General features: G+C 40.3%; 2 long non-coding RNA genes across 3 annotated transcripts; both read right to left on the reverse strand.

Moving 5' to 3' along the window:
• Positions 1 to 10,809: 10,809 nt before the first annotated feature.
• Positions 10,810 to 11,362, reverse strand: LOC126162491 (uncharacterized). Its single transcript, XR_007535081.1, has 2 exons — positions 11,241 to 11,362; positions 10,810 to 11,111 (listed from the first exon to the last, which is right to left on the reverse strand). It is a non-coding gene; the product is annotated as an uncharacterized LOC126162491 (long non-coding RNA).
• A 9,553-nt stretch (positions 11,363 to 20,915) lies between these two features.
• Positions 20,916 to 50,420, reverse strand: LOC126162489 (uncharacterized). 2 transcript variants are annotated; one of them, XR_007535079.1, is made up of 4 exons: positions 50,031 to 50,420; positions 49,558 to 49,802; positions 47,728 to 47,841; positions 20,916 to 21,119 (listed from the first exon to the last, which is right to left on the reverse strand). It is a non-coding gene; the product is annotated as an uncharacterized LOC126162489 (long non-coding RNA). The 2 variants fall into 2 exon arrangements; XR_007535080.1 differs by having other exon boundaries at positions 50,167 to 50,183.
• Between the last annotated feature and the right edge of the window lie 21,669 nt (positions 50,421 to 72,089).

The raw sequence follows: 72,089 nt of genomic DNA on the forward strand, positions 1-72,089 counted from the left end.
TGACGGGCCCAGGCAAGGCATAAAGCTTTGTGTCTTGCAGACAAAGGATAAATGAGTGGGCTTTCAGCTCCAAACGCCTGTATTGATGATGTTTCGTTGAATGTTTCACTCGCTGACACTTGTTGATTGCCCAGCACTGAAATCTGCAGCAGTTTGAGGAAGGGCTGCACTTCTGTCATGTTGAAGGATTCACTTCAGTCGTCATCAGTCCCATTCTTTCTGGATCTTTTTCTGGCAGCAGCAATGTCTGAGACATCGTGTTTTACCGGATTCCTGATATTCACGGTACACTCGTGAAATGGTCGTACAGGAAAATCCCATTTCATCGCTACCTCTGAGACTGTGTCCCCCATCGCTCGTGCACCGACTATAACACAACATTCAAACTCACTTAAATCGTGATAACCTGCTATTTTAGCAGCAGTAACCAATCTAACAACTGCGCCAGACACTTCTTGTCTTATATAGGCGTTGCCGACCACATCGTCATACTCTGCCTGTTTACATAACTCTGTATTTGAATACACATATGCCTTTACCAGTTTCTTTGGCATTCCAGTGTATATAAGTTTCCTTGCTGTACAAAGTGTGGTTATAGAATAACAGGACTGATGCTATCACAGAGTAAGCAAGCATGCACCCAAGATGAATGGCCAGTAGCTGAGAAGCATGAAGCTTTCTAAATGAAGTATGGCATTTCTGGTGTCTGTTGACGAATCAGTAATAGCCATGGCCTTAGTCTGTGTAGAGCTGTTATTCTGCTTTGCCAAAAAAAATAGTAAGTGTAATAATAGAGCAAGGAATTATTGAAAAGTTCACATGAAACTTAGAAGCTGCTACTAATACCTATCTTTCACCAAAAAAAGTGTATCGTGAAGACTTAATTATGTACGTGAGTTTTTGAGTGGTTTGGGTGTTTCCAAGATGACTGAGCAACCACTGAAAAGATGACTCTTGCTCAGGACAGCCTTCAACTTTAGAAACTGATAAGAATATCGAAAAATTACGTAATCTGATTTCATCTGGTCGCTTGTTGAGATTCAATGAATTGCTGAAACTGTAGGAATTGACAAAGAATATAAAAAGCAGCAAATTTCAACGTGAACAGTTTAACAAGAGGAAAGTGTGTGTGAAACTGGTGCCAAAAATTCTCACGCTCAAACAAAAAGAAGTTCATGATATGTTTGTATTGATGCTTTGAATACTGCTGCAACTGATCCTAATACTTTCGTGAAAGAGCGATAACGTCACAAATCTTGGTTTATTACTAAGTGCGTGCCAATCCATACAGTGGAGGGCCCAGCATCACAGAGTGACAAAAGCTCGAAAGAGCAAATCAAGATTCAGAGTGATGACAACTGTTTCTTATTCGCTTGGGCTAGCACTATGTAACTTACCTGTTCCCCATGGTCAAACCTGCATTAAAAGGAACAAGGTTTCAGTCTGTTTAAGCAGTTAAACAAAAGTGGCAAGTGTCCTCAAGGAGCTAACAAGGAAGACTTCCAGCACTGTTTCCATCAATAAAAAATTCACATGGAGTGTTGTTTAAGCATACAGGAGGGGCTTATATTGAGGATGATAATAACTAAACATATACATTTTTTAAATAAAATGTTTTACTGCAACTGTCCTGTTATTTTATTTTAGTCACACCTTGTATCTGGATTAGAACCAGAATTATATTCATTTATGCTGAGAGAGAGAGAGAGAGAGAGAGAGAGAGAGAGAGAGAGAGAGAGAGAGAGAGAGGGGGGGGGGGGGGGGGGGCAGGCAGGCAGGCACATAAATTTCAAACAATTACTGAACTTTGCAGACCTGTCATTTTCTTCAAAATTGTCTTAATACAGTGACATCTCGCTTTTACACTTTTTAAGGATCTAGGAAAAAAATGTGTAAAATGAGGGAAAATTTCAAATGTCGGAAAAAAGTTAACAACCCCCCTTGCATTTTTGCTCTGTATGTAAGATATACATACATAATAGTCACCAAGATACTTGTCAGGGACTTGTTTATTAGCTAATAAAAACTGATGACTTAACTGAAAGTTAAGTATCTGGGAACTAGAAGTGTTTGACTTAATTTAATATGACAAAACTGATGTTTTATTGAAAGTCTGTTACATAAATAGTGAAATATTGCCTCAGTTACACATTTTTCTTGCTTAGTATGACATGTTACAAGAATTTATTTATTGTTGTCAAGTGCAAATACTTACGGAAGTATTTTGTGTGGTGTCTGCTGTAGTAATCTTTTTGAAGTTATCAGATACTGTGCCTCCTCAATTACGTAGAAAACCACACACACGCAAACTATCACTCACAATGTTTGTTTGTGAAACATTGCAAAAAATCTTTATGTAAATATTTGCACTTGACAACGAGAATAAATCTTCGGAGCATGTGTTCGTAAGTCTTGGGGAAGGGGGAAGAACTTAACTAGTGCTGCGTTTCAAACAAAAACATTTGACGTAAGGTGAGCAAATGTGTCAACTAGCGTTACAAGTGGGCAGACAACAAAACACACTAAATATGGTTTGAATAATGCAACTCAAGACGATCACAACAATCACGAAGGCGCACATGCACAGTGGAGATAGTTTGTAAATGGTTGTGATTGGTCATGATATTTTTATTCGAACGAAACTAGTTACTCTCATCAGCTACCATGTCAAGTAGCACTCGGCAGTGGCAGGAGATAAAGAACAAATTGTTCCAACTTTTACTCATTTGCCAGTTCAGATCTGCTGCAGCACCCCAGAGTCAAGAAACAACCACATAACTTTTGTAAACACTACTTGATGGCTAGTGCCATGCCATCATAATTTAATGTCAATTATTTAAGTTATTTTCTCCATGAACATTTTTTTCATAAAGCATAAATCACGGGAAAGTTTATACGTTAATGCAAAATCAGTTGTGAATTAACAGTGTTAACATAGGCAATTTGAACGATAAAACATGTCAAACAATGGGAAAAACGTTAATTTGTGGAATGTAAAAGTGGGGTGATACCATATCTCTGCAAATTGTTAGTTTATGCCTCTTATCTGTATCACTGATGGTACCAAATTTGAAAGAAATCCGAGATGGTTGAGTTGAGTATTATGTTCAACTCTTGTGGAATTACCTCATGTATCAAAGTAGGTAGATCTTCCTTGAAAATTCAACGTGTCTCCCATTCATCAAACTCAGACTAGACTAAGAAGCAACTACAATTTGTTGAAAAATTTGCATAACACTGCTTTGGCTTTTTCCAATAAATTTCATCCTGGCATGTGCCTTCTCCATGGCTACATTTATGTGGTGGTTCATTTTAATATGTTCCATGCAGATTAACTTGGATGTTTTACGGTCCCAACTGTTTTCAGTAACTGATCACTTATTGTGTAGTCATATATGTACTGTTCTGCCTATTTACACACATTACTATTTTCATGGCTCTGAAGTATCACCAAAAAGCCTCACAGATACACTGACCAGATTAACTTTTCCAGTTATTAAAATGGATGTTTTTATTTCTCACATTTGCAGTAAAGTAATGAATGAAGCAAGGAAAGAGAAACTTTAAACCACTTGCCACCATAGCCATTTTGGAGGTAGTGTGGCCTTCCTCCAACCTTCAGTAGGGTGACCAGGTGTCCTATTTCTAAAAGGACTGACCCTTTCTCTCACTGTGTGTTCAGTTGTCCCAGCAATAAATGAATAATTTTTCCTTAGGTCCTTACTTGTAACTAACTTTTTCATTCAGTTCTCTAAGGGTTTTTATTTGCTCTATGCATCAGTTTTGTCTCTTATGTTTTTCATGCTTTCTTACTGACATCCATGTGACACTCTAATGTTCAAGGGAGTGCAATTGCTAGCTGTCATTTTTCAGGTATTAAGTTTTCCCCTTGAGCCATAAATATAGCAGAGAGCAAAAGTACACACTGACAGTGGAAGTAAGAAGAGAAGACATTTCACTAGCTTGCTTAGTTCTGATAACTCTGGCGTGAGCTTCATATTTATCATTTTTTTGGTGGTAGAAATAACACACAGAAATAAGGTTTCATGAAAGCCCATTATAGGCACATTAGAACACTAATGTCCTGCTTATCTGTAGTAACGAACATGAATCAGCTACACACTTTCAGATCTCATATATTGACAGCAAATGCATGCAGCTCTTTCTTCCAGTTACTACCAAAAAGTACTAACAATTAACTAAGGAAGAGCAGTGAGCTGGCTGGCGCCAGTGCATTCAATTTTTTTAGTGTTCACTTTGTTAGATACATGTGTTAATATGGAGGGGAAAAATGTAGAGTTTCCTTTCTTGAAGCAAAACCCAACACTAAAAACACAATGTATTTTATGTTGTTAAGTTTCTTCCACTAACGTGGAGGATGTGTCAGTACAACACAACACAAAAAGAATGTGAAGCACATGTTAGCAGTTTCCTTGAGAAATTCCAATAGCAAAATTTCCTTTTGTAAGTAAGAACTGAGCAAGATGAAAGTGTCACTGCTGAAGAAGGGCTGTTAGTGTTTCATACTGCAAAGCAATCATTCTGTTCAATGGTCTGCACAGCTCTTGTGGGAGAACTTTTAAGAAGAAATTCACGTGTTCCAGGAGAAAGTCCGAGTCAATTTTAGGTAACATTTTATCACCATATGCAACACATGAAGTGCAGTCAGAACTTAAAGATGCTAAGTACATGACTGATGCACCAAATCACAAAATTTTAAAATAATAGTCCCAATCATACACTACTGGCCATTAAAATTGCTACACCAAGAAGAAATGCAGATGATAAACGGGTATTCTTTGGACAAATATATTATACTAGAACTGACATGTGATTACATTTTCACGCAATTTGGGTGCATAGATCCTGAGAAACCAGTACCCAGAACAACCACCTCTGGCCGTAATAACAGCCTTGATACGCCTGGGCATTGAGTCAAACAGAGCTTAGATGGCGTGTGCACGTACAGCTGCCCACGCAGCTTCAAAACGATTCCATAGTTCAAATAGAGTAGTGACTGGCGTATTGTGACGAGCCAGTTGCTTGACCACCATTGACCAGACGTTTTCAATTGGTGATGATGATGTTTGGTTTGTGGGGCACTCAACTGCGTGGTTATCAGCGCCCGTACAATTATCCAATACTTGCTCAGTCCAATTTCGCCACTTTCCTGGATGATGATGAAATGATGAGGACAACACAAACACCCAGTCATCTCGAGGCAGGTGAAAATCCCTGACCCCGCCGGGAATCGAACCTGAGACCCCGTGCTCGGGAAGCGAGAACGCTACCGTGAGACCACGAGTGGCGTTTTTTTTTTTTTTTTTTTTTTTCAATTGGTGAGAGATCTGGAGAATGTGCTGGCCAGGGCAGCAGACGAACATTTTCTGTATCCAGAAAGGTCCGTACAGGACCTGCAACATGCGATCGTGCATTATCCTGCTGAAATGTAGGGTTTCCCAGGGATCAAATGAAGGGTAGAGCTATGGGTCATAACACATCTGAAATGTAACTTCCACTGTTCAAAGTGCCGTCAATGCGAACAAGAGGTGACCGAGACGTGTAACCAATGGCACCCCCATACTATCACGCTGGGTGATACGCCAGTATAGCGATGACGAACACACACCTGCAATGTGCGTTCACCGCGTTGTTGCCAAACACGGATGTGACCATCATGATGATGTAAACAGAACCTGGATTCATCCGAAAAAATGACGTTTTGCCATTCGTGCACCCAGGTTCGTTGTTGAGTACACCATTGCAGGCGCTCCTGTCTGTGATGCAGCGTCAAGGGTAACTGCAGCGATGGTCTCCAAGCTGATAGTCCCCCCTGCTGCAAATGTCATCAAACTGTTCTTGCAAATGGTTGTTGTCTTGCAAACATCCCAATCTGTTGACTCAGGGATCGAGACGTGGCTGCACGACACGATCTGTTACAGCCATGCGGATAAGATGCCTGTCATCTCGACTGCTAGTGATACGAGGCCATTGGGATCCAGCATGGCATTCCGTATTACCCTCCTGAACCCACCGATTCCATATTCTGCTTAACAGTCATTGGATCTCGAACAACGCGAGCAGCAATGTCGCAATACGATAAACTGCAATCGCGACAGGCTACAATCTGACCTTTATCAAAGTTGGAAACATGATGGTATGCATGTCTCCTCCTTACACGAGGCATCACAACATTTCACCAGGCAACGCCGGTCAACTGCTGTTTGCGTATGAGAAATCTGTCGGAAACTTTCCTCATGTCAGCATGTTGTAGGTATCGACATTGGCGCCTACCTTGTGTGAATGTTCTGAAAAGCTAATAATTTGCTTATCACAGCATCTTCTTCCTGTCGGTTAAATTTCGCGACTGTAGCATGTCATCTTCGTGGTGTAGCAATTTTAATGGCCAGTAGTGTAGTTAAACATTTCACTCCTGCCAAAGGTATGCAGTGCGAAATAATCTCTTTGCACAAACAGCAGAATTATTACCCAGTTATATCCTAGACATCTTAAAGTGTGATTTAGTTGAAAAGATCATCATCTTTTGCACAGGTCACTGTATCACTAATGTTGGTGAGTACAAGAGAGCTGGGACAATGTTTATTTCAAACTGAACAGTGTGCTCGAAATGAACATTCAAGGCATTAGTTGTGTAGTTCACATGGTACACAACTGTGTACAACCAAGTGCATTCTTCCTATAGATATAGAAATTTTAGTAAATAAAATATTTCAATATTTTCATATTTATACTGTATGTGTGGACAAAATGAAATCATTTTGTGTTTTAGTTGCTATTGTTATAAGCAAGTTCTGGGTAGTGTTAAAACTAGATGGTTGTCATTGATGCCAGGAGTTACAAGACACTGATATGTATGAACCCCTTAAGTCTTATTTCGTGTCTCAGGATACGTGTCCTACATTCCTAAAACAGTTTTTTTGAGAACCCAAAATAGTCACTTCCTTGGCTTAATTTTACACAAAGCCAACTAAAACTGCTTTTCAAGTCACTCCAAAAAGTAGAAAGAACAAAAAAATTTGCTATCAAATCAGCTGAGGAACTATAATTGCTTAAAGAAAACAATCAATTAAAGGAAATTTAGCATGTTTCAAACTTCAGTTATTTCTTCAATGTTAATTAATTTAGAAAATGGAGGTATTTTTCATTCTATCAAAACATGAAACTATAACAAATTTATTTTATGATAATTTTGTAACCTATTCAGAAAAGTGGGTTTCTCTGAAATCATTTCACTGAACCACAAAAGATGGTTCGATGTATTCCATATACATTAATACCCCAGAATGATGCGACAGGTGAGACCAAGCGATAATCATGTAAGCTAAATTTGTGTAATTCCGGATCCAATTTTGCATATAAACACACACCAATTAGGCCCTATGTTCAATTAGGGCCAGTGACTAAAGAAAACAATGTTGTTTAGAAGAAAATGTTCAAAAATACAACAAATTACAGTACAGTATGACACATTACAACAATGTAAACTGAAGTTATTGTGATGTAAAAGGCTTCACAAAATCTAACTTGTCATCTAACAAGTAAATTTTTTTTTTCCTTGTCACTAACCAATTTTTTATTCTCCATTTTGCAGCCAAAATGCACATTTCATTGGAATGTATTTTTTCTAAAATTTGTAACCCTTTTTCAACTCAACTGAAGTCTCCTGTCAAGTTTGCAACAATAATTTTATCTTCTATTTGAACTGTGTAAAGAATATGGCTGGTCAATGGGTTGATTTGGGGGAGGAGACCAAACTGCGAGGTAATTGGTCTCGTAGGATTAGGGAAGGATGGGGAAGGAAGTCAGCTGCACCCTTTCAAAGGAACCACCCTGGCATTTGCCTGAAGTGGGGAAATCACAGAAAACCTAAATCAGGATGGCCAGATGTGGGATTGAACTGTTCTCCTCCCGAATGCGAGTCCAGTGTACTAACCACTTCGCCACCTCGCTCGGTGGATCACTGCACCACCTCGCTTGGTGCTGCTCATCAACTGTCACCTCTTGATGGTGAGAATCCAGACGTTCTCGAATGTCATCACCATCCACCTCTAAATTTAATTGTCTGCCAAGGTTGACCACTTCTTTAGTCACAATATCAATTTGATCAGGATATGGTTCCTATCCACCCAGGGTTTTATCTTTAAAATTGGATAGTTTTCCAGTAATTCTCACAACATCTAAAACACTGAATCATTTCCAACTGTAACGTGTTTTAATGACTTCCTGGTACAGGTACATCAGCTGAAGCAAGCTGGTTGCATTCAGTGGCAAAAAGACTACTTTCGCATCAAAATTAGAGCAACAGAAGGATGACCTTGTGCATTGTCAATAGCATCACTTTAAATGTGATTTGTTTTAATTGGCAATAACATTCGACTTTATGTATGAAATCAAGACCAAAAGAGTCCTCGAAAAGGGTAGCTGTCACCCAAGCTTTAGCAATTTACTTCCAAAAACGAGCAACCCAGCTTTAGATGTGGTTTTTAAATCTCTGATTTCCTGAGTGATAAGCTAACAGGTTTTCATTTGCAACCACCAGCTGTATTCCTGATAAATATCACTGTCAATCGATCTTTAGCGGCTTTAAAACCTGCAAAGGCTCTCTCTTCACGCACAACAGAAGTTCTTTTAGGCATCTTCTTACAGAACAGGCCAATTTCATCTACGTTGAATATGGTTTGGTTGGTACAACCACCGCCCTCTGTCACTGCCTCTAGTTTTTCTGGATAGAGCAGCACAGCCTCTTTATTAGTGCTTGCTGCATCCTCACTTTCTGTGGTGCTATGCCAATATCAACAACTTTTGTATTGGCTAAACCAACCATTACCAGCTTTTAAGACTTCACTTTTGGCCACACTCCCAGCTGCTTCTTTCAATCTCTCAGAAATGTGCTTAGCTTGACAGCACACTGTATTCTGATCAACAGAGCATTTTTTCATTCTTACTGGATTACCAAACCATAATATTAATGTTGTTCCCATCTGGGTGATAATACGAATGATGTTTGAATTCAAAGACTGAGGCTTTTTCATGGCTTCAAGAATTTTTTCTTAACCTTTTATAAATGGCATAACTGTTGATTCTAGTAGATCAAACACAAATTTAAATTTTGGCACCAAAGTCTCCATTAATATTAAAGTTAACATCACAGATAATGATTTTCTTTCTTTTGTTTGATGTAAATGAATCAGTTCTGTTCCATTTGGATGGCATCATTAGGAACCATTAATCAAGCCAGTTCCATGGCTAAAATGATTCTGCGTGAAACATGTACGAACCTGTCCTAAGTCGAACACTATGTAGGCAGTGAAGGAGAATAGAGGTGTGGTGGTGCTCAAACAGATGAATCACACAACTCCAGATTTGAGTAAAATGGGATAACTTGAGCCAGGGTATTACTACGCTTAAAAATGTGGATATTTCATATATAAATATAGAGGTTCTTGTGAATTTTGCTCTTGCTGTACCAGGCACAAATGTTGCTAAGGAAAGAGTCTTTCCAATTGTTAACTGCCTTTAGATGGATGAAAATTAGAGTTGTTAAGAATCATATTAAAGTTTTCATTTACCTCCTTAACGCACTGTTAACATATACAAGTATATTTTATTTGTAACTAGTATCCTGTATTGTTCTGTTTTTCATTTCTCAGACATGCCCAGTTTTTTATATAAAAAAACCTGGTCACCATAACTTACAGTTTAATGTGAGCAACAGAGGAAGTGGCTGTTAAGAGTTCCAGAAGACTTGCAACAACGCTTCTTTTCAAACAGATAAATTAATTATTTTTGAACAAGCATATTGACAAGTACATATTTATGCTTTCCAGTACTTTAGGTGGTTTCATTGACATACTGATGAGATTTTGTTATGACAGACTATAAGGACGTGGAAGCGCTTAGGATTATAATGCTTCTAACACTTTCTTAGCTTTTGTGTATGTTGTGTGCCTTGTTACACACAGTGTATGTCAACCGAATGACAACATTCTCAACACTAGACAACAGAGTTCTCAGATGAAAAAATTGCCAAGTTCAAACTGTCTTATATTTTATCAAGTGCAGCAAACTAGCTAATCTTATTGCAATTACATGTGATGTGCAGTAAAACAGTTTTATAATGTATATTTACTTGAAATGTAATAGTTATGTGATACAGTGAAATGAAGATATACATAGACATCCCACAGATTTTTGAGTATCCACTTGTTTTCACTCTTGTTGTGTATAACAAGAAGAAGGAGTCAAGAAGGTGCTCTCGTTAGTTAATGACCAGGCATTAGATCTCTATTGTTGACAATGGGGCATGATATGTTCGAACTGTCTCTCAACTTCCTTCTTACTAAACATTTTACTCCTATCCACTGTGGCGTACATGCCAACACAAAAACCTATAACTAAACAGAGTTCAACCTGTCTGCACTGCATACAATGTGTGCCCCAGAATTTCTCACTAATGGAAGTTCTTACTACTTCACCTATTCTCATGAGTTTAAGAATACCAATGCCGTGCACCTAGATCTGCGCAGTACCATATTATTTTATACATGAGTTAGACAAGCTAACATCCCAAATACCAGAGAGAGAACATCTAGGCCCAATCATGGATACTAAAAAGCAGCTAATATTCCAACAATATAACACGGAGTAGTGCTGATTTTCATAGTCCCTGTAGGTATAAGAATAGCCCACTGAGCAAATGACATTGTATATGAGCATGAGTAGATAATCTCCTATGACAGAAACCTTTTAAATAATATTTCACATTTAATTTGTAATTATGACTACAAATTTATTTTGTGAGAATGTTTTAATTGAAATTTACATTTCCTTCATAGGTATTACAAAAAACTACGAGGACCTATTTCTCTTCTATTATGTCTTCAGATACTGCTTATGAAAAATTCAGGTTTATGCACATTTTCCAACTTTCTCCTCTTACTTAGTAATGAGAATTTACATGAGTTGCAGGTCACTTTCTGTGTTTACACAAATATTATCAGTTTTCTCCCAGTAAAATTTAAAAGATTGAAGATTTTTATGTTATCAACTTTTTCTGGTCATTCACCACTTTTTGCACTTTTTTTTCATTACTGTGGAAGAACCAAAAGTAACACATGGACAACAGCTTTGTATCAGACATGTGCAAATGATTCCCATGCAATTAACATATAACATACCTACAAAAAAATACTAAAGGAATGGAAAGCAATTAATCTTACCTTTTATTATAACTCCATTAAGCGTCTCTGCAGAGGTGTTCTGGTAACGTTTTGTGAGTGCCTGTATTTCATCACAATTTAGTCCGAAGACTGAACAGTCATTAGCATGTAATGAGCCTTTAACTGCCACATACAGGTATGATGGCAGGTCTTCCATCTTTAAATCATTAGGCTGTGAAAGTTGAGTGGCCATTTCCAGCTGCAAAGAATAAAAAGTAAACATCATTCAACATGGTTACTCTTCTTATAGGCTATTCTTTCAACCTGAACAATCTAGGATTAAACTAAATGCAGCAGAATTAATTTGCCGATTCTACATTCACAAATATACAAAAATGTTAATATGTCTAAATTCTAATGTGATAAGGAAGCACATTTTTTTCTTCATGCCTCTAGTCACACTAAGCTTTCAACGGCATGCAAATATGAGCAACATACTTAGGTGCAAAAAGACTAGTAACTATTAAAAATTATTAAATTTGTAATAAAAGCTTATCTGACTATAAATAACTAATTTTTAATGCTTTGGGACACAAACAATGTAACAATTTACTGTAGTTTTACTGGAGAGAAACATTTACTGAAATACAAAATCTTTACATTCTTGTAGAATAATCCTTTCAACTATTAGGCTGTTACAGAAGTTCATAGTGTTTTTCCACAAGTTTAATGAAAATAACAGATACATGTAACAGACTTTAGACATCAATAGTACGAGGGTTGGAACTTTAATAGTGGCAACTATTTATTTACAGCTCGTACACAATAGATACGTGTTTCAAAGCTTTACTGACCTTCAAAGTAGTCACCAGCATTGTGTATAGCCCGTTGCCAGCGATGTGAAAGTTGTGGGATACTCTTAGCAGTGCCAGTTGTGTTGACAGTTCGAGCAGCGCAGTTTATTGCCCGACGAATTTGTAGCAGTTCTGAAGCAAATGCTGTGGAATATTTCCTTCAGTTTAGAAATTGAGTTGAATTCACGAGGGCTTAAGTCAGGAGAGTGCAGTAGGTGGTATAGCACTTAGCAGCCACATTAGTCAAACAAATCAGTAACAGCTTGCACTGTATGTGCTTGAGCATTTTCCAGCAAAATGATGGCCAAGTCCTGTAGAAAGTATCATTTTTGTCTCTAAGCTGGTCATAGGTTGTGTTCCAAAAATGAACAGCACAGAGACAGAAGTGATGACACTTTCTGCAGGACCTGACCATCATTTTGCAGGACAATGCTCAAGCACGTACAGTGCAAGCTGTTACCGATTTGTTTGACTGATGGGGCTGCTAAGTACTATACCACCTACTGCACTCCCCTGACTTATGCCCTCATGAGTTCAATTCCGTTTCTAAACTGAAGGAAACACTTCACAGCATTCGCTTCAGAACTGCTACAAATTCGTTGGGCAGTAGACCACGCCTCTCGAACTGTCAACACAACTGGCACTGCTAAGAGTATCCTACGACTTCCACATCGCTGGCGATGGGTTATGCACAATGCTGGTGACCACTTTGAAGGTCAGTAAAACTGAAAAATATATCTATTTTGTATGAGCTGTAAATAAATAGTTGCCACTATTAAAGTTCCAACCCTCGTAATACTCCTTCACTATTTACAACAGTCTGTCAATGCTGTGGTAACTTTTCCATTTAGCGACTGTAGCAATCACGTAGTTATGAGGCGAAGAACTTATCAAGCCATGTTCAGGTGCATTTTCATCAAGAGAGGAGATTCCTTGAAGGCTATTCAACAGAGATTGGAAAAGGCGAAAACCTGAGTGCACAAGATAAGGTGAATACAACTTGTACACACGTCTGCAGTACCAGACTGAAACTACAATACGAGCAGCAGCACGAGTGCATGATGGGAGTGGCGACTGGGTGGGGGTAAGGAGGAGGCTGTGATGGGGAGGGGGAGGGATAGTATGGAAGGAGTGGTGGACAGTGAAGTGTTGCAGTTTAGACGGAGGCTAGGAGAGAAGGTGCGAAGGGGGGAGATGGTAAGTAGCGGAAAGGAGAGAAATAAAAATAAAAGAAATTAAAAGACTGGGTGTAGTGGTGAAATGACGGCTGTGTAGTGCTGGAATGGGAACAGGGAGGGGGCTGGATGGGTGAAGACAGTGACTAACGAAAAAGGTTGAGGCCAGGAGGGTTACGGGAACGTAGGATGTATTGCAGGGAAAGTTCTCACCTGCGCAATTCAGAAAAGCTGCTGTTGGTGGGAAGGATCCATATGGCAAAGGCTGTGAAGCAGTCATTGAGATTAGGGGTATCATGTTTGGCAGCGTGTGCAGCTATGGGTTGTGCACTTGTATTTTGGCCACAGTTTGTCGGTGGCCATTCGTGCGGACAGACAGCTTGTTGGTTGTCATGCCTACATAGAATGCAGCACAGTGGTTGCAGCTTAGCTTGTACATCACGACTGGTTTCACAGGTAGCCCTGCCTTTGATGTGAAAGGTAATGTTAGTGACTGCCACTTCAATGGACGGGAAAACACTGCCAAATTCTTAGCACCGGGGACAGTTTGATGTTGACACCATTATTTGTGCATCCCGATTTCAGCACACCATTTCATCTCAACACATGCCTGGGATTATGGCCTTGGGGCCCCAAGTGTAACACAAAATAGTCAGATGTAGAACACAAACTGATAACATTTGCAAGCTGTATGCTCACACATACTGAAAGCAATTATGACATAAGCAAGAGAGACATTTGTAGTAGTGTAGGCATTTAAGAAGTTTAAATACTTATTAGCAGGACAAGACCATTTTCCATAGTGATCATACATCATTAATGCTAATATTGAAAAGGAAGTTGCTACACAGTAGCTTCCCTAGTGGGCAATGTTCTTGTAGGAATTCATTTTTTCTACAAGATATGACAAAGGCAATGAAAATATAGTACATGATGTGTTGTCCCAGCTTCAATACGTTGACGGCAACAAGACGATGTCAAGGAATGTGGCACTTTCACAATTTTTTTTATTATTTTTTTTTTTTAAATCAACGGTTTAGACAGGGCTGTCATATGTCTGTCATAACTTTCAAACAGAACAACACAAAGATCAAGCACTACTTAAACATATTCAATGGTCAGAAGATACGATTGATGAATTAAACATGAGATGCAAGCTCCACTGAGGAATGCTGTTCCACAGAAGTCACTCTTCAAGTAACTGGTTGAGTATGTATACCATACAACTGTAGTCAATTAATAATTTGGTACATACATCTAGGTTATGGTCACTCTGATCCCAAGAAATGTACCATGCACATTAACAAACATTATTACTTTAAAAACATACTCCAATGACATACAAAAATTTTAAAACTATGTGAGACGCATCAAAAAGTAAAAATCAAACAATGGAAAATCCAGGATGGAATGTAACAATATATTGTAATAAATGTAACAATATATTGTCAAAAAGTAAAAATACAGATGATGAAACTGCACACCTTACTTCATCCCATAATACTCAATGAGTTGTGGGACTAATAGCAGTGGACTTTTATGGTCCACTGCCTTGGGGACGGGGTATGGGGTTCATTTTTGTCATCTTGCAATGCTGTTCAAAACTAAATTTTATCAAGAAAAGTTATGACCCACAGTGTCATACTGAAGTTAAAGAGATCATCATTTAAAGCAGGTAGGGAGATGGAAACATTTGTTCTCTGATAATTTATAACTAAGCCCACTGAAACATGTGATGCAGGAATTGGTTATGTCTAATGTACTGGGCCAGTAAACACTCCAAGTGGGTTGAGATAGTGACTGATTTTGAAAGAATTCTGAATGAACTCCCCTATTCAGTTACCAGGGTAGCACCCATAGAGATTTTAGGCAAACAAATCAAAGCTGAAACTTCGTTAAAGTAGATCGACTGGCCTAAAGAGAATGTGTTGATTATTCCAGTATTACATTCAAATATTAAAAAGACATTAATTAAAACAGATAATGAGCAAAAAGAAGATGGAAAAGGAGAGATGCAACAGTTTATGAATTACAGGACATAGTATCGTTAAAGAGGTACAGGGTGTCCGAAAAGTCTTTTCCCGATTACGTAAATTGATAACTCTGGCTATAAGTAAGATACTAATATGAAACTAGAGTCTAATTGTTTACAAACTATCAAAGTTTTTTTCACACATCAGTAAACTTCCACATGAGCACCGTTGGTAGCACGTAGCACATCTAGGCGATATTCGATTTCCGTCCACACATTAGCCAACATCACTGGAGGGATCGATTCAACGACTGAAGTTATCCGTTGCCGCAGGGTTTCAAGATCTGGTACGTGTTCAGTAGACCTCATAAAAAGAAGTCTAATGGGGTTATGCCAGGAGATCGTGGAGGCCAAACCGTTGGCCCATCATGACCAATCCATCGCCCAGGAAAGGTCATATCGAGATAGGCACGGACGCCCAAACCCCAATGAGGCGGTGCACTGTCTTGCTGAAACAAGACATCGGGGTGATACTGAAGCAGCTGAGGAACAGCATACAGTTGCAACATGTCCACATACACTGCAGACGTGATGGTAGCCTCAGCGAAGAAGAATGGCCCGATAATTCGATCGTACAATAGCATGCACCAAAAATTCACTTTGGACTGCCTCTGGTGCACTCCATGACCTCGCCAGGGGGTTGTGAACCCCAAATGCGCACATTATGGCGATTCACTACTCCACTGACAGAAAAGGTCACTTTGTTGGAAATGGCAATTCGTCTGAGATAACCATCATTGTCCTCAATACATGATAGCATTTCAACTGCAAAGTCATATCGACGTGTACTGTCATTGGGCAACAAGGCCTGAACGATTTGCACTTTGTATGCACGAAACAATAAACGTTTGTGTAAAATGTCATGGAGAGAGCTTTTTGGCATCTGTAATTCATGTGATGCCCTGTGCACCAATTTCTTCGGACTTCGCAGAAAGACTGCCTTACAGCATCCTCCCTGTCTGCTGAGGTTCTTGGTCGACTAGACCTCGAGACCTCTGAAGGTCAACAACCGATCCTGCGTTCTTCAACTTCCAGGAATGTAGGGTATGTTGCAGGCAGTGTTCCCACCTTCGCAGTTCAGGAAAGCTGGTGTTGATGGGAAGGATCCAGAGGGCGCAGGCTGTGAAGCAGTCATTGAAATAATGAACACTGTTCATAGCGTGTAGGCTTTCACGGCCAGCGTCTTCAGTAATTAAAACTTCCGGGCTAAGAGGCCGTGGTCCAATAGTAGAAATACTTCTCCCTGACATTTCGTTGCCAGCTGCGGGCATCATCATGTGAGGTGAGCCGTACAGTCGTAGACAATTTACCACCATGATTTTAATACTCTCACCTATCGCAGGCATTTCTTTTGACGTTACACTATACTTCTGGGTTTCCCATAGCTACTGTTATTTGGACTGGATGGAGAGCTGCCTAATAAAAAAAAACACCATGTGTGCATACCACAGTCAGTCAGTTACCTGAGTAGCAGCCTCTGCTGTGTAGTGACCTGACCCATTTAGGCTTCGTTGAAATTCCACACATAAGGCTGGTATTCTCAAACCTTGTCTGCCAGTCACTCGAATGACCCAGGTATGAGCCCAGTGCTTAAACGACAGGCAGCATCCGTTCCAATATGTGCCACAAACTGCAGTTGCTTGCACCCTGTTCTCTCAATGGCTGCTGGAATAGCCTTTCCAACAATTTGAATGGGGATTTTTACTTAGATGATTCCTAATACTATACAGGGGGCACAAGAATAATGTTATCAAACTCGCAGAAGAAAATATAGTGACCCAGCCAAATATCTCACGAAATAAGCATCAAATGGAAGAACTACAAAGAACGAAACTCTTCTAGCTTGAAGGGGGAAACCAGATGGCACTATGGTTGGCCCACTAGATGGAGCTGCCATAGGTCAAACGGATATCAACTGTGTTTTTATAAATAGGGACCCCCATTTTTTATTACATTTCGTGTAGTGCGTAAAGAAATATGAATGTTTTAGTTGGACCACTTTTTTCGCTATGTGATAGATGGTGCTGTAATAGTCACAAACGTATAAGTACATGGTATCACGTAACATTCCGCCCGTGCGGACGGTATTTGCTTCGTGATACATTACCCGTGTTAAAATGGACTGTTTACAAATTGCGGATAAGGTCGATATCGTGTTGATGTATGGCTATTGTGATCAAAATGCCCAATGGGCAGGTGTTATGTATGCTGTTCGGTATCCTGGACAACACCATGTGTCCAGACCGTTCGCCGGACAGTTACGTTATTTAAGGAAATAGGAAGTGTTCAACCACATGTGAAACGTCAACCACGACCTGCAACAAATGATGATGCCCAAGTAGGTGTTTTAGCTGCTTGCGCGGCTAATCCACACAGCAGTAGCAGACAAATTGCGCAAGAATTGGGAATCTCAAAAACGTCTGAGTTGAGAGTGCTACATCAACATTGATTGCACTCGTACCATATTTCTATGCACCAGGAATTGCGTAGCGATGGCTTTGAATGTCATGTACAGTTCTGCCACTGGCCACAAGAGAAATTACGGGACGATGACAGATTTTTTGCACGCGTTCTACTTAGCAAAGAAGCGTCATTCACCAACAGCGGTAACGTAAACCGGCATATTATGCACTATTGGGCAACGCAAAATCCACGATGGCTGCGACAAGTGGAACATCAGCGACCTTGGCGGGTTAATGTATGGTACGGCATTATGGGAGGAAGGATAATTGGCCCCAATTTTATCAATGCCAATCTAAATGGTGCACTGTATGCTGATTTCCTACGTAATGTTCTATCGATGTTACTACAAGATGTTTCACTGCATGACAATGGCGATGTACTTCCAACATGATGGATGCCCGGCACATAGCTCACATGCGGTTGAAGCGGTATTGAATAGCATATTTCATGACAGGTGGATTGGTTGTCGAAGCACCATACCATGGTCCGCACGTTCACCAAATCCGACATCCCCCGGATTTCTTTCTGTGGGGAAAGTTGAAGGATATTTGCTATAGTGATCCACCAACAACACCTGACAACACGCGTCAGCACATTGTCAATGCATGTGTAAACATTACGGAAGGCGAACTACTCGCTGTCGAGAGGAATGTCGTTACACATATTGCCAAATGCATAGAGGTTGACGGACATCATTACGAGCATTTATTGCATTAATGTGGTATTTACAGGTAATCACGCTGTAACAGCGCGAGTTCTCAGAAATAAGTTCACAAAGGTACATGTATCACATTGGAACAACCGAAATAAAATGTTCAAACGTACCTACGTTCTGTATTTTAATTTTAAAAAACCACCTGTTACCAACAGTTCGTCAAAAATTGTGAGCCATGTGTTTGTGACTATTACAGCGCCATCTATCACAAAGCGAAAAAAGTGGTCCAACTAAAACATTCATATTTCTTTACATACTACACGAATATGTAATAAAAAATGGGGTTCCTATTTTTAAAAAAAATGCAGTTGATAGCCGTCTGACCTATGGCAGCGCCATCTAGGGGGCCAACCATAGCGCCATCTGATTTCCCCCTTCATGCTAGACAAATTTAGTTCTTTGTAGTTTTTTCGTTTGATGCTTATTTTGTGAGATATTTGGCCCGGTCACGATCAATGGACCACCCTGTATAAAAATCAAATCCAATATATAAAACTTATGAAAGTTTATAAGTTGTTCTAATTGTGAATGTAGTACAGATAACTAGAAAAACAAACTAATACTTAGCAGTTAATAAAAATGTGGCTAATATATTACATCTCAGTATGTGCTCACAGGCCCCGAGTGTTGGCAGACAAAAATTCTCCATCACTGCTAGAAGTCACTAACAATTATTTCTGTCCAGTTCAACATCTTAACAATCAAGAACATTCCAGATGGAAAACTAAGTCGTATGAACAATACAATTTCCCAGTTATGGCTTTTAAACACACACTAAGGGGACTTATCCCTTTCTTGTGATGATGATGATGATGATGATGATGTTTGGTTTGTGGGGCGCTCAACTGCGTGGTTATCAGCGCCCGTACAATTATCCAATCTTTGCTCAGTCCAATTTCGCCACTTTCCTGGATGATGATGAAATGATGAGGACAACACAAACACCCAGTCATCTCGAGGCAGGTGAAAATCCCTGACCCCGCCGGGAACGAACCCGGGACCCCGTGCTCGGGAAGCGAGAACGCTACCGCGAGACCACGAGCGGCGGACTTACCCCTTTCTTGATTATGTGACTAAGTAGATAAAATGAGCATCTTCTTTCAGACACACTCTCCCTCCAAATCAAACATACAAAAATGGTCTAATGAAATCAATTCAGGTAATCAGATAGGCATGCAATAGCAACACCGTCCATCAACAATCCATGCAATAAGAAAATGGCTACAAAACCCACACAAACAATGCAGACATTCTAACACGCAGTGAGTGGCACATCCAATACAGTCTGGCAAGCCATATTCCAAGACATGGAATCAAGTATCAGTCTGATGTGTTAACACACAGGGGGAGGATCCATCAAAGTATGCACTATTTACACCAATATTGCACAATCATAAGGAAGCAAAGGTGGTATTGTGGTGAAATAGTTTTGCTTTACATCAAGTTTAAGAGCCCATATCCACTAGAATATCAGCTGCCAATTTTGAGGCTATGGCAATAACATTTGTAGTGTGGCACATAACACTTTTTTATCTGCTCTTTCTGCAAACAATGGGAGAGTTAGGTTTGTTATTTTAATATTTGCATTCATACATTCTCATATCAATCTTTAGACAGGTAATTTACTGTTGGCTGTTTGTAGTACATGTTTAACCAAACTATTTCATTTTTTATAATGACTTTGGTTTGAAGCTGTATTTGATGAGTTTACAAAAAAAATCTACATTTGCTGCACACTGATCCACCATGTGTTGTACTGAAATGAAATGGAATACTTTGGCAAGTCTGTCAGCAGGGCTGCCATCAGACAGACATTACAGAATCACCACTAAATGATAAGCATGAGTCTCAAAACTTTTACAGCAGCTGTGTGCATCATGAACATGTCTGAGTCAAACTGCTGTAGCAGTCTATCACACCTGAGGTATGCCATTCGTTTGCTGTGGAGATCTTGGCAGCCAAAGGGTCAATCAGTTACTCTTTCTTCACTGTATGTTCAAAGACTGTATTAGCTGTTTTGGGACATTCAAACACAATCCCAACTTTTGGCTAAGTCCTTCTAGGATATTTAATCATCTGCTCACCATCAAGAGCTCTGTGATGGAATAGCTGTAGTAGAGACAAGGAAGCATATCAAGTATACATTCTATTATTTACAAAAATTCAAAGACAAAGTAAGTATACTATTCCAATAATATTTAGAACTCGATGATGATGTTATCACATAATTATTAACAAGTATAAATGAAGTTGCAGATTTGTGAACAAAAATGTTATTTATATGTCACAAGAGCTATTTTTGTGTGGAGGAGAGAGGTTCAAATTTTCATTCAAATGAGTGTGGTTAAAGTCATTCAATCAGATGAAAGATATTCATGCAAAATTTTATGAGTGAGGAAAGGGCACACAAATCAATTACTGCCACTACAAAACAGCTGTGAGATACTGTAAAAACTTGTAACAGCAGACAATATCAGCAAGAGAATTACTCACTAGCTTTCTGTTGAGCAAAATCCTTTGTCAGTGTCCACATGTATTCATTATAGTCCTGTTTGACAGATGTAGATGAAGATGCAACTACTTTATAGCCCAAAACTTCAAGGGCTGTCAAAATAACACAGGGGTGTTGCAAATATACAATAGTAGATTCATCACTATAACCTCCTGAAGCAAACCTGTCCATCTGCTCAATATCTGATGCTTCAAAATGACACGAAAAAAGCACAGTACAATATTACAAATTGGCTCTTTCAAAAATACCTCTTATTCACTACTTTCTTATAAAAATGCAAAGAAAAAATGAATCTAAAATAATAATATCTTAATGCTTAAGAGTAAAGATTTTCAGCTGATATGTCCGTTCAGAATACAACTGGACAAAATTTGTGAATTAACAGTGTAGTCAAGCTGAGTTAAAGAAAATGAAAATCTTACCACTCTCTCCAGGATAACATATGGTTGTAAAACTGATAAACATATCACAAACCAATAAATGTGTAATGTACAGGGTGTACATTTCAATTATTTATTGCAAAAGAACTTAACATTGTACAGATGTCATACATATTGCATTTTGAAGAGAAACTCAAAAGTTTTTTTTTACAAACATTTGATACGCGCACCACATGTGACCCGGCAGATATCAATATGGTAATCAAATTCTTGCCATACCCGTCCCAGCACGACATTGTCGACTGTGGCAGTCGCTTCCCGTGTTCTCTCCCAGAGCTCTGCTACATCACGTGGTAAATGCAGTACATACACCAGCTCTTTAATGTATCCCCACAGAAAAAAGTCACAGATCTGGTGATCAGGGTGACACAGCACTCAGAAAGCTGGCTCCGCACCTGAACTCACCACGTTTGCGACCAGCGCCGACTATCAGCAAATTACCAAACTACACTGTGGCGGTATACATGGAGGGGGGGGACTGAGGGTTTCTCTTCAAAATGACATACGTATGACATCTGTAAAATGTTTGATTCTTGTGCAATAAATAATTGAAAGAGTCTCCGGACTTTATGTACACCCTGTATTTAGTCTTTTTTGGACTTTTTTCAATTGCTAACTACAAGAAAATGTCTCTCAGAACAGAATGCTGTTTTAAGAGTCATACCTAGGTACCTAGGATTATATTACACAGTGAAAACTACAAGTTGAATTGATCTCATGTTGTGTTTCACAACTCTCAATGTAATTGACAATATTCGCCCCTAATGACTCTTCTTTAACCAAGGCCTCACTAAATGTGGTGAAGGTACAGAAACAGCTTCTGGTATACATGCACATAGATGACAACACTAATTATACTCTGAAGCAGCTGCCACCATAAAAGTATTAATGTAATGAGACAGTGGTGCACTCTGTTAAACAAAAGTTTAGTTAATCCACAGCCCATTCTCAAACCCACATTTTCTTAATACTTTGCTGGATGTTCATTTGAAGAAACTTATGCCAATATCCTTGATCATGCTGACCAGCATTATTTAATAAAAGTATTTTAGCATGCAGATGCAGTTACAATCTACGTATCTGTCTATTATTGTGTTATTAGAGTTATACCATTTGCCTGAATTCTCTCTTTCAAACTGGAACATCCAAAAATTATTTGCATTCTAGGGACTACTTGTTGCATTATGAACTTTCGTGACAATTCCAAATATTTTTGACATCAACTGTACTAGGCATGGAAATGATACCTATTGGAGACGCAAGAAAATTTGTGCCTTCCTGAGACTTCAACCTGGATTTCCTGCTTATCACAACCAGTCACCTTAACCATCTCAGCTATCCACGCACACATCCAGGACCAATACAAATCTCCACATGCCATAGTGTCTGTCCGGCACAAATTTTAATGTCAACAATAGGTATAATTTCCATGACTAATACAGCTGATATCATAAAAACCTGAAATTGTGACAAAATCTCATAATATTACTACAGCTACAGATCTTCATCCACGTATGGGACAGGTCTTGCATCTGGGCGTATTACAGGAGTATGAGCCATGAGGAAAGGGGTTGGGAGCAGGGGTTGTTTAGGTATGAATGAGTATATTGAGCAGGTTCAGTGGACAGCAGAATACCACAGTGGGAGGAGTGTGAAGGATAGTGTGCAGGACATTTCTCGTTTCAGGGCACAACGAGAGGTAGTCAAAAACCTGGCAGAGAATGTAATTCAGTTGCTCCAGTCCTGGGTGATACCGAGTCATGAGAGGAGTTCTCCTCGTGTCCAGATGTTGGGACTTTGAGATAGTGGTAGGTGGCTGGAGAGATAAGACATGGGAGATATCTTTCTGTACAAAGTTGGGAGGGTAATTACAGTCCGTGAAGGTTTCAATGAGACCCTTGGTATATTTTGAGAGGGACTGCTCATCAGTACAGATATGATAGCCATGGGTGGCTAGGCTGTATTAAAGGGACTTCTTGGTATGGAATAGGCACCAGCTGTTCAAGTGGAGGTATCACATGATGTTAGTAGGTTTGATATGGACATAGGTACTGATGTAGCCATCTTTCAGGTGGAGGTCAGCATCTACGAAGGTGGTTTCTTGGGTTGAGTAGGACCAGATGAAGCAGATGGGGAGAAGTAGTTGAGGTTCTGGAGGAATGTAGATAGGGTGTCCTCACCATTGCTAAGATGTCATCAATGAATCTGAACCAGGTAAGATATTTAGGGTTCTGGGTGTTTAGGAAGGATTACTCTAGATGGCCCATGAATAGGTGGGCATAGGATAGTGCCATGCAGGTGACCATAGCCATACCCCAGATCTTTTTGAAGGTAATGCATTCAAAGGAAATGTAATTGTGGTTGAGGGTATAGTTGGTCATGGCGACTAGGAAGGAGGTGGTTGGTTTGGAATCTGTCAGGCACTGGGAAAGGTAGTGTTGAACAGCAGTAAGATCATGGGCATAGGGGATGTTCCTGTAAATGGGAGGTGTCATCAATAGCGACGAGCAGGGCACCATCTGGTAAAGGGACAGGAAATGGTTGGTATCTTTTATAACGGAGGGTAGGTTGCAGGTAATAGGCTGAAGATGTTCGTCTACAAGAGCAGAGATTCTCTCCGTGGGGCCACAGTAACTTGCTACAATGGGACATCCTTGGTGGTTGGGTTTATGGATTTTAGGAAGCATGGAGAGTGCAGGGAGTTGTAGGGGTGAGCAGAGAGATGGACTCCGAGGAGAGGTTCTGGGATGGGCCTAAGGATTTGAGGAGAGCCTGGAGATCCTGCTGGATTTCTGGAATGGGGTCACTGTGCGAGGTTTGTAGGTGGATGTGTCTGATAGGTGGCGGAGTCCTTCTGCCAGGTAATCAAAGTGGTTCAAAACAACAATGGTGGAGCATTTGTCCACAAGTAGGATCAAAAGGTCAGGATCAGTTTTTAGGCGGTGGACTGCAGTTCTTTTTGCAGATGTAGGGTTAGTTTGCATGTTGTGGGATTTGGGGAATGATGGTGAGGCAAGATTTGATGTTAAGAAATTCTGGAAAGTTAACAGTGAGTGATTTGGGGGCAGTGTGGGTTGATCACGGTTGGATGGAGGAGTGAACTGAGTCTGCCAGGGTTCAACATTGGTCTGATTGATAGGGTTGGTGGTGAAAAAGTGTTTTCAATGTAGGGACTGGAAGAAGGAGAGAACGTCTCCACCAAGTCTTGGATGATTGAAATTGGGAGTGGGGCAAAAGGTGAGGCCTTTGGAAAGGACTGATATTTCTGTGGGGCTAAGGCTTCTATAGGAAAACTTCACAACTGTGTTTTGGGTCTGCTTAGGTTCTGGACTGTGTGTGGTGGTAGGAGGGAGGGAGGGAGGGGTAAGTGTAATAGGTCTGCGAGACAGGGTTTGTCAGCTATGAGTGGATGTGAGGGAGGTTTGGAGATGATTGTAGAGGTGGTGGACAGTGGCACTCCAAAGCAGGAGCAGGATGTGAGTGCAGTGATGTTTTTTGAGGTGGCGTTGTGCATGTTGCTCTAGTTCCTAGTGAGCAAGAGTTTGTGTGTGTTATGGGTTCCAGGAATTTGAGATTGCATAGAAGGAGAACTGTACAGATGGAGAGAAGATATTGCAAGGAGATTTGAGCTTGGTTGTTATTGTTATGCAGGACTATGTTGGTGAGGGCTAAGGATTGGTGGAATCTGAACAAATGGAGGTCATTATGGAAGGAGGGGTGGCAGCCAGAGATGAGCCTCAACTTTTGTTAGTCATTTGTCTAACCCATCCAACCCCTTCTCTGTTCCCATTCCAGAACTATACAGCCCTCATTCCATCAATGCACCCAGTCTTTTTACTTCTCTCCCTTTCAACCACACCCCTCCAACCTCTCTCCTGCCTACCACCTAACCTACCAATGACATCCAGCCACCCTACCCTCTCTCCACCTCGTCCATGCATGCTCCACAGCAGCACTTCACTGTGCCCCACCCATACCCTGCTATCCTTCCCCATCCCCCTCCCAGCCTCCTCCTTACCCCCACCCAGTTGCCACTCCCATCAAGTGTGTGAGTTGTGTGTGGGTCATCCATTTTTGACATAGGCCTTGTTGGTATAAAGCTTATATTGTTACAGTCTTCTTATTGTGCCTATCTGCACCTCACCATCTCCACTATATGGTGATTAGCAACTTTCCTTTCATAATATTGTTACATTCCACCCTGGTGTTTCCATTGTTTCATGTAAGACATGAAAGAGACGCAATAGTTAAGAAGGGAATGAAAGCGTTATATGTTTTATTCCACTTGTTCAATCTCTGCAAAGACTTAACAGTAAGGAAAAATGTGGAAAAAGAATTGAAGTAAGAACACCCCACATTCTAAACCTGTCGCAGACATGTATGGAGCTTGAAGATCAGCTGAGTGCAGTGGACAATGTCTTGACAGGAGATTGTAAGTAGGAAATGAGATGCAGAAAGTAGAAAGGGTTTTGCTATTTTGTGAGCAAAACATTTAACAGTAGAAGTAAACAGAAATAGTTAATCTTATAATGGAGGGAAGTGTAGTGGTAGTGGTGACCGTAAAAATTTTGGACACCAAAGCTTTACTTCAATAGAGCAACTTGAAATGTATGTAGGTTGCAGTAGTTCAACAGAGATGTGGCTTTCACAATACAGACTAGTGTGAAGAGCACCATCAAACCAGCCTCCAGACTGAGAACAAAGCCAATTACATTTTTAAGACACAGAAGAATCATACATTAGCTGCCAGTGGGCGCTGGTTTATATCAGGCCAATCGAAAATTTGTGTTGGATCAGGGATCGAACCCTGGTCTCCAGTTTACTAAACAGGTGTGCTGATCACTGTGCAATCTGGACACAGTGGTCACCACAACTGCACTGACTACCTTAGCATGCCTCTTTTCAGACCAAAATTCTCAACTTAACACCGCACACTAGTGATGTAGTGCCCCTAATCATTAGTCTCATTACTTGTGGCAACTTGTTGATTCCTGTAAGAGTTTGAGCTTTTTGTACATCTGCACTGAACCTTACCAACGTTGGTGCTGCGTGGCATGGTAATGGTTGGTTAACTATCGCAGTAGTGCGGTATAATGGCGAAAAAGTGAAAACAGCTCCAGGACTTGAGACTTAATAGTATGGATGTAATTGCCTGTCATACCTCTTAGATTGGAGAGGTACATAACAGAGATGTGGATAAATCCTACTTTACATCTACAATGCCATTAGTATTAAGGACCAGGAATCATTGCAAAATTAATGAACAAGAAGGAACATGAATATGGATTAAGGATGATCCTGTATGTAAAAATATAAATTGTCAGTGATGTAACCCATTATTACCGAAATTAAATAAAATTTCCTTATTCCCAAAAAAAACCTACACATTGATCTTGTCAAAAGCTGAGAAGTGATTCTTCTTAGTGTTTTACTTCTCAGGGGCACTCTAGGGTGCTCTGTTTGTGAGCCACCTCTGTGTTCACAGCAATTACATAACCATGGACCATGGACCGCCTGTGCATCTGTGCTGTCCAAAAGAACAGACACCACATATATAATTATATTTTTATGTTCCATGTAATTTTGCTCGTCTGCATGGCATGCTTTATTTGCACTATTCCAGGTACTGCACATATTCAGAACACTTTGAGTGGTGGTAACTGGCAACAAACTCAACTTCCTGCTTCTCTTTGCCTTCTCCAGGCCAATACTAAATTCACAAAGCTGTGGACTTCTTATGTTTCATTGTCTAGAAAAAATTATTAAATGTTCATATATAAACATATTACAAATGTCCAGCCCTGTATTTAAAATCTGTAGAATGTTATTGTAAATGCTGAAGAGGACCACAATTTTCATTCACATTATTTGCAACTGAAATAACAGTGTTGAGCCCAAAAAGGTTATTCAGCTTGCCTAATACAAACAAAAATCTCCATCACAAAACTGAAATAATATTTTTGTATAACTACCTTCTTACCATTAGACGAGGGTGTTCTTACACTAGTTTTTACGAAGTGGAAGGAAAGAAGTAATTCTTTTCCAGACTTTTACCATTGCTTGAATTCATAAGAAGCAGAACTAATAGTTGCTCCTGTTGCGATTGCTACCTTGTGGTACAGACCACCTCAATACTGATTATAAATTATTACAGCTCATGCTAAAAAGGATAATGTACAGCCCTATAAAACTAAGATCTCTGGAAACACCAAAGTTATATGCCTGATCTACACTGATCAGCCGAAACATTATGACCACCTACCTAATAGTCAGTTGTCCACCTTTGGCATGGGTAACAGCATTAACACATCATGGCATGGAAGTAATGAGGCCTTGATAGGTCGCTGGAAGGAATTTGCAACACATCTGTGTGTGCGCGCGCGCACACACACATTGCTTAATTCCCATAAATTCTGGGGATGGGGGGCAATGAGTTCAATCACATCCCAGTTATGTTCAATTGAATTCAGATCTGGGGAGAGTTGGGGGGGAGGGGGAGGGGAGGGGGAGTATATCAACTGGAACTCACAACTGTGTACCTTGACAGGGTGTATACGTGGACAAAGAAAAAAAATTCCTGGCTTTTTCCCGGATTTCCCGATAAAAAATACACGTTCTCCCGGGTGAAAATACACTTTCTCCGTGTTAAGCGACAGTACAAACTTTCTCGGCACTGTAAAACTCATCAATCCTTTGAATGTTTATGGTTTTATATACCGTCTTAGAATTTCCAGGCACTTCAGAAAACGAAACTCCGGAGGGGATATTATTTTCGTATTACGAAGGTATAAATTTGAATTCCAAACACTGCATGTCACTTTCCGAAGCATTGAAATCTAGATTGCGATGCGCTGTTGTAAGCCAGTCATAGCTTATGTCACTTGACCTCGCCTGCTGATGACAGCATAGGACACATGATGTAGTCAGTCAATAGCAAGATCACTCTTAAGTAGCGCGAACACGCAAATAAGAAAAGTTCATGGTTTAAATTAAGATACATCACACAAATGTGCCAATAAAATTCTTAATAACGACATAAATGTCTGGTCTGGGCTTGAAATTCTTCTAAATGATCGTCCTCAAAGAGTTGATTTTTAAATGAGAGTCAAACGCTTTGTGATTTAAGAAATTCATCATACATTCTCGCACACAGTTCATCTTGCGCAAAAGGAAATTTGCTTTGAATGTAAAGCTTTTCAAACCACTATCCGCAATATTTTCCTGCGACCTGTTAGATATTGGTTCGTTTCAGCAGTTGCAAGAGAGCGCCAGATAACAGGCGTCACCGCGCTTGCGCAGTTACGATGACGCAGGAAACCCATATGTTTGTACGTGTAAATATTAAAAGCTCTTATATTATGTCATAAAAGAAACAAGACATCAGAGAATACTTCAAGAGCATCGGAATTTCGTGAACCACACTAAAATGAATAATTCGGCTTTAAGTGCACATTCGTATGTCCATATTCGGATGTAAATTTTCTTGGAGTACCAGTGCTGTATTTTCTCATGTTTGGTTCTTTATTATGGTATAATGCCATACATGCACTTGAAATGCAGCGAACAGTTGAAACCAACCAAGTGTGTGAAATTAAACTCTTTGTTTCAAATAAATTTACTGCCTCAGCAGAAAAGATTAATAACAGCCAAATCTCTTTAGCAAACCGACAAAAATAACTTCATTATTCTGCAAGACGATTAATGCTTGACTGTCAGAAAAGTGTACATAAAATCTGAAAGTAATAACATTTTTGCCTTCCGTTACTAAGCCAACGCCTTCTGTTACTAAGCGAACTTATTTTAATTCATTTGATAGCTCCCGGCGACAAAAATCTGTTTCATCATCATTTAACGAGAGAGCAATAAACGAAGGCGAAACAACAAAATCACTGAACGAAAGACGGGTCACGTGGAGACGACCCACCTCCCCACCACAACTCTGACTGCTCTGTGCATCTGCCCCAGATTTACTATATTCCCAAACCGGGGCAATATTAGGGGCAATATTAGGTAGTGGCGCCCAGCCACACTTCGGTAACCAGAAGCAGGAGAAGGTACTACGCATACGCGACTGAACAGCGCATGCGCAAGAGTCCGCCTGCAACTGCTCAAACGACTGGCTCTGAGCACTATGCGACTTAACTTCTGAGGTCATCAGTTGCCTAGAACTTAGAACTAATTAAACCTAACCAACCTAAGGACATCACACACATCCATGCCCGAGGCAGGATTCGAACCTGCGACCGTAGCGGTCGCTCGGCTCCAGACTGTAGTGCCTAGAACCGCACGGCCACTCCGGCCGGCTCTCAAACGACTCTAATTTAAACAGTTGTCACATCAGGCTCATCGGAGGCATTTTTTTTGTTATGAAGCATTGCATAGTCTTCCTAAGCCTTTGACACACTGTGTTGTTGGCAGACGCTTGTATGAGCACTGTGTTTTGTTGTTGTATACGGCGCATTTCCTTTGCAACTAAAGTTTTATTTTCATTTTTTTTCTCTTGTTCATGTTTTGTTGCTGCAGTATTATTCTGCAGTAGCGGGATACAGTAATATCCTTAGTTGGAGTATTGGTTCTTACCAGTCAAAAATCACAAAAATTTAACTGAAAACCAAAACAATGAAAAATTCCCGGAATTCTAAACAATTCCCGGGTTTTTCCCGGATCTCCCGGATGTCCTGGGTCGTATACACAATGCTTGAACCATTCCATTACATTCCTGCCACTGTGGCAAGGTGCATTATCTTGCTGAAAAATATCACTGCCATCGGGAAACATCACCGTCATGAAGGAGTGTATGATACTTCTTCGCCATCATGGTGCCTTGTCGAGCTCCACTGGACCCATGGATGCCCACATGAATGTTCTCCCGAGCATAATGGAGCTACTGCCAGCTTGTCCATCTCACAGTACAGGTGTCATGAAGCTGTTACCCTGAAAGACAACTGATTCATGCCCACCTATTGGCATTATGAAGAAGACACTGGGATTCATCAGACCTCCATTTCAGTTGTAGTTGACAATGTAATGGTGCTACATTGCCACATGCATGGGTCGTCAACTGCAGAGGCCCATCATTAGGAACATAACAGTGCACTGTTTGTTCAAACATACTTTTACTCTGCATTAAAGTCAGATGTTAGTTTCGTCACCATTCTCAGTGTTTCCTGTTTTATCAGTCTGCCTATCCTACAGCATCCAACATCCAGTACTGTTTTTCTGGGGGAACGCTGGGGGATGCGTACCCCTAAACTTTTTCGTCGCCAAAGTAATTTTTTTACAATGTTGAGAACTTGGAAAAGTACCAAAGATTTATTTCAAGGACGTAAATATTTTATTTCATTTTTTCGTGATGGTAATTGCAATACGAACGATACCAGTGAAGTTTTTGGTGGGAAAAGCGATGCCATTGACTGTTTCAAGCATTTCGAAGCTGCAGCAACCGTTCTCGACAACTGAATCGCTGGCAGCTAGTTCGGGAGTATTTGATGGAGAAGAAAATGCCAGTATCCCTCCTTCCTCTTCAGAATGTACTGAAATGTGTTCCTATATCAATGAGTGAATGTGAACATGGGTTTTCCCAAATGAATATGATCGTCTCGCCAACAAGAGTTTCATTTCATCTTTCCACAGTCAGCAATCTGATGTTCATAAAGTTGGTTGGTCCTCCACTGATGTTGTTCCAGCCCATGGACTATGTACACCCTTGGTTCACGAAAGGAAGACATCTTGCTACTGATACCAAGAGTAAAGTAAGAAGGCGCAAAGACTACAGCAGCCATGAACTCAAGTCAGTTTGGAAACTGCTGTAATGCTATTAATGTAAGTTACACTGTAGTTTTATAGTTAAATAAATTTTCAGCTGTATTAAAAATTGGGTCAGTTGAAGATCAGGATACCACCCATCATTTATGCCATTTCGGGAGCCAAACAAGGTTACAAAAGATTTTTGTAGTGTAGTTTCTATTGATGTCCATGATAGGTGTGGATGGTTTTTGTTGTATCGTGTCTTTTAGTGGTGTTTTATAGGTTGAAATGTGTGTTCGGTAATATTTCCTTGTATTGTTCTGTATGTTGGAGGCTTGATTGGACTCACCTGTTTCATTTGAGGTTTATTATAGGTCAATTGAAGTGTACAATACCATTTTCTTTTATTGTTCAGCGGTTGATGGGAATTGCATGCTTCATTTGAGATGATGTAAACTGAAGTGTTCGATACCACATTCTCTTGTATGTCTGGGCATTTCCCGGTATCACCTGCTTCATTTGAGCTGTAAAGTCAACTGAAGAGTTTGATACCATCTTTTTGTAGTTCAACATGTTGATGACGTCATGGCTAATAGCAGACGCGTGGTATCCCATGCTTCAGTTATAAGTAATTTTTGCTGCAAGCTCTGCCAACATCTATGAGACATAGACAAATGTAATGTATTGCGAATACATAGAAAGAAGGATCCTTTATTGTATGATTATATGATAGCGGAACAAACACTGGTAGCAGTTACTTCTGTAAAATATCTGGGAGTATGCGTGCGGAACGATTTGAAGGGGAATGATCATATAAAATTGTTAGTAAGGCGGGTACCAGGTTGAGATTCATTGACAGAGTCCTTAGAAAATGTAGTCCATCAACAAAGGAGGTGGCTTACAAAACACTCGTTCGACCTATACTTGAGTATTGATCATCAGTGTGGGATCCATACCAGATTGGGTTGACAGAGGAGATAGAGAAGATCCGAAGAAGAGTGGCGCGTTTCGTCACAGGGTTATTTGGCAACCGTGATAGTGTTACGGAGATGTTTAGCAAACTCAAGTGGCAGACTCTGCAAGAGAGGCACTCTGCATCGCGGTGTAGCTTGCTCGCCAGGCTTCGAGAGGGTGCGTTTCTGGATGAGGTATCGAATATATTGCTTCCCCCTACTTATACCTCCCAAAGGAGATCACGAACATAAAATTAGAGAGATTTGAGCGTGGACGGATGCTTTCAGACAGTCGTTCTTCCCGCGAACCATACGCTATGGGAACAGAAAAGGGAGGTAATGACAGTGGCACGTAAAGTGCCCTCCGCCACACACCGTTGGTGGCTTGCGGAGTATAAATGTACATGTAGATGTAGATGAGGGGTGGCTGCCCAAACCCATGACATCTGCATATGGTTTCACCACATGTTGATGACACCACAGCACTCCTCAAACACGTCATGCAGTTCCCGAAATGCTTGTGCTGAGCCTTTGAAGTATCACAATCTGCCCTCAGTCAAAATCTGATAGACTGTGTGCCTTCCTCATTCTACTAATGGATAGCACAATCGCTCTTACTACATGCACTGTGGGTGTGTCTGGCTAGCAATCATTCTTCACCAGGTGATGCTGCTATTGCCTGGACGGGTTTACATCGATAGTGGTCATTATGTTCTGGCTGATAAGTATATATTTTGCTTCATGCTGGAAGCTGGAAAATTAACACTGTGGCACTTGTGGGATAAAATTACCACATTGCAATATCTGAATGGGTTAAACAATAAAACATGCTCAAAATGGCAGACAAACATACCATAAGGGATTTGTTTAGTACGTAGGCCATCCACACCTAAATTTTGATTTATTTTACTTTATAATAACAAAAAACAAAATGCTGCTGTGGAATGGTTGTTTTTGAAACAAATACTGCAGACCTGCCAGTAAAATTCTCCTTCAATAGTAATGGAGCAGAATGTGATACCACGAAGGCAAATGGGGCTGAAATTATAATTGGTGAAAGTATAGTAAAAACAGCATTCGAATATTATTAACTTTCATTCAAATGAATAGCTGTCAGACTCTTGAGTATTCTGCTCATCAGACTGTTTCGCTTTCTGACTATTATCGTGCACATATAATCTCACACGGAATTATCATTCAGTAAAAGTATACTGCACAGTATTATTGTGCTTCAATTCAAAACTGGTAATCAATTTTTCACTGAAAATTTGGGCAGTGCAGCTGTAGCGACCCTATCAGCACATTGCCTGTAGCATGTGCTACGTGGGTAACCTGCCTCTAGGATCCAGTATTTAATACCAAGGCTTCCTTTTTGGTAGCTTCATTGGCCAAATGACCTGAGAACTTATTTCCCGAGACTCCACATGACTAGGGATCCAGAGAAATGTGATCCAAGTTCCAGTATTTTGGAGCTCAGCAAGGTCTTCATTGGACGGTGGTGGTGATAGTAGTAGTAATTGTAGTTTTAGTGGCAATGGTAGTAGTAGATATCAGAGATAGAAGTTGAGTTATGGCTTGGAAACTATTCATGGTGCACTGAAAACTGGAAAAGTGCAGACATTAGAAAGAACATACATAATGAGTACTAGTTTTACACTAAGGACACTATAGTCCTGTGACAGGGACAGTTTTTCACTGTCATTTACATGTGTGAAGGCATAGCCAGTTCAATCAGTAATGCATGGTGCACCAGTGTAGATAATCTTCTAATTCAAATTATTTTACCACTAAATAAAACCATTGTTGTAAAATAGGTGGTCCTATCACGACTTTTTGTTTTGAATAATGCACCTAGATGAATTTGTGGAAAATAAACATTCATGAGGATCTTTGTGAGACAGTTCAGAAAGGTCACATGTAGTTCTGAGGAACTGGACATGGACAGACATTGCAACATGAGACCAAGGGAAATTTTTGTGGAGATAGTGCTCTTATGTGGGAAGATAATATGATCATTAATTTGCTCTTTGAGGGTACGTATGTGAACATCATTGTTAAGCAGTAGCTAGCACCACCAAATCCCTAAAGGGGAGGAGGAATCCTCACTTCCTTTAAGTGAATATAGATACAAGGTTCATCATAAGGAACTTGTAGCAAATTTAAGCTCCCATTAATGAACTTTACCTATAAGGTGTAGCACCAATGGGGGGTGCCAGTCCGAAGGGTAAGCTTTTGCAGTCCTTAAATGTTAAAAAAAATTTATAATTGCTATTATCAAAACGTCTACACTAAGAACAGAATCTTTTAGGCTGTTTTCTGTGTGTGGTGAAGACTGTGGGAAACACCTGTTTGAATGCAGAACTGAGACGAAATTAGGGATAACAATCTAAAGTCGCACACATATAAAGCGTAGACAGAAGCTGTACCATTTTCAGAGCAGAATGCAAGCAAATTAAGTGACTGCTGGTAGATCAGTCTTCTTGAAAACTAGCCTAAAATCTAAATACAAATCCCTCAGTCTATATAGTTCAAATCTGTTGTGGGTTCACCATTATCTGCACCACTTGCATAAAGAATTTTTTTTTTTACAAATGAGGTTACAGCCATCCACAATGTGCGGGTTCTTTCCCACTTTTAGACTGGGATAACTAAGCTTTCATTCCATTGTGGGGTGGGGAATCCACCCTCATTCCAGATGCAATTTAGTTAGCAATAATATTACGTTTGTGTTCTCAGTATTAATGTAGAAAATAGTTATGGAAACAGACAGAAACAGTGCCGTTTTGTGGCATTACACCGAAGCATTGAGCAGTGCTAGATTTGTTAGACTACTCATTGTATGATACTGAGGGTTGAGGATTGAAGGATGGATACACACACACTGCCATGGAAGGGGGGGGGGGGGGGAGGGGGCAAATTCAATGACACCTTGATATCTGGGATACTTGACAATGACTGGTGCTCATAAATATTGCATAGTATATCCTGCATTTGAGGTGATGATATGGAACCCAATAGTCATGGCAAATCTTTCCCAGAACCATTCTTCATATTTATTAATTCGGTAGTGGGTCTGGGCTCAGAGCGACTATAAATGTCTTACCTCAATCAAGATCATTTGTGTTTGCTGAAGTGCTTGTCTGCAATATTTAATGGTGACCACCTTTTCACACATCCACCACGTTTCATTCAGTGACGATCATAAGAGACAAGGATTGCAGCTTCTGCTGCTAGCACTATTACAGAAGTGGTAAGTTTGAGTGTAAGCTCTATGGTTGAACATCTCTGTCCTACCATTTTACCAATAAGCTGCACTGATGCAACAATAAAGCTGCTCTGGCAGGTATCTTGCGAAAGAAGGTGCAGTTTGGATAAAGTAAGTACCTGCACTAAACTGTGGGTTAGCAATGTATGGTCTGTGACAGACGTACCTCTCAGACTGTCACTGCTTGTCCACTGCAGATGCAGCACTTGTCAGCTGAAAACTAATTGCTTTTGCACTTAGGTTGGTTGGTGGATTATGGTGTAATTGCCTTTAATAAAAAAAAGTTTCCATCAACTGTAATCCATTTGTGGATGTAATCATCTTCAACTGCACAATTTTTATGGAACTCTCATTCCTTCACCTACACTGATCACTCCAGCTACATATATCATAATCATCATTTGTGATGTTGCACAGTTCCAAAGTTCACCTTCAAACTCGCCCAGTTTAGTAGCACATGAAGTCATGGCACCACTACAAGCTCACTGTAAGACACACACAATGTGTTCCACACCAAACTCTAATGCTGACTGATTTCTTCACAAACTAAATTTCAATTGCAGATTTTCTGCAGCCTCTGCACCATCTTAGGTGGCTTCCAGGGCAAGTACAGTTAATAATCTTGTTACTAGCTCCAATAGCTCTTCCCATCAGAATGGCAGATCTCACAGCATTATGCTCAGTTACTGTACCACCTGCTGCAACAAGTGGCTCCGTCTGTACCTAATAGCGAGAAAACCACTCGCTGGTTGTTAATTACAGTCGTGCTCACATTCCAAACTACTAAATTTAATATTACTTGCATTAAAATGATCAACATGTGCTAAATGTTTTTTGGTTTGGGATGAGAACCGACATTCCCCCCCCCCCCCCCCCCCCATGAGAACTGATATTTTGATATGTTTCAGACAAATTGTAACCAATTTTGTAAAACCACTGTAAACTTAATTCTTAATTCCATTCAATCTGATTGAAACAATGTATGATACAAATCTGTTACTGTTGGAAGATATGTGCGGGAAAGTGGCAGTAGCTATGGGGAGTTAGTATCATTTCAACTTTTAGACACCAAACCTGTGTCGGTCTTTGGTGGAATAGCAAGGTTTTAAAGCACGTGGACTGTTTTGGCTTCATCATTTAACTGATTAACTAGACATGCAGAACCTGACGCATGTTAAAGAACCCAGATAACATTACACAAGGGGAAAATGCAGCAAAATTTAGTTACATACTTCACTGAAGATCAATGATAATCATCAAGTTTAGTAGCTGAATTGTAGCAATGAAAGCTGATTACTATTTAGGCAACCGCAGCTGATGTTTGGTAGAGCATCTTATGCCACCCCAAAATTAGACTGAAGTAGGTCTTTAAAACTTTTGTAATGAGTACAATGCTTAAAATCACTTTGCTCATTAAACAGTTTTTCTGGGTGCATAAATTCCCAATTCCTTCAGCACATTTTTAGAGTGTGTGCAGTGCCTCAATTTCCTCACTTATTGTGCTAACTTCATAATTGCTATCTTTTTACATGTGCTCCAGATGTCATGTTTCTGTCAATACAAAAGTTTCTTTTATCAGATTCCAAAATTTCACCCTGTCTGTCCAAAATAAAATTTATGAGAGCACCCACATTTTATCTTTGAGACCCTGAAGTTATTGTATTTATTTTGCTTTCTTGTGGTTGGCCTGTGCCTTAACCTATACACTATTTTTTCCCTCCATTCTGAAACACCTCAATAACTTTTTTTTTTTAGAAAGAATTTAGCAATTCTCTCCAACACACATTTTATATCTAAAAGTGACAAACTTCTTTTTAACTTTAAACTTTTTACTTTGACCACCTGTGTCCGTGAACTTTTTTTTCATTTCGGTAAACACATGTTTGGCACCTTGCACCCTTAGGCTGGATGGTGCGAGTCACCCCCTATAATACTACCTGGGCAGGCACAACTTCAAAAGTGTGCTTTCCTACCTCACTTCTTACTATGAAACTTAAGACAGTTAATTGCTCCATCTGCAATGTGAATTTAATTTTTTGTATCCTGCTCATTTAATATTTCTGTCATTCCCCCCTGCTACTTCTAGAGAGACAACAACAAGTCATCAGTATAAAATCATCATCTCTCTAGTTCTGAAAAAAGAGATGAAAAAATTGTTCTCAAAGTTTACAAAAATTTCATCCAAAATGCCTGATAGGCAATTTCCTGTGGCTATACCCTCATATTGCATAAAAAGGGAGGACTGAAGTAGTGGAAATGATGGAAATATTAAACAAGCAGCATTCAAAAATGCTATCCACATTAGAGAGTAGGAAGAATGAGACAATTAAATTTCTAGATTTGACAGAAAGAAAGGAGGAAAGGTGGTACACTTTTGGAGACTTAGAAAGAAAACAGGATCAGATAGTATTATAGGGGTTTATGCAATGTGCAACAAAGCCCTCAGGCTGTCACTTACAGAAGTCAAATTACAAATATAATTAGCAATTATTACACAAGTAGCTACAGGTAATGGACACAGTGCACAAGATGCCCTGTGTGTGTGCGCACTACGATTAAAAAAAAAAATCAAAGGTACAAGTGACGACAATACAATGGCAATATCTTCATAAATTAGTTACATTTCATCTTAATTAGTCTAAACATGTTGCCAGATTACAGTCTCATGAATACAGTGAACCAATAACAGTACAATGTATGCTCATTTGGCTACATAACACCACAGTATTGAACTCTTCACAATTGTTGGAACCAAGTTTCTCTTAAATATCATCCTATTCAGATACTTTAGAAACCCTCGCCGTACTGGTGGCTACAAACTGAACAAAGCAGAGGAAACTTCAGTGTAGCACTGTGTTTGGGCAGGTGCAGTGGAAGCTTCCACTGGGCCCACCAAATAGAAAGAGGAGAAGGCTGGGTCTTCTAAATTTAAAATTTTTCAACCTTCGCTCAACCCAATCTCGCCATTTTCATGAATGATGATGAGGACAACACAAACAGATTAGGGAAGGATTGGGAAGAAAGTTAGCCATGCCCTTTCAAAGGAACTGTCCCAGCATTTGCCTGAAGTGATTTAGGGAAATCACGGAAAACCTAAATCAGGATGGCCGGACACTGGTTTGAACCGTCATCCTCCCAAATGCGAGTCCAGTGCTCTAACCACTGTGCAACCTCGCTTGGTATGTTCCTAAGTGTACTGACTTGTTGCTATTCCACAACGGTAATAATGTGTCACCAACTGCAACATGGTCGCGTATACAAACAGTGATCCAATACTGTCAAATGTTTTTCATTCCAGTCTTTGATCACAATATCAATTCCTAAGATGATGACCGGTTTCAGTCCGTAATGACCATCCTCAGATCTTGTGACGATGCTGTGCTGATTATATTTATATGTTTTGACTATGCCATTATGACCATATCACTTTAGGACATGGTGTTAAAAAGATCTGAGGATGGTCATTACAGACTGAAACTGGTCATCGTCTAAAGAATTGATACTGTGATCAAAGACTGGAATAAAAAACATTTGTAATAATGTGTTACACGACTTTTGATTAATTTCATACATAAACATTAAGTCTTGAAACAACTGTTATTTAATTTGTGCCAACTGGCATAAAACTGATTATCTGAAAATAAAAGGTGATTTGCAAAATGAAATTGGAATTTTTTATGATTCATTATGTCTAGCAACTTTTAAACCACTATTGCTGTGAAAACCAGCTCTTCCAAACTGGAGTGCCCATATGACAGTTCTTAGAGGGAGGGAGGGTGCCAAACAGGGTAGTATGAAATATTTTTAATATTTTGGTAGAAAAATATGACTTGCAAACAGCCATAAAGTAATTCCAGTTCCAACCCTGTTAAAAACTTGCACAATACCAACTTCAAATTTTTTTTAAAGAAAAACACCTGATTGCACTATAGTTTTTTCCTTCCCTGGATGTCCGTACTTCCCAAGAATTTTATGCATTTAAACTAGCTCTAGTATTTTCCTCTCCAATTTTCATTTTATGAATTAGTGATTAATATTGTTGTGGATTAATTTGTACTACTCATATGAGAGAGAGAGAGAGAGAGAGAGAGAGAGAGAGAGAGAGAGAGAGAGAGAGGGGGTGGGGGCATATTGTAAACGTTGTGTTGGTTGGGGATTGGAGACAAGTCTATGGCATGGGGCAGAACTAAGAGCGAGAGGCAGAGGGAGTGCCCTAGAGCTGGCTTGGGCAGCCTTCGGCTACCTGCAGGCCTAATCCACATACTTAATTAAGCATGCACGTCACATCATCACAATGTGACAGCAATGCTTCTAATGCATAAAGTCAGAACTACAGCATCTGTGACTAACATTTTTGGAATAATGCACAAACTGCAACCCATCTCCCATGACCCATGCCAAAAAAAATTATGCTTCAAAACTCTTGTTTCTGAGAAAATGTTCATTCTAAGTTCACCTGGAATTTCTTCTGTAGGCCTGATATAAACCAGTCAAGAGTCTGATGTGGCCTTTGGGCCACTGGTTGTTGACCTGTGCTCTTTAACAACCAGGAGAAATGTTATGACAGATTAGATATAAAAATCAGTTGTAGAGGAGATAATTAGTGTTTATTGGTTTCAAAACATTAACACAAATTCTAGTCGCCATATTGCACAAATGCCGAGTCACAGATAGGTACAACAAAAAGGCTGTAACAAAATGAGATTTCGGCCAACAAGCACTCATTGTTCGATTTTAACACACACTTCTCTTTGTCAAAAACTATATCTCAGCTCAAAGTTTATTCATCACTGCATTCTCTCAAGCATTCAGTAGAGACTATACAACAAGGTGCCTTCTTGGGGAGGTTGCTTAGGGAGATTTTGCATACCAAATGAGCATCTTTGATTTTTCTTTGTTATGGTTGTAGGATGCAAAACTGCTACAGTCATTAGTGCCCGGTCTGTGACTTAAGAAAAGGTAAAAAAAAAAACCAAACTGAAAACCAGCAGCTATGGGACCAAAACTCAAAAAAGTGGGGAAACTAAAAAACAGAAGGAAAGCTTAAAAAACCACAATAGAAGGGAGGTTAAAACTTGCCGGCAGATTAAAACTGTGTGCCCGACAGACTCTAACTTGGGACCTTTGCCTTTCGCGGGCAAGTGCTCTACCATCCGAGCTACCGAAGCACGACTCACGCCCGGTCCTCACAGCTTTTACTTCTGCTCGTACCTCATCTCCTACCTTCCAAACTTTGCAGAAGCTCTCCTGCGAACCTTGCAGAACTAGCACTCCTGAAAGAAAGGATACTGCGGAGACATGGCTTAGCGACAGCCTGGGGGACGTTTCCAGGAGTGCTAGTTCTGCAAGGTTCACAGGAGAGCTTCTATAAAGTTTGGAAGGTAGGAGACGAGATACTGGCAGAAGTAAAGCTGTGAGGACCGGGCGTGAGTCGTGCTTCGGTAGCTCAGATGGTAGTGCACTTGCCCGCAAAAGGCTAAGGTCCCGAGTCCAAGTCTCGGTCGGGCACATAGTTTTAATCTGCCAGGAAGTTTCAGCGCACACTCCACTGCAGAGTGAAAATCTCATTCCAGAAGCGGGGTTGTTTGTCCTCAAAAAAAAAAAAAAACCAGCTTCAAATGACTGATGTCATTTCACTGGCACTAATAAACTCAAAAACGCGATCGGCTGAGCGCATGTCATCTGCTAAAATGGAAGATATATCAGGCGACAGCTGTAGATGGGTGCATAACTGAGTAAAATAAGGGCACTCAAGTAAAAGGTGTCTCACCATCCACAGTTGAGAGCAGTGGAGACAAAGTGGGGAAGGATCGCCACTTAAAAGATGTTAATGGCTAAAAAGATAGTGCCCTATCTGGAGTCTAGTTAAAATTACCTCCTCCCGATGACGAGTTCAGGAGGAAGAGGTCCAAGCAGAGGGAAGAGCTTTCACGTCCCGCAATTTATTATTGGGAAGTGTCTACCAATGTGCGTACCATAGGAGAGCAACACGACGACGTAAAACACTCCGTAGATCGGTGAAGGGAATCATACAAATAGCAGGCTGAAGAAGAGAGACTGCAGCCTTGGCCGCTATATCGGCTGCCTCATTTCCACAGATACCAACATGTCCTGGGATCCAGAGAAACGCCACAAAGACGCCCCCCAAGAGGAGCAAGTGGAGACAGTCCTGAATCTGGTGGACCAGAGAGTGGACAGCATAGGGAGCTTGGAGACTGAGGAGAGAGCTGAGCGAATCTGAGCAGATAACATACTGTATCCGCTGATGGCAACAGATGTATTGGACAGCCTGGAGAACAGCGTAAAGCTCTGCAATAAAAACCGAACACTGGTCGGGAAGCTCAAACTGATTAGAGGTGTCGCCAACAATATAGGCACTCCCAACACCAAACGATGTTTTTGAGCCACCAGTGTAAATAAATGTGGCATCCTTCATTTGTGCTCATAGAGCAGCAAATGCCCGACAATAAACAAGAGAAGGGATACCATCCTTGGGAAACTGACAAAGGTCATGGAGCAGGCAGGTCTGGGGCTGGAGCCAAGGCGGTGCTGTACCCAAAGTTGTCAAGAAAGTTTTAGGAAAAAGGAAGGAAAGAGTATGTAGCAGTTGACGGAAGCAGACTCCCAATGGTAATAGAGAGGAGGGGCGGCCTGCAAACCCTAAATCCAAGGAGGCGTCAAGAAAAAGTCATGGTGATTAGCAGGCATGGAAGACAGGTGGCTAGCATGACGACTCAGAAGGACAACTCACCGATTGGACAGCGAAGGTTCAGCAGTCTCAGCATAGAGGCTTTCCACAGGGCTGGTGTAAAAAGCCCCAGACACTAAACATAATCCATGGTGGTGGACAGAGTCGAGACGCCGAAGAATAGACGGCTGAGCAGAGGAGTAAACTATGCTTCCATAGTCCAATTTTGAGTGCACTAAGGCGCAATAGAGACAGAGAAGGACCACTCAGCTCCCCAGGAGGTACCATTCAGGACATGGGAGTGTGTTGAGGGATCGCAGACAGTGAGCCGAAAGATAGGAAACGTGGGAGGACCAGCACAGTTTTCTGTCAAACATAAGACCCAAGAATTTAGCAACATCTGCGAACGGAAGGTTGATAGGGCCTAGATGTAAGGAAGGCAGAAGAAACTCCGTATGACACCAAAAATTGGCACAAACGGTCTTACTGGGAGAAAAGTGGAAGCCAGTTTCGATGCTCCAAGAGTGGAGGTGATCGAGACATCCTTGAAGACATCGTTCAAGAAGGCTGGTCCATTGAGAGCTGTATTAGATCGCAAAATCATCCACAAAGAGGGAGCCCAAGACAGCAGGAAGGAGACAATCCATAATTGGAGTTATGGCAATGGCAAACAGTACAACACTTACCACGGAGCCCTAGGGTACACCGTTTTCTTGGGAGAAAGTACAAGAGAAAGTAGTGTTCACCCGCACTTTAAATGTGGGCTCTGCTATAAATTCACAAAGAAAAAGGGGCAGCCGACCTCAAAAACCCCAAGAGAACAGTGTGCGGAGGATGCCTGTCCTCCACAGGTATCGTATGCTCTCTCGAGATCAAAAAATATTGCTACTGTTTGGCATTTCCTGAGAAAATTGTTCATGATATAAGTGGAGAGAGCAACAAGATGGTCAACTGCAGAACGATGCTTTCGAAAACCGCATTGGGTAGGTGGTAAAAGGCTTCGGGACTCCAGCCACCAGGCTAAACGGCAATTCCCCATACACTCCAAAACCTTACATACACTACTCGTGAGAGAAATTGGATGATAGCTAGAGGGGAGATGTTTGTCCTTTCCAGGTTTCTGAACAGGAACAACGATAGCTTCTTGCTATCTTCTGGGAAAGGTACTGTCGGTCCAAATTCGATTATAAAGGTGAAGGAGGTAACGCAGGTAATGATAAATGCAGCAACATTTGGATGTGGATACCATCCGGTCCTGGGGCGGAAGAGCGAGAAGAAGAGAGTGCGTGTTGGAGTTCCCGCGTGGAGAAAACAGTATTATAGCTTTCGCGATTTTCAGAGGAGAAAGCAAGAGGTCACTCTTCCGCTACACATTTCTTTGGGAGAAAAGCTGACGGGTAATTTGAAGAGCTCAAAATCTCAGCAAAGTGTTGATCCAATGAGTTAGAAATTGCGGGGGGTCCACTAATGTATCATGCGCGACAGTGAGCCCAGAGACCAGGGAGAAACTAGCGCGCCAGATAACCGTCGAATCCGACTCGAAACTTCCAAGGAGGGAGTGAAGGTGTTCAATGAGCTAGTAAAGAAACCCCAGCTTGCCTTCTTCCTATCACAGATGACGCAACGGCATCGCGCACGGAACTGCTTATAGCGGATACAGTTGGCCAATGTAAGATGGTGGCGGAAAACGCGAAGAGCACATCGCTGCTCACGTAATGCATCATGGCATGCCTCGTCCCACCAAGGAACTGGGGGGTGCCGGGGCAAATCAGAGGTGCGAGGTATTGAAAGTTCCGCAGCTGTAAGAATAACTTCTGCAATGAGTGACCTCATTGTCGACGCTAGGAAAGCTACGGTCATCGAATGTTGCTAGGAACAAAAAAAGTGTCCAATCGGCTTGGGCAAACTTCCAGTGTCTCGGGTGCATATATTGCAGTTGTGGCTGCAATCTAAGGGCACACGGAAAGTGGTCAATTGAGTGTGTATCAGCAAGAGCGAACCATTTGAAGCGCCGAGTTAGCGGAACAGTACCGACCAAAAGTTCCAAATGAGAGAAATTTGTCGTGGAGGCAGACAAAAACGTCGTGTCCCCTGTGTTGAGGCAAACAGATCTGCTTGGTGGAAGACTTCTATCAATAGTGAGCCGCGCGGACAAGGAGATCCCCAAAGCGGGTGGTGGGCATTGAAGTCCCCAACCAGCAAACGGGGGCGGGGGAGGGGCGGGACGGAAGCTGACCAAGAAGATGAAGGAGATCAGCTCTTGCCATTGGTGTGGACGATGGAATGTATACAGTACAAAGAAGGTGTATCCAGAAAGGGAAAGAGACAGCAACAGCTTGGAAGGAACTGTTTACGGGGATTGGGTGATAATGGAGAGTATCATGAAGAAGAATCATGAGTCCTCCATGTGCTGGAGTGCCTTCAACAGAGGGGAGATCAAATCAGACTGACTGAAAATGGGGGAAAACAAAGCGATTGTGGGGACACAGCTTTGTTTCCTGAAGACAGAAGATGACCGGCGAGTGCCGTGGATATTCCAATGGATAATGGACATAGGAAAGACAGAAAAGGGAAGAATGTGACCAAGGTTGCACTCAACTCAACAACTGCTCAGAGCCGGCGGCCGACAGCGTGGAACGGAATTCAGCCGAAGATCCTGATCCATAGGTTGTTCAGGAGCAGCTCCTGCCACCAGTTGAGCGGCCGCCTGCAGTGCGCTTTGGCGACACAGAAGACGGCCGAGGGCAGTTACCGCCAGGTGGTGCTGTAGATGAGACACGCCATGACGGAGGAGAGGAACTGAGTTTCTTATGAGCCTTCTTGGAAACAGGAAGTTGGGGAACGTAAGAAATCTTCGCAAGTAGGCTCTTTTTTGGAAGTCCGGGTGTCTGATTTTGGGGCTCGGGATTTAGCAGAACCCGATGAAGGGTGAGCCATAGAGTGAGCAGGTGGGAGTGGGGAGGTTGAACGAGCGATCTTTGCGCTGGCCAATCTGACGACCGTGGCACTAAAGGTAAGATCACAAGTCTGAATGGCTGCCTCCTTTGTAGGCCGAGGAGAGGCAAGGACAGTGCTGTATTTACCTGCGTGAGGCACAGTGGGCTCTTGACTGGCGAATAACTTTCGAGCAGCAAAGGCTGACACCTTTTCCTTCACTATGATTTCCTGAATGAGCCATTTGTCTTTAAAAATGGGGCAATCTCTGGAGGAAGCAGTGTAGTCACCCTACAGTTGATGCAACGAGGGGATGGAGGTGGACAAGCACCCTCAGGGGCATCCTTGCCACACGTAACACATTTGGCCGGATTGGAACATGACTGGCTGGTATGATTGAACCGCTGACACCGATAGCAATGCGTAGGGTTTGGGATTTAAGGGCGAACAGAAATTATCTCATAGACCGCTTTTATGTTCGAAGGAAGTTGAACTCTGTCAAATGTCAAGAAGACAGTATGGGTTGGAACCATGTCCTCGTCAACCCTTTTCATGACTCGACGAACAGCCTTTATGCCGTGGTCAGATAGGTTGTTTTGAATTTCCTCGTCGGACAATCTGTCGAGGGAGCGTGTATAAACGACCCCACATGATGAATTTAAAGTGCGGTTCGCTTCCACCCGGACAGGGAAGGTGTGTAGCAGTGAAGTACACAGCAATTTTTGTGCCTGGAGTGCACTGACTGTTTCTAACAACAAGAAGCCATTTCGTAATCGGGAACAAGACTTCACAGGACCGGCAATTGCGTTGACACCTTTCTGAATAATGAAAGGGTTGACTGTGGAGAAGTCTTGACCTTCGACTGACCAAGAAACAAGGAACTGTGGCACTGATGGAAGAATTGTCCGTGGCTGAGGCTCATTTAACTTTCGCTTGTGAGCAGACATAGTAGATGATGAGGAAACCATTGCGGAAGCATCCCCCATGATTACCAGCATCTCCGGTGGCGCGCTCCTTCCTTGTGGGGGCCCTCTCTGAGGGCACTCCTGCCTTAGGTGATTGTTCACACCTCAGGCCAAACCTCCCGAGAAACTGACAGAGGGACCAATCGGCACTTTCGGAAGGTATCAGCTCGGGTAATCACCTGTCACTGCGCCTGGCCGTTGCCAGGGGGTACGTACATGTCCTACCTGTCTACCCGGGGTGGGGAATTACGCGTTACCCCGTCACTGGCTATGCGTGGGAATGCATGGGTCAGCCTTCAGACACGCACAAAGAGGAAAGAAAATGAGGAAAAGAGAAATGGAAAGGAAAGAAGAGAGGTCTCAAACGCCGCAGCGGAGAAAATGGTAAAGAGAAGAGGTAAGGAAAATAGAAGGACAAAGGAAGGACAAAGACTTGCCAGCACAGAAAGCGAAGAAGAGAGACTGTTTTACAGTTTCGAGTGTGTCTCTGGACATAGGCACTAAACATACTCCCAGAGGGGGAGAAAGGGAAGGGAAGAGGGGGAGGGGGGGGGGAGATGGGGGAGAGGGAAGGATGTGGAAAAGGAAGGCACACAGACCGGAAAGGAAGGAGGGCCACACTAGCTGGGGGTGCCCCCCACTATGCGTGTATCCACAAGAGAGTTGTGGACCCTCTGGGAGGCAAGCATCTTTGTTGGGCTCAAAAATGTGCCTTTAAGGGTTGCTTCGCATTTAGGTATAGAAACAAATCAGATAAAGCCAGAACACAATTTTAATATTGACACTTTGGTATCTGCACTTAGCAATCTTGAAGATTGCTGTGCTTTGGTGTCCTCTGAGAAGAGAGAGATTTTGAGCAACAAGATCCCACACTGACCCACCTTGAGCAATTCTTTGGCTTTTTACCCAAAAATTTTACGAACTTCAGTACATCCGCAATTACTGCCCACCTGTGTCTGCATGCTAAAAGATACCACATTTATTCCTCCCGTACACCGTCTTTTTCCCCCTTCTTCACTTTTTCAATATTGTACATCAAGCATCTCTTGACAGAAGGCAAACAATCAGCCTTCTATTACTGCATTATGCACTGCAGCAGCTGCCGCCAACAGCGTAGCGTCAACAGTAACTGAATACATTGCAGAGCACGACAGCTAAAATTTGTAGTGACACACAGAGTTGATAATCATAACTACGTATTACACTGGTACCACTTTCTTAAATCTGTATCTGAAACAAGGTGTCGGACCAGATCTCTTACATCCTGAACTCCAAGTGCCTTATTTCCACAAAAAGGAGTATTTACATCTCAACTAGAACAAATGTCTTCACATCAAGATTCTGCCTCTATCATCACCTACACACCCCCATTTTTTTTGTTTAAGTGCCACATTGGCTGCTCACAGCCGGTGTTTTGTTAAGACCAGCAAGGCTGGACATGACTACACCATCTCCTCATAGTGCCAGTACCGTCACACTGCAAACAATCTCACAAGAGTAAAAAAGTAAAGCTGCGAACAGCACAGTGCATTGTCCTGCCGGAGGTGGTGTGCCTTTGCCTTCCGCTGATCTTTTAACTGGCTTGTCCAGTCAATTATAGGGGGAGACATGTTTTAAAGTGGATTCTGAACCACAATGTAAATCAGCATTTTTCACATCAAGAAACATTACCAGAGGTACAAGAAATGATAAGTGACAAAAATCCACAGAGTACATTTACAGATAAATGTAAATTTTCAAAAATGAAAATTTAGTTTAAATTTTAAGCACAGTTGTGATTTTAAAAAATAACTACTATAGTTACTTTTTAATCCAGACACTAGAACTCTCCAAGGCTGCCTCTGTCCGTAAGATGCGAGATTCCCTCTTACTAGAACGTATGGCATCTGAGTCAAGCCTGAAACACCACCTTTCGTTCCTGCAAAATAAAGTTTATCTTTTTTTCTTAGACAAATTTATATGACCTAATTAAACAATGAAACTGCTTTACAACATTATGTATTTATTTGGCACACTATTAAAAAATGTGAATAATTTAATCAGTGGGCAGTCCCATCCATTCTCTGCACTCTTCTAAATGGCAATATTTTCATGAAGAGATAGCAACTATCGAAATACAACATTTTTAACAAATACTGTGTTTATTTAATTTAATGTCAAATGAATATAGAAATGAATCTCGAAATTCAAATCTCCACAGATGCATGAATACATACATACTGGATAAAACTGGTTATTTCCATAAACAAAATGTGTAATTTAACACTGTTCTTCTTGCCACCAAATCTATGGAGAAAGATTAACAGCTTTGCTCGAAAGAAGAACTGCTTGCTATACAATGTTCATTCAGGATATTGTGTCTACCTAGTCACTAGAAGTCACCCCAAACCAAGGCCCAATAAGTTATAGGAAATGATTCTGGGGAAGCAATGAACTAAGAGCTCAGATTCAAATTCCAGACTACCTCAAAACTTTGAATAATATCTTTTCTTTCATGTTAAATGTTCTTGTGTCCATAGAATGATTTCATGGAAGACAGAATCCAAACAGAAGTGCCAGACAGCAAATGGCTGTACGTTCTTACATGTAGGGCAGTACTTGCTTATAATCATGGAGTTCTGAGGAAATAACTCTCACTTCATTGTATATCGATACTTTTTACTTATTGACCGTCTGACAGAACTGAACAAAACAATTTTAGTGCCATACGCGTTTCGCCTTTATTTTCTGCAAAGCATCAGTGGCAGGTTGCGTGAACAATTTCTTACATATTACGTTCCTGTTGCGTTTTTGGTGTTTTTCTTCTTCTTATGAATGCCAATTTGCGGGAAAAAAACAGATGTCTCTTACATTTTCATAAATGGGAGGATGTAGTTTAAGAAATAAACCTTCTAAAAAGTTTAAACGAAAGAGCCATTTCCTCAGTGGTGGAGTTATCGGTGAGTAATACGAGAAAAATTTTTGCTGTTATAGTTACTGATATTTTGACACGCCAAAATACCTAACGAAACTTTAAAAAGTGCATGACAACACTGAATTTCGTACACGCTTGTTACTTTTAACATCTTAAAACTGAACTACCCTGGATTTCTTATTTTTGATCTGTAACACCAAAAAGTATATAAATGGTGTTACTATGGTCCCATAACAAACTTCAAAGACGGTAACATTGCCTCAAGTGATTGTCTTGTCTTAATACTTACATTATGTGGAGCAAAGTAACCCGCTCTAGGGACCACTTTCCTGCAATTTTTAAAACATTATCAAACAAATCTGCTGTCTTTGTATGTAACTAGGGCTCGATGATTTTGACACTGTTTTAGAATAGACTTACATTTTCAAAAGTCTTTTCACAATACTACTATGGATTATACGATTTCGTTTGAATAATCTGTTTAGAAGCTGAGGAAAGTATCCCTGCTTTACGGAACCTTATTTGTTGTGTGCCGGAGAGCAACTTGACGGAACGATGCTACACTTTTCTAAGAATTCTGAGCATCGACAAAATACGCTACATCACAACGTTAAAAAGCAATATCAGTTACACTAGCAAGCTTTCCCTCTTTAAGACGTATTCACATACAAAAAGAAATTTCGAGGCAGAGGAACCATACAACTCAAATACGTGACTAACCTGCTTTCAGACAGCTTGACAACCTATGCGATGCGCTACACAGGCCTTCTGGCTTCTACGCAATGCTATGCAGCATACGCCACTTAACGACTGTCTGTCAAATTGTGCAACACTGCAAAACTTCCGCACAACAGCGCCCTCCTATTTAGTACCAACACAGCCACTCCCATCGAAGTGATTGCCTTAACAAATGACCTTCAGTTCTGTCTGAACCGTTGCAGTCGCTCCAAAGAAATTTGTCGTACCTAAAAATAATTGGAACTGTCACATTCTGAACATATGAGTTACTTAACATTTTTTTATTTCCCAGTAAAATGTTTGCTACTAGTTATTAATGAAAAATTTGTTTTTCGTATTACTTTTTATAAGGTACATAGTATTAAACTTAATATTATTCATCGCATACATATGATTTTTCATTGAATACAAAGTAAGGACAATCTGAAAGCAAATCAGCGCAGAATATACCCTACCGTAAAAACGCAGTATCGAGTTTAGGCCACATTCAATATGTCAGTTATTTTATTGGGGCTTATAAAATATCTTCGCTTGGGATTATACTACTGAAGGAAAATAAAAAAAAATCTGGAAATAAAAGTATGTCCATACACGTAGTGTATCACGCCAATAAAACGCCTGACGCTGGAGTCTTACTCTACGTTGATGGAATCACGACTGACGTCATTATGACGTGTACGCGCTGTATCGAAAACGATAGACATACATGAAATCTTCACGGATTATCAACCGAGTGGCGTCGTCTTCTAGTCGCAAGGTTTCAATGGACTGCGTATCCATCATCTTCAGGTGATGATGGATACGCAGTCCACTGAAACGTAACGACAAGTACACGACGCCACTCGGCTGATAATCCGTTAAGAGTTCATAGCTGAAATACGACGAGAAAGCCTACAATCGCATACGATAGTCATAGACTATATATTGTCTTTGGTCTATGACGACAGAGGCTGCGTATCGACTTTCGGGATCGTTCCAGACGCTAAAACTGCGGTAGCAATTTTCACCAGTCTAAAGCCCGGTCCACACGCAACGATCTGTCTGCGCAGACATCGGCCCAGATGTCTGTACATGCAAAAGATCGCTGCGAATGTGGTGTGTTCACACGACACAAACCCCAATCTACTACTCGCCCGCCATTTGTCGGTGTAGAAAAGAAAAATCCGTGGCAAGCGACTACGCTCCCCGTAAACGTCAAAAATTTATTTCAGTTATTTTGAAATATAGAAATGGAGGAAGTTATGTTGTGGTCTGTGTTCGCAACTTGTGTTGCAAAAAACATTCAGACCAACCGCAGGAAACAGAGAAAGCGGTCAAAATGGTGTAGACAGTGGCTGCTAAAGCGAAAGCAGTTTTCTCACGTAAATTTACTGAGAGAGTTGCAGGGCGAACCTTAAGAAAGCCAAGCAGATCAAATACCATAACGTTGGCTGGTATACTTGATCTACTCCTACATCAGATCTTCTAGATTTCTGAACTTTGGATAACTCTTTTCGGTAAAAAGTTCGCAACGATTTTTTTTTTAATTCTGTTTGCCGATGCGTCACTGCCCGCAATTTTTCAATTAGAGCATTGTATGGTGCTGTCTTTTTGTCTCGGTCACTATATTCTTTACTTTTAATCTTCCACAAACATGGGTGGTTTCTATATATTTCAATGAATTCACTAACAAACACTCGAGAACACTGACGAGTATCAGCCATTTTAATGCCCTGTGCGCACAAATACAAACACTAGACTGAGCAAACAGCTGTTTCTTGCCAGATCTGAGCAGATGTGGTTTGAACCCAAAGATTTGAGAGTTTTCGCTCAAACCTCCAACCCCAACGTCCAGGTTTGCACACACCTCAGGTTGGTGCAAATCTCCAGTCCACACGCAACGATCTGTCTGCACACATGTGATGTGCGCAGACATTTGCGCAGACAGATCGTTGTGTGTGGACGGGCCTTAACATAATAGTCGGGACACTTACTGCTGTAAAAATTGTTACCTTTAGGCAGCTGGAGCGTCACTAGGGCTCCAAGCGGCAAGAAAGGGGGAACGTCAGATTCGTCGTAAGCACAATGTTTGTTTTGCATCCCTTTCCTACATGGTTTCCGAAATAATTGAATTATTTTTTCGCCTTCTAGAAATTGTGTAATATCAGAAGATATAGATGTTTCTAAAAATAATTCAAAAATAAGCGCAAATAGGGATGAAAATCATGAATCCAGTAGCAAGCTACAACCCATTTGTGAAGAAACACAGTATGACGTTGAATAGCAATGTAGCTCATCACTTTGATATCAAAGTAATATAAACACAGATTCACACATAAGAAGCATAGACGTATGCCTCTACGTACAAAAGGGATTGACATCCCATTTGTCGTTCTGTAGGCCTACTGTGTTTTAGTCGTTTGTTGCCTGTTGCTACAAGTACGACCTTCATCTTCATAATAATAATTATATCACTGAAGACTAAGGACTCTCATGGATATGATGGAGTGTCTAGCAGAATATTGAAGTACTGTGCTGCACATGTTAGCCCTCTATTTAGCCATATTTGTAATTTTTCCTTTAGGAATGGTCAGTTTACTGAATGATTAAAGTACTCAGTAGTAAAGCCGCTTTATAAAAATGGAGATAGTGATAATGTACAATTTTAGACCTATTTCTATGCCATCAGCGTGTGCTAAAGTTATTGAAAAGGCGGAATATGTGAGGATAATTGACCATTTTATATCACATGATTTGCTATCGAATGTACAATTCGGCTTTAGAAGTCGTTTAACAACTGAAAATGCTATATTATCTTTTCTCTGTGAGGTACTGGATGGTTTAAACAAAAGATTTCGAAAGCTAGGCGTAGTTTTTGGTTTAACTAAGGCATTTGATTGTGTTGATCGCAAAATATTGCTCCATATTGGACTATTAACTCACAATTGATTCACCTGTTGGTTTAACAAAAGGTCATTATTCACAATGTTGAGAATGGCTGTGATGTGGTGTCTGAGTGGAGTACTGTGAAGGGGGGGGGGGGGGGCGGGGGTGCCCCAGGGATCAGTGCTGGGGCCATTCCTGTTCCTTTATGTATGTAATTGATACGCCCTCTAGTATTATGGGTAACTGTAAAATATTTCTGTTTGCTGATGACACTAGCTTGGTAGTAAAGGATGTTGTGTGCAACATTGTCTCTGTTTCAAATAGTGTAGTTCGTGACCTAAATTCATGGGTTGTACAAAATAAACTAACGCTAAATCACAGTAAGACTCAGTTTTTACAGTTTCTAACACACAATTCAACAAAACCTGACGTTTTAATTTCACAGAATGGGCATATGATTAGTGAAACTGAACAGTTCAAATTTCTCGGTGTTCAGATAGATAGTGAACTGTCATGGAAGGCACATGTTCAGGATCTTGTTCAAAGACTTAATGCTGCCATTTTTACTATTCGAACGGTATCTGAAGTGAGTGATCGTTCGACACGAAAATTAGTCTACTTTGGTTATATTCATTCGCTTATGTCGTATGGTATAATATTTTGGGGTAACTCTTCCCATTCTAAAAGGATATTTTTCGCTCAGAAACAGGCAGTTCCAGCAGTAAGTGGTGTAAGTTTGCGAACCTTTTGTCAACCCCTATTCACTAGTCTGGATATTTTGACATTGCCTTCCCAATATGTATACTTCAGTGTCGTTTCTTGTTAACAATATCAGCTTATTCACAAGAATTAGCAGCTTTCACTCAGCTAGTACTCGGCATACATCAAATCTTCATTTGGATCAGACTTTCTTAATCCTTGTGCAGAAATGTGTGTGGTATACTGCTGCATCCATTTTCAGTAAGCTACCACTCGAATTAAAAAATCTTAGCAGTAATCCACGCGCTTTCAAATCTAAACTGAAGAGTTTCCTCATGGTTCACTCCTTCTATTCTATCGAGGAGTTCCTTGAAAAATTAAGTTGATTCTCGTTGTAGCGTTTATTGCGTTTACTTAAACTTATGGACTGACTTTTACGAGTTCATAGACATTTTATTTTTATCGTTTATTACTTTTATGTTGAAATTTCATGTACTGACATGTTACATGACCTTGGAGATTTGCTCCTCAATTTGGTCCTATGGAACTTTACATGCAAATAAAAATAAATAAATAACTCTAAGAGGGACAAGCAACTGTCAAATAGCGGGAGAATTATGTTCGCCATGTAAACTCCAAGTCCGCAAAGCCAATAACACTGTCAGAAGTTTTGTCATTTGTTAAATTTGCCATTAGAGACATTTCATCCAACGACACATTCACTAGTTTATCAATATCGTTGAAATACTGTTTCCTCTGCTATAAAAGTCGGAATATATTGTCATTTATCCTACATTTTATCTGTATGTCTTCCACATACCTCTGTAATGCTGTAATAAACGCATTGTTGGGAACATAAAACGTTCTGACAAAACCTTTATGCGAGAGTGCTGCAATATAATAAATTTAGAGCAAACATTTTACTTTCGGCTTTCCACCTTGCAGCACGGTTCTCCTTCAATGGCATGCTAATCTGGCTTAACAAGTCAAGGGCATCTTTTTTAAAATATAGGGATCCTAATTTGTTTGTCCTTCTTCAATTGATCCTTCTGATACAGTTACTGCTGCTGTCGGTACTTAAAACGATAGGCACTTTCCTTCTCCTGTAATAGTTTTGCACGAAGTCTAGCGATCTGCGTATTCTGAAACTACACACGGTTTTGCAAGACACGATTAACTGCACTTAATCTAACCACCCCATTGTCAAACCAGGTCTGTGTTGACAATTCTGATGAATATGGCACTAATGTATGGAGAACTGAATTGGCTGCTTCTATGCCGTAGGAGTGTTCTACAGTTTTTGACGAATTGTCGAAACTTTGTGGCAGTTTTCTTTTCACCGTCAGTTGAAGTGGCTTATGTGGTATGTCAGACAGTGTGGTATTGCGTTCCTCACGAGTTTATTATTGTCTGCGTTCATGAACTGATTTTTTTATTGTCTGCATCATGAACTGCTTTTGTTCGAAGTGAAGGTAAACAGTCTTTTTTCACAAGATCTTCTCGTTTGCTATTCACTCGCCATTTTCTGCTCCTAAAACGAAACACTGTTCATTCATACACATGTAATTTGCAAGCGAATCCTGACGTTACAGTTTCGAAAACCTAAAAAAACATATGTGGTATCTTCTCTTTGTTGTTGCAGTTTATGACACTACAGACGCTCCCGTTTGTAAAGACCACTATATAAACCAAAATAAACAACTGCTATTCACTTTGGCTTTCAGGATCTCGGCGATCTCAATAGTTTTACTTCCTGGCTGCTTGGTGCGCTGCTGGCGCATTAGGCAACAATATCAAGGCGAAGTGTTGCGGCTGTTATGTTAGATGGTGTTTTCACAGTGCAGCTCATTATATCCTCAATTGGTACATTCACTCTAATTTTGGAAGCGATTGATGTCTTCATCTTTTTAAAAATGTGAACCTGCCAACCCCTGGAAAAAAATGAAGCTTCATAAAGCCTAGGCATTACTGTTACAAAGGTACCGTCAGGTGATTGAAGTTATGCAGCATCAAGAGTTCCCTGTTAGACGCTATGAATGATCTTTTCTTTTTTTAATACGGAAACTGTCGCTAAGTAACACCATGCAGCATGGTGCAGAGGCCACGTTAAGCCTATTTTACACGACGACATTGGGTTGCGCCACTCGTTGCGTGGAATGACTTGCGCGCAAATGGTTTCATATTTGACTGTAGACACGGAGAAACCAGTATACACTTCAGTTTCATCATTTTGTGGATTCCTGAGTCGTGTCTGAAATGAAAGTTTTGGCAGCTGCACATAGCAAGAGTTGTGTTGGAGTTAAAGCTTGTTGAGCGGAATCGCTGCATGAGAAAAAAAAAAGAAACGTGTTTCGATTCGTCACTGGATGAAGAAAAGACGTCAGCTTGGTTGCTCAGCATACTTGCTGAAACAATTTGTAATGGAAGACCGAACAATTTTTTTAATTATCTTAGAATGTCACCAGAACTGTTAATGTTTCTTCTAAATAGAGTTAATTATGAGATAAGGAATAAAGATATTGTAATGCATGATCATGGTGATCAAAAAGTCAGTATAAATTTGAAAACTTAATAAACCACGAAACGATGTAGATAGAGAGCTAAAACTTGACACACATGCTTGGTTATGACATGGGGTGTTATTAGAACAAAAAAAAAAAAAACAAAGTGTCGCTAGACGCGTGAAAGACCTCTTGTGCCCATCGTTTGGTGATGATCGTGTGCTCAGCCGCCAGTTTCGTCATGCTTGGCCTCCAAGGTCCCCAGACCTCAGTGCGTGCGATTATTGGCTTTGGGGTTACCTGAAGACGCAAGTGTATCGTGATCGACTGACATCTCTAGGGATGCTGAAAGACAACATCCGACGCCAATGCCTCACCACAACTCCGGACATGCTTTACAGTGCTGTTCACAACATTATTCCTCGACTACAGCTATTGTTGAGAAATGATGGTGGACATATTGAGCATTTCCTGTAAAGAACATCATCTTTGCTTTGTCTTACTTTGTTATGCTAATTATTGCTATTCTGATCAGATGAAGCGCCATCTGTCAGACATTTTTTGAACGTTTGTATTTTTTTGGTTCTAATAAAACCCCATGTCATTCCAAGCATGTGTGTCAATTTGTACCTCTCTATCTACAGTATTCCGTGATTTATTCAGTTTTCAAATTTATACTGACTTTTTGATCACCCGGTACATATCACGTTGCATGCATTATAATCAAGCACACTCAGCATGCTATAAGATGCGATTTTAGTTGGTGATGACGCTCTTTGATAAACACCAATAATTATTAACTGTAATAATTATTAACATTAGCAGCAGTAATTATTCGAAGCAGGCCGCATTAAGAAGAGAATGGTTTGCAAACTACTCTCTTGAAGATAGATCTGTACAGTGGCAGTATTTAAAAATTCAAACATATGTGAATGGGAGGCACTGCTGCGACGTTTTAAATACATGAATATTCAATAAAGAATATAGCTTCTTGATTTGTGTAGCCTTCCGTCCTGTCAACAATATTCCTTAAAAAACATAGTCCGCCAACTCGAACGATGGGATTTTAGTCTTGTAGAGGAGAGCAGTTCTACAGCTAGAATTACCTTTGCTTGTATTTTTCTAAATTGAGTTGTATATGTTCTCCTAATTCAATAAATTTTCTCCTGCAGGTCACATATTGTCAAACTATCTATGTTCTGATCGCACATGACGGTCTCACGAACAGGAATATATTGCTTATTTTTGTAATCAGCATCACTGAAATCCCACAAACACCTAAGCAAAGCATAGATCTCCAAAAAGCGAACATTTTTCTCCGTCCCCAACTTCATATTTCAGTTTGTCTACACTCTAGGAACACACATAACCTCAAAACTCATGCAACTAGTGTCACCAAAGTTGGAAGACGCTGAAAGTGTTTAGTTTCACCGACGAGTTACGCAAATGCGCGGCGCGCTTCCGCAGTGGCCGGTTGCGCAGTTGCCTGCAACCTAGTGTCGTCCTGTAAACTAGTCTTTAAACTCGACACAAGTAGGAAATTACCTTCAGAAATGATTCAGTTGTTAAAATTAAAGACTGAAATGTCTAACGCCAAAGCATATCTTCCATACTGTTTACATTCACACGTATTATATCAGTAAACGTTACTCATCACAGTCCTAAAAGCTTCAGGCATGACTTTTGACAATGTACGTAAGGAAAGCAGTCAGCCCTGACACATGAATCATAGATGTAGAAGGGCATAGCATGCCATAGATTATTTTTCCCGGTATTTTAACATCTTCATTCCATTTTACTCGAAAATAGGATTGTTCAATATAGTATTCACCATCATTTGGAAACAGCAATGAAATTACTCCTGCAAATTTTAAAATGTGATGAAAGTAAATGTCAAATGAGAGATGTTAACAAAACTTTGCATTTTACTGATATAAAGAACCATTTTCAAATATTATCAGTTCAGTACTGTCACTTGAAACAGGTATTTGAGAAAAAAGCTCTTTGATCACCTATTTTCAGCAGAAAAGTTTCGAGAACATACCTTCACCGAGGAGTCAGGCAGTATATTGCTTCCTCCTACATATATATTGCGAAGAGACCATGAGGATAAAATCAGAGAGCTCAGAGCCCACACAGAGGCATACTGACAATCTTTCTTTCCACGAACAATAAGAGACTGGAATCGAAGGGAGACCCAATAGAGGCACTAAAGGTACCCTCCGCCAAACACCGTCAGGTGGCTTGCGGAGTATGGATGTAGATGTAGAAATGCTGCACCTATCATGAACACAGAAGGGAAATGATAAGTTAAATTGAGCATTAGATGTGACTAATGACTTCCCTGATGTCTCATGGCAAATCTCGAAAGTGTCTTTGGAAGTCAGTTTCTATAAACCTTACTAGTAAAATAACGATATGGTACAACTTCAGCCACTTTCACGCAGTTCTTCAATCATATTTGTAATTGGTTCACAATATGCTATGGCGTTAGACATTTTAGTCTTTAATTTTAACAACTGAATCATTTCTGAAAGTAATTCCCAACTTGCGTTGAGTTTAACACACCGTTACTGACGGCAATTTTTGCATTTAAAAAAAGTCAGACCCTTGGTAGTTTCGAACATGGGACCTCGTGCCACCACAAAACTCTATTTGAATGATTGAGCAACTGTAACATTGCTGCTTTCAACTCCTCAGTTACTGTTTACTAAGCTAATTGTGAGCTCATTTTTTTCCCAAAAGTTGGCACGTTCACATTTTCAAAGAAAATAAAGACATCCATAGCTTCCAAAAATGCAGTGAATATACCAGCTGAAAATATAATGAGCTGCTCCTTTAATTCGTCTGAAAATGGCTATCGCAGTTAGCGTCTGGTATGAACACAAAAATCGATATGTGGCCTCTGTCATCTTCATCTTGTACATGTCCATGGTAAAAGGCCATCACAAGGCCATTACATGACGTCACATCCAGTCCCATCAAAACATACTGCAACGTATTTAAAATGGCGGCATCCACACTGGCTGTCCCGTCTCATCATGTCATGTCACAGCACAATCAATGTTTCTCAGCAAGAAAGTTTTGATGGCTGATGTTATCCATCTGTTGTTGACCACTTGACCCCCAAGTTCATTTCCTCTCGATACACAGCCGTGCACAGATATCCACATTTCGTTTCATAGTGGCTTCAGTGGTTAATATCAGTTGTTTTTTGTTCATCATTTGTTATAAAATTGTTTTGTTTCGTTATTTCTTGTGTTAAAATTTATAATAAACGACAAAAGATGAATTGAAGCAGAGAGCATTGTATGACATTAGTGCACTAAATTACTTGCTCTCTACTACATTTGTAGAGTGGATTTTTATACATACCAATATGGTATTTAATAGCTTACAATGCAACGCATGCAATATGCCTGCAACTTTTACTGTCAATCATCTGTAAAGTTTCATAAGGAAATGAACTGAAACCTTCAGGCATTGCAATTTTGTGTTTAAATTTGTGTGTGTAGCAAGCTTATTTATTGTTAAGTAGCTATTATTTGTGAATCAGTTTTGCAGGGCTCAGGGGTCGAAATTTGTGTAGGTTTACTAGCTAAAGCCTGTACAATTAAAAGCCAAATAAAAGACTCCACGAAAAACTATAAATCTTGAAGGGAAAGGTATTGTGGGAAATATGACTACTGTACAAAAATTTGCTCCAGATTAGCAATGAAACTAAACATGAAGCAAATCAATTTTTCACACAATGTGATGGCAGCTCGTAACACTATGTTTACTTTAGTAATTCTGGATGGAATTTGATGTAACAAATGAAAAAAAGAGTGATGCTTTGACCTTCTGAAATATAAAATGAAGATTTGTCTTCCTTTAGCTCCTTGCATAGTGTGTCTGTCACCACCTAGCAGATTTATAAATTGCTATTACAAACAATATAAGCATTAGCAATAGTTGCACTTTGATCAGGTGGAAGAAAGTGCTTCCAGAGGACATAGTGAAAATTGTGAACGGTTTTAAACATTCTGTTAGCATGTATATATTTGGCATGTTATGTGCTGTTCTGAAGGATACTCTATTTAATATTGCTGAACCTCTGGCTGCTGTCATTAACCAATGCCTTAAGGTTGGTACTCTTCCAGACTTCTTAACAATGGCAAAGACAGTGCCAGCATATAAAAAAGGTGATCGTAATAGCCTGTCCCCAACTTCTGTAATACCTATAGTGGCTAAAGTGACTGAAACTATGATGACAAACCGACTGTTATGTTATTTTGAAGACAACCTCTTCCTATGTAATGATCATCGTTTCAGAAGACAGAAATTTATATATATTGCAATGCTTGATATAATAACAATAATAATGGAAAGAACTGTACAAAATAACTGTGTGGCTTTAATTCTTTGTGATCTAAGGAAGGTGACCTAAGAGACAGATGGCAGAGTGTTTATATCCAGGAAGCAATGTCTTGTGAAATGGTATTTGAATGTGGTGCATGGCTTAGTCCCATACTTGGCCCTCTGCTCTTTTTAATATTTGTCAATGATGTAAGTTGTGATGTTTATACCCTGCTGTGTGCAGATGATTAAAATTTAATGGCTGATGATAGAAATTGAGCTGAGGCACTAAAGGATACTGATATTTTGTTGAATTAGCCAAAAAGTGAAATTAAATGTAGATAAAACCCAGAAAATGTTATGCAGCCTTGGTGGCTGTGGACCCATAGCAAATGTTGATGTTATGAGATGCATGAGAATTACAATTGACATTAAGCTGACATGGACTAAACACACTGCACACGTATGTTTTAAGCTCTCCACATGAAGCCCAGATGTGTGACAACAGACCAATAATTAATCACACTATATTATTCACTATTCAACAGCCACATAGCTTATGGATTGCTGCTGTGGAGATGCTCTAGTAGAAATAAAAACATAAGGCTTCTACAAGAGAAGGCTGTAAGAATAATATGTTTCAGTAAGAAATTTGGCCACTGTAAACCCACTGTCAGGCAGCTGGAAATAATTACAATATTTAGCCAGCATGGTGTAAACTCTCTTGTCTATAAAAAATAAAATCAAAAATCCTTCTGCAAGAAAGAAGAGATTCACAACCAAGACACATGAAATAAGGCTTACATATATATTCTGAGCTGCCAATTAAGTAAAATGCTGGACAGTTTCCCGACAGCAGCCCTGAAGATGTTCAACCACCTACCACTGGATGTCTGAACATTGCCACTGAGCATGTTTAGAGCCAGACTGGCGTTTGTACTCAAGCAACAGCCACTATATTCTGTAAACGAATTTTTCTCTGCAAGTGCAATTATAGACTGATCAACATGATACCATCATAAGTGAAGTCACAAACTGGAAACATTTAAGAGCTGCAAAATAGTTTTTTTATAACCAGTGTTTATAACATCAGCATTGTGGAATGTTTCTTGTCCATGAGCTTAGTTTTAGTAGTGGTTTTAATTTATTATTGCTAAGATGTGACACAGTCTGTTTGTCCATGGCTGGCAAACAATATTGACTCAGTAATAGTAATGGTAATAGTAATATGTTCTAGTATTGACTGTCTTACTATGGTCAACCCACAGGCAAGATATAGGTACTGATCCTAGCAGAAGAGGACAGAATCGTGACAAAAGTCACACATTTTATAGGAATTATTCTGGAAAGTATGAATTCTATGCACAACGAGCATTATTACGTTTTATGTAAGTTTATGAGTGTCAAAAAGAACACTTTCATGTTGCCCAGATTTCCTCCAAACTACGACAGTTAATGAATGAGTGCATACTTAGGAAATGTAATAGAAAATGTGAGAACAGAAATTAGATTACTCATGTGTCATGAACACCTGGAGTTTACGATTGAAAAGACAGCAGAAAATAAGAAAAGGACAAGATAGCCCTCAAGATTCCTATATACAAAAAGAGCTGACTAAAACCTTGAGCGAAATGCTCACGTTTTATTATCAAAGTAAAATGAGAAAAGAATAACTAAATAGTAAGCAAAAGGTTATTTACAGTTATTGAAAAAAAGAAATGTATACAGTTAAAATATGAATGGTTATTATGTGTGATATTAATTACAAATAATTATGTATAAAATATCGCGTGTTCGATCTGAGGGAGAGGATATGTAATGATTCGAGAATTTCAGTGTAAATTCTAGAACCACTCGGCCTTCCATTGTTTCGAACACACGATATTTTAGATGTGAGTGGGAAAAAGGAACCATATCTATTGTGTGTCACCTGTCTGTGTGTACAGGTCTGAAGTTTGTCGTGAGAAGACTGTAGACATGGCGGAGGAACGGCACTGAAAAGTACTTGTCGGTCGATCCATGGACTTCGTAATGAAAGCACATGTAAGAGCCAAGGAACTTCTGTGTTACTCTGTGCTGTTTTGTAATGGTGACTATTGTTAGTGACAAAAGAATAGCTGAGTTGAGAAGACTTTTTAAAGACTCTTAACTTGGAATTGCTAGAGGAAAGACATGTTTATGATTTCTGTGGTTGTTAAACCAACTATGTTTTAAATGTATCTTAATTGTGTCTAATGGGAGACGACACGGGCGACTTACAGGAAGTCAAATATTTATGTGAGAAATGACGACTTGTTCTTTATGGCAGTTGAAATATACCGAGAGTGAACTGAAAGTATTTCTTCGAGTACCTACTTATTTCATGAGTAGAAAGAGAGAGTCTTACATGTTCCTTTAACTAGCATCATTCTTCGGAGAAGAAGTTTTCAGAGATTCCAGTAGCCATCTAACCAGTGAAGAAGATCGGCTGCGCATTCACAAGTAAGTCGACTCGTGTAAAAGAAGTGCGAAGGTTGCACACATACTTCACGATTTTAACTCGTCCAAACCGTTAGAATATTTAGGTAGAATATTACATAACTCTTGTTGTACCTCTGCAGTTAATAAGGGTGATTCATACACCTTATTATATATTAGACTTTCACTACTGAAGTTAATTGTTGAGATGCTAACTGAGCATGCGAAATTAATCATATTTTACTGCTTAAAACAAGAGTTGGATTTAGCTCAGCATCTGGCTTAAGTGGTATTATACTACTATTTCCACTAAAATTACAAAATAGTGTTTTGTTATTTAAATATCTCTACTACTATATATTTGAGCAACCAATCCATATCAAGTAACACTGGTAAATTTATATTACACACTAGTAATAGAGTTTTCTGTTCTATGGTTATAGGTACTCTTGTTTCATGCTTAACACACAGGTAATATCAAAAACATAGATTTATATTTCATAGGGTTTACTAATTATTGTGAAAGTAATAATAATTTACTACCCCAAACGATATAAGTATCTACTGGCTTTCCATAAGTTTTTCCTATTACTATGGGTTTTGGTTGAATATCCTCTCGATCTCCTTCCTATTCTAGTAACCATTCTTTTGTGGGTGTTTTATGGGCAAGGAAACTACCATTTCTATGTATAGCTCTAATACACTCCTGGAAATGGAAAAAAGAACACATTGACACCGGTGTGTCAGACCCACCATACTTGCTCCGGACACTGTGAGAGGGCTGTACAAGCAATGATCACACGCACGGCACAGCGGACACACCAGGAACCGCGGTGTTGGCCGTCGAATGGCGCTAGCTGCGCAGCATTTGTGCACCGCCGCCGTCAGTGTCAGCCAGTTTGCCGTGGCATACGGAGCTCCATCGCAGTCTTTAACATTGGTAGCATGCCGCGACAGCGTGGACGTGAACCGTATGTGCAGTTGACGGACTTTGAGCGAGGGCGTATAGTGGGCATGCGGGAGGCCGGGTGGACGTACCGCCGAATTGCTCAACACATGGGGCGTGAGGTCTCCACAGTACATCGATGTTGTCGCCAGTGGTTGGCGGAAGGTGCACGTGCCCGTCGACCTGGGACCGGACCGCAGCGACGCACGGATGTACGCCAAGACCGTAGGATCCTACGCAGTGCCGTAGGGGACCGCACCGCCACTTCCCAGCAAATTAGGGACACTGTTGCTCCTGGGGTATCGGCGAGGACCATTCGCAACCGTCTCCATGAAGCTGGGCTACGGTCCCGCACACCGTTAGGCCGTCTTCCGCTCACGCCCCAACATCGTGCAGCCCGCCTCCAGTGGTGTCGCGACAGGCGTGAATGGAGGGACGAATGGAGACGTGTCGTCTTCAGCGATGAGAGTCGCTTCTGCCTTGGTGCCAATGATGGTCGTATGCGTGTTTGGCGCCGTGCAGGTGAGCTCCACAATCAGGACTGCATACGACCGAGGCACACAGGGCCAACACCCGGCATCATGGTGTGGGGAGCGATCTCCTACACTGGCCGTACACCACTGGTGATCGTCGAGGGGACACTGAATAGTGCACGGTACATCCAAACCGTCATCGAACCCATCGTTCTACCATTCCTAGACTGGCAAGGGAACTTGCTGTTCCAACAGGACAATGCACGTCCGCATGTATCCCGTGCCACTCAACGTGCTCTAGAAGGTGTAAGTCAACTACCCTGGCCAGCAAGATCTCCGGATCTGTCCCCCATTGAGCATGTTTGGGACTGGATGAAGCGTCGTCTCACGCGGTCTGCACGTTCAGCACGAACGCTGGTCCAACTGAGGCGCCAGGTGGAAATGGCATGGCAAGCCGTTCCACAGGACTACATCCAGCATCTCTACGATCGTCTCCATGGGAGAATAGCAGCCTGCATTGCTGCGAAAGGTGGATATACACTGTACTAGTGCCGACATTGTGCATGCTCTGTTGCCTGTGTCTATGTGCCTGTGGTTCTGTCAGTGTGATCATGTGATGTATCTGACCCCAGGAATGTGTCAATAAAGTTTCCCCTTCCTGGGACAATGAATTCACGGTGTTCTTATTTCAATTTCCAGGAGTGTAGCTGCTAACTACTTTTCCTTAGTTATCACTGCATGTTCCATAGATCATTTTGTATGATAGATTGTAATGATGTGGAACAAGACATTTTACATTCACATCGCAAATTAATTTGTACACATGGTTACATTAAAAGGTTTTTAAATTTTTTATTACAAGAAGAAAAAGGATGTACAGATGTGAGGTTGTAATTACTACACACCTCCTTTTACACACTACAGTAACAGAAATTTTTCTATGGAACAGAAGGAATTGTCAAAGGGAAAGTTTCTCAGCTTGTTTTCAAATTTTACTTTGCTGTCTGCCGGACATTTTGTATCACCGGGTGCCAGTAAGTGACAAAAAATTTTTGTTGCAGTATTGTGCACCCCTTTTTGTGCTAAGGAAACCTTAATGTGGGGTAATGAACGTTATTTTTCTTCCTGAGGGTGACACTATTCTCAGAAAACCAGTCAATGATAGTTTTAAGAACTTTGTTCTCCATACCTTCTGTTTCTGTATGTATGCTTGGACTAACTACAATTCTAGTATCATACGCAAAAATAACTAATTTTGATTGTTGTATATTAGACAAAAGTTCGTTTACATATGTGAGGAACAGTAGAGGAGTGTGGGGAACCTAATACGTGATTTCCTTCGAGTCAACATTATGTCCCTGAACTGTATTGGTTGAATCACTGTGCACAACTTTCTCCATTATTTCAGTTAGATATGACATTATTGGATGTTTGGCTGTACCATCAAGACCATAAAACATCAATTTATCTAGAAGATTGCTGCGATTCACACAGTCAAATGTCTCAGGGAGATCACAGAATATACAAACCAGTGCTATTTTATTATTTAATGCTTGTAAAATCTGATGATTGAACATGTAAACGGCTTCATCGGTACAGCAATCCTTCTGAAACCCAAACTGTGATTTGCTAAAGATACTATGGTTTCTAAGGTGAGATACCATTCTGGAATACATCACCTTCTAAAAAAATTTGCAAAATGATGTCAGCAGTGAAACACGCTGTAGTTATTGACATTTCTACTATTACCTCTCTTAAATAAGGTTTAAAGCTCACACACTTCACTTTCTTACATCCTGGATCTTGGCCCCTGTTCCAGGATGCTTCCCATTTACTGTAAGTATTATTGATTAATTAGTTGTAATTACTGTGTTCTCCATTCCTGTTCAACTTACCAGTGCTATGTTGTTTCCCTATTCACTACCGCCTAAGTATGAGTACAGGAAGGAAATCGGTAGTCTTTGTGCCGACTTGCTGCGCTGTCTGCCACTGCTACATATGCCTATGGAGTTACACAGAGAATGCTGGTTAGCCTGCTAGTCAAGGTGTAGCTGTGCCATTATGGATAGAACGAGAAAAATGCACTCCGTTAGCTCTGTGGTCTTTCTCATATATTACAGAAACTATTCAACAAAAAATTTGATTTTTATTTACGTATAGTTTTATATGTCAGTTTCATGGTGAAGTACCTATCATCTCGCTAATGGTCATAGTTATTGTGGTACTCCCATTTAAGTAAGTCGCTACGTGAAACTCGAAGATGTCTGCAGTGAAAAATATGGTTCATTTGATTTTGCGTTTGGTGCATGTTACACTATATGTTGCTGCAAATGTAATTTAGCTAAGGTACTGAATTTTTCCTTACACTTATGTGAAGGTCTCTATCTGTCTCCAGTCTCGAGAAAACGGAAATTATATAGCATGTACACTTCCGACCGCATGCAGGAGAGAACGAAATATTCAGATCACACCTCATCTCCTAAGCCGTTCGAGATATAAATACGAGATTGTTGCAAGTGATACAATGCAGAGAGGAGAGTATTTTGCTATGCAATTAACTAGTGCATCCAATTGGAGGGTAAGTACCCGATTTTTGGCTAAAATCTTGGTCAGTGGGTATTTTAGAGGGCAGTATGAAGTGGCATGTATTTTCTAAGTAATTTGATAATTTTTACTCATTTTTGTTTATATTCTACATCTACATCTTCATTTATACTCGGCAAGCCACCCAATGGTGTGTGACGGAGGGCAATTTATGTGTCACTGTCATTACCTCCCTTTCCTGTAACAGTCGCATATGGTTCGCGGGAAGAACAACTGCTGGAAAGCCTCCATGCACGCTCGAATCTCTCTAATTTTGCATTCGTGACCTCCTCAGGAGGTATAAGTAGGGGGAAGCAATATATTCGATACCTCATCCAGAAACGCACCCTCTCGAAACCTGGCGAGCAAGCTACACCGCGATGCAGAGCGCCTTTCTTGCAGAGTCTGCCACTTGAGTTTGCTAAACATCTCCGTAACGCTATCGCGCTTACCAAATAACCCTGTGACGAAACGCATCGCTCTTCTTTGGATCTTCTCTATCTCCTCTGTCAACCCGACCTGGTACGGATCCCACACTGATGAGCAATACTCAAGTATAGGTCGAATGAGTGTTTTGTAAGCCACCTCTTTTGCTGATGGACTACATTTTCTAAGGATTCTCCCAATGAATCTCAACCTGGCACCCACCTTACCAACAATTAATTTTATATGATCATTCCACTTCAAATCATTCCGTACGCATACTCCCACATATTTTACAGAAGTAACTGCTACCAGTGTTTGTTCCGCTATCATGTAATCATAGAATAAAGGATCCTTCTTTCTATGTATTCGCAGTACGTTACATTTATCTATGTTAAGTGTCAGTTGCCACTCCCTGAACCAAGTGCCTATCCACTGCAGATCTTCCTGCATTTCGCTGCAATTTTCTAATGCTGCAACATCTCTGTATACTACAGCATCATCCGCGAAAAGCCGAATGGAACTTCCAACACTATCTACTAGGTCATGTATATATATATATTGAAAAGCAATGGTCCCATAACACTCCTCTGTGGCATGCCAGAGGTTACTTTAACGTCTGCAGACGTCTCTCCATTGAGAACAACATGTTGTGTTCTGTTTGCTAAAACAGTCTGATATTTCGTCGGCTCTTACTTTGTTTATCAGGCGACAGTGCGGAACTGTATCGAAAGTCAAGGAAAATGGCATCTAACTGGGAGCCTGTATCTAATATTTTCTGGGTCTCATGAACAAATAAAGGGAGTTGGATCTCACACGATCGCTGTTTCCGGAATCCATGTTGATTCCTACAGAGTAGACTCTGGGTTTACAGAAAAGATATTATACGTGAGCAAAAAACATGTTCTAAAATTATACAACAGATCGATGTCAGAGATATAGGCCTATAGTTTTGCGCATCTGCTCGTCAACCCTTCTTGAAAACTGGAACTACCTGTGCTCTTTTCCAATCATTTGAAACCTTCCGTTCCTCTAGAGACTTGCAGTACACGGCTGTTAGAAGATTTTCTTTAAATTTTTAAAATGTGACGTACAGATATGGTATAAGAACATCAGAATTGTGACATATGTTATATTGTGCAATGAGCCTGGGAATTTCTCAGTTTCTCTGCTCTTGCTTCCGCTGTTTATGTGAACTGGTATGTGTCATAACTCACAGCCTACTAGTCAGCTTGTTGTTCTTGTGATAGCAGTATTTCACAGTGTTACTGGGCTTGTAGATTGAATGTTCTGGTGTGGGCTATATTTGTGATCAGTAATTGTACAGTTATTAAAGTATAGTATTTTTATTTCACTAAAATTAATAAGTGGTTGCGTCAGACAAGTGTTAGTACGAAATTTGTAGACAATCTGCGTGCTCCTGCTGAATTTACTGTCTCAGCTAATTTACCTGAAACTTTTAATTTATAAAGTGAGTTTATTGAAAAGGACCATAATGCTACCTTTACCTTGACAAAGTGTTCTCCAAATGGAAAATCAAAGAAATTCAAAACAAATAGATTTTGTGATAACTGTTTAAGTTTATCTGAATCCACTAGTTGGTTACAGAGGGGCAAAAAATGGTCAGATAGACATGGGGTACTGCAAGGTATGTGACAGATCATAAAATTGAAATTTTGAGGCACATGAAGTCTTTCAAATACATTAACCAAATGAAAATGTTGCATCGACTTTCAATATATCTTCCAGTATATCTTTCAGATAGATTAGGTGAGAAAGCATATTCAGAAGTAGCATGTAGACTGTTTGCAGATTTTGCACTAACAATTGTTTTATGCAACCACTTATCCATTTTGGTGAAATAGAAGCACTATAATGTAATAAATGTACTATTGCTGACCACAAGTATAACCCACACCAGAACATTAAATCTAATAGTACAATAAAACTGTGAGATACTGCTATCACAAGAACAATAAGCTGACTAGTAGGATTATGAGTTACAATGTAGTGCTTCTCGTCTTTCTACCGTCTCGAACACACGATATTTTAAATATAAGTGGGAGAGTGGAATCATGTCTACTGCACCACTTGTTTCTGTGTGTTGGTTGGAAGTTTGTTGTGAGAAGACTGTAAGCGTGGCGGTCGAACGACGCTGACAAGTGTTTGCCACTAGCGCCACAGAAGCCGTGATGAAAGAACAAGAAGTACTTATGTAGTATTCTTTGCTGTTTTAGTGACTGTGATTATTGTTAAAGAAAAATGAACAATTGGTTATAGATTTTTAAGTACTTAACGTTTTGGACTCGCTAGAGGCAAGACGGGCTCATAAAGTATGTGGTTGTTAAACCAACTTTATTGCAGACGTATGTTATCGAGCCTAACGCGAGACGAATTGGTTGGCTTGTTGAGAAATATTGCGTTTGTTCTCTGTGGAAGTTGAAATGTACCATGACTGGATTAAAAGTATTCTTCGAGTACTAAATTATTTCCAATATAGAGAGAGAGTCTAATAAATTCCCGTATCTAACGTTATTCTTCGGAGAAGATGGTTTTGGAGATCGACGGAGCCGGCAACCCAGAGAAAAAGATCGGCTGTGAACATCAAGTAAGTCAACCGATGTGAGAGAGGTGTGAATTTTGCAATCCAACTTCACATCGCTTCTTATCGTCAGACATCGTTAGAACGCGGCGACCAGTGAAAAGGACTCGAAAAAGCGGGAATTTTGAGAGGAAATCGAAGCAGAAGATATGATGTATTGCCTTAGCAACCAGGTATAACAAGACAAGAGAACTGTTTCCCGTAATTGGATTAAGTCCAAAAATTAAATAAAAATATTTGTTTATGCAACACAGTGAAAGATGTACGAAAATAATAACGTTAAAAGAATGGAAAGAAGGCCTCGACGTATTAGACTAAGAAGAGATACGACGAGTATAATTCAACTAAAAAGATCCAGTGTGGGGAGTGTACAGCTCTCACACGTATCGCGGTGACACAGACTTGGCGACAACATCCGACATCACCAGCACCAGTTGCTACCAACCGGTGCTTATTCTACATCCGCACACCGACGCCGACGCGGAAACCAGCAACCGACGCCGCTGGTACCAGTTACTGTTTACCGGTGCTGATTCCACACCTGCTCAGTGATGAAGCCTAAAACTCTACGCTGGGTGAGCGAAAAACGATAATTGTTCGAGTATAAAGTCGAAGACACTGGTCACTAGACTGTATTAGTGTAGTTGTAATACATAGAGTTAATTCATTAAATGATCACTAGATCAGAAACTAAAAGAAATATGGATAATACACAGAGAATTGGGGAAACTTCAGAACCAGTCATGACAATGAAAGTAAGTAAGGATGTGCCAGACTGGTCTGAAGTAGTAAATTTAATCAAAGCCCAAAGTGCAGATTCAACGGTTTTAAGAAAGGAACTAAGTGCGATTTTAGATGCCAAACTTGAAGCTCACACTTTACAATTAAATGATAAAATAAATGACCAAGGTGCTTCCTTGAGAAATGAAAAAAGCGAAACTTTAAGTGAAAAACTTGATGCACAGAGTGCTAATTTAAGTAGAGAAATTGACACAGTGAATACTTAATTAAATAATAAATTGGATGTTCAGAATAAAACTGTAGGATTGCTGAGTGCTAAGGTAGATTCACAAAGTAAAGACTTTAGCAATTTGTGTGAAGGTATGGGAAATTTGAAGACTGAATTTGACTCTGTAACTACTAAGGTAGAAAATTTTAAAATAGATTTGAAAGGTGGATTAACTAGTTCTTTAAGCAATCATACAAATGAACTGTTCACTGACTTTAAGCAGAGACAGAATGATCAGTTCCAGAATTTGACAAATTTTGATATTAAAGATAAATGTAATAGTGTAGCAACTGAACTGAGTGAAAAATTAGAATCATTTCAAAATGTATTTACTGTTATATTTGATGCTGTAAAGCAGAGGTTGCATATCTTAAAAGAAAATGTTGAAAAGCAGGACAAGTTAAAACCAATAGTCCAATCACAAATTGCAGGCATTAACTCTTGAGCAGATAACATGGAGAGAAACTTTAAAGAGAAACTAGCAACCTCAGACATAATAAATATAAGCAGTCTGGAGGAACATGTAGAAGAGATGATAGACCGAAAACTTGCCGTGAGAGTAATCTCCAAGAACTTATCTCCCATATTATGGGCGAACTATGGAAAGAATTCAAACTTATTCAGGACAAAATAGTTAATAGGGTGGCTTCTCCTAATGTGGTATTGACTAGTGAGGTAATGACGGATTTAAAACGGGGAGCCAATTCAGGGTTATCTAGGCAATTCCCTAAGTGTAAGCCAGATGCAGAAGTACATCTTACCCATTTTTTGAAAAGGTTCAACCAAGCCTTGTCCTAGAACTGGGAGGATTCGAAAAATATTAAGTTCGCTGTAAACATTGAGAACTTTTCCTCTTGGGGAGATTTTCAGAAGAAGTTTAAAGAGAAGTATTGGTCAGCAAGTGCCCAGGAAAAATTAATATCGGACTTGTGGGACCCGAAGTTTTACAGTAATATGTGGGGTACAATGAGAAAGTATTTCGACTGGCATTTAACATGGGCGAAGTACTTAGATAAGCCAATGGAGAAAGAAGGGTTAGTTCGAATTTTAATAAGACGATTACCCATTTACACGAGGAAAGATATATTATGGAGTGGGTGGAAAACAGTAGAAGTGTTGTCCTTTGTGGATGCACTGGATGCCTTAAATAATGATTGCAATGAGAACGTGCACCAAAGTGAAAATCTGAACAACAAAAGGAATAATAGTAATAATTTAAAAAAGCATAAGCCCAACTTAACTAGAGTACACCAGTGACACAGGAGTAATGGTAACGATAATCATCAGAAAAAGCATTCGCCTTCGAATTTAGGGCCAGTAGCTTCACAGGAATTTGTGCCAAGTAATAATAAGTACAAAGTGGTAACATAATAACCCAATTACCCTCCGCCACACACCGTCAGGCGGCTTGCGGAGTATGGATGTAGATGTAGAATTTGGTAACCAACCATTAATGGCCAACAATGAGGAAAACGCAGTTCGATCTGGATCCAGGACGAGGGCACAGATCGTAGAGATACATTAGGTGACCTGGTTCATAATAAGTATGTTGATTCCACGCACAAAATACCTACAAAAGAATGGTTGTTACTGGAAGAACCAAGCTTGACTACCAATA

The sequence above is a fragment of the Schistocerca cancellata genome, chromosome 2 (genome assembly GCF_023864275.1).
Source record: "Schistocerca cancellata isolate TAMUIC-IGC-003103 chromosome 2, iqSchCanc2.1, whole genome shotgun sequence".
NCBI lineage: Eukaryota > Metazoa > Arthropoda > Insecta > Orthoptera > Acrididae > Schistocerca > Schistocerca cancellata.